Raw genomic sequence first — 71,386 nt, 5'->3', positions numbered from 1 at the left:
GCCTAGGTTATGGCACACACCAAAAAAAAAAAAAAAATTTCCTAAATCTTAGTGTCTGAAAACAACACAGGTTTATTTCCTGCTCACTTTACACCTCCATCGTGGTTTTGGCAGGGACCATTCGACATGGTGGTCGTCAGGAATCCAGGTTGGTGGAGCACTTCACCCACCAGCCAGGGCTGGTCTCAGGGGCTCAGTCCCCAACCACAGGGCACAGGAAGGGCAGTCTATCCTGTGCCTGAGAGGGGTGGGGTTACTAGATGAACAGCAGTAATGACAACTTAGGGGGGTGACGAGAATGTGTTCTCTTTAGAGGCGAAATAAGACCAGGGAAAAGGAGGGCAAGAAAGATGGGAGCCAAGCAGGAAGGGCCTCAGAGGCTCCTAAAGGCATGTCAGTGAGACTTACAACTCTGGTCACACTCCTATGTTCACCTGAGCTGTAAATTTCAATGTGTCATCTATTGTCATGGTGTTTGAAAAGCTGATTATGCACTCTTGCAGAGCTCTTCAATGACCCTTTACTCTTAAACATTTATAGCACCCTTCCAAATGGGTGAGTTACAACAATCCTCCTCAAGTACAATTATTCTCCAAGCTTCTGCTTCCTTGAGAAGAGGCATGTAATCCCCAGGGGACACACAAACCAAGGCATGAACTCTGGCCAGGCTCAGTTGCTCACACCTCGCAGTAAGGACAGAATCAATACAAGACAACTCATCTTTCTCTTTAGGACTGACCCTAAAATGTGCTTTCCATTTATAGCCAACCCTTCCTGTTCTGTCGGTAGCCTCCTTTGGAGCGGTGGTGTCCAACGGAACTTTCTGCGCTGATGGAGATGTTCTACATCTGCGCTGTCCGATAAGGTAGCTACTGGCCACGTGTGGCTCTTGAGCACTTGAAATGAGGTTAATGTGACTAAGGCATTGGATTTTTAATTGTATTTAATTTAACAAAATTTAAATTAGAATAGCCACACGTGGTTAGTGGCTACTGTATTGAACAGCACTGCGTAAAAAGGAAAACTGTAGCTTTGTATTCAGCTCCTATCTTTGCTACACCAGGAAAAAGAGAGCAGTGGGCCAGAAAGACCAATACAAATGCTGGTCATGGTGTGTTCGATTCTGTTATCTCCTTCTGACTCATACGGCCCTGCACACGGTCACCTATCCTGGGAATATGTCTAGACTGTTCCTTGTATAAGAGTGACCTCTGATTGGAAGCGGGGTTTGTGGTGGACCATTGACCAAAGGGTATGTCATCCATCCATACGCTGGTCAGAGCCCAGGAAGGTGGCCTGTCTGGAGCCTCTGAAGGAGCACTGGTGATTGACTAAGCCAATCAGGCTGGCTTCCTTGGCATTTTAAAAGGTTTCGGCCAATCAGCAGAGAGAGAAGGTGGGAGCAGGCAAACCAGGAAAGGCAAAGACCTTAAAGTTGAGAGAGCTGGGTTCCCTCCTGGCAGCTGTCCTGTTCTAACCCCAGTTGCCAGCCATATAGATCCGTAAACAAGCAAGCAAATAAAGTACCCTTTCCTTTAAGATGAACTGACTATTTTTTTTTTAACTTCAAGAGAAATTAACTAAAATTCCTCTAACTCAGGGTTTCTCAACCTAGATACTCTTGACATTTGGGGTCAGAGAATTCTTTGTTCTGGGGAGCTGTCTTGTGCATTGTAGGACGTTTAACAGCATCCCTGGCCTCTACTCACTAGATGCCAGTAGCACTGTCCGCCCACCCCCACCAGTCATGATAACCAAAAATGTCTTCAGACATGGCCAAATGTCTCCTGGTGGGTGGGGGGACAGGGGAGGGGGAAAAAAATCTCCATTCTCCACCCCCTTGAGAATCAACTCTCCAAATGCATCCCAAGTCCACCTCCTCTGGCCTCCTTGAGGACAGAAAGATAAAAACAGCAGTTTATTCCTAGCAACTCGCGGCTCTCCCTCCCTCTCTTCTCCAGGCTAAATAAAGATAGCTTTTTTAGTCTTTTTCCTAGAGTCTGTTTCACAGATATTGATGGCGACATCTAAAGATGAGACTGAAAGCATTTGGTTGAGAGGAACTTAACGCTTAACGCTCCCTATTTATAGAGACTGTGGGCAGACACATCTGTGCAACCCTGGGACAACGACAGCTCCCTGGTCCAGGAAGGGGCACCTCCAAAGCTCAGCGCTGGGTCCATTCTTCCCATGAGCTGATTAAGATCTGCTGAGCCAACAAACAGCTGATTTACAGAAAAAGAGGAAATGATCTTTCAAGGCCATTGACATTTATCTCTTCCCCTCCCTTTGAATATTCCAACTGTTTTGGAGATCTCTCCACTTGGTATTCTCACGGACACCTCAAACTCAGTCAGAGAAAACTCCTCGTCTTCTTCCTCAAATCCATGCTTTTGCCAGCGTTTTCTATTGCATCCACCTAGTTTCTTGAATCAGAAGCCTGAGAGTCATCCTCTGAAGCGATGTGAAGGGAAGAGATTGGTAGAAGAATCTGGAGAGGGAGATAGTAGCTACCTCATGGAGGATTTTGTGTGCTGTGCTAAGGCTTTTCAATGGTGCTGACTGCTTCCCCTTTCTCATTAGTCATCTCCTCATTCACCTCCCACAGTTTGACTTGCATCCCCATCATGCCACCCTAGATGCCCTCTTGAAAGCTCCCATCATATTCACAAGTCCAATTCACGAGGAGGGGTTTATCCAGGGTGTGTATGCCAGAGGGGTCAGAAATCTCGTAGAATTCTGCCTACCACAGCCCATAACTCTGTACTCTACTGTCCCCTGTTTCAAACTCAACATATTCGAAAACAGTTATTTTCCCCAACTGACTCCATTTTCAACTTCACCATTTAAGAAAATGAGGCAATGGCAGAAACTGTTAGCTCTCTCCCAGTGTCCGAATTCTTCTTCTTTCATAGAAACAAAATTCACTTCTACCACAGGGGGTATCACAGAATTTTTTTAGCCAGGTACAAGGCCACTTAGAAAATAAAGACCACTTTTCTTAGCTTCCCTTGCAGCTAGGTGTGGCCATAGACGACTTTCCAGACCATAGAATGTAAGTGGAAGTGATGAGTGACAGCTACAAGAATCCTCCCTCACAGAGCCCCTGGCTCTTGCCTTTTGCCAGTTCTTCATTCCTTTCCCCATATGGATGCTAGAACCCAAGGGCCACCAGCTGGTACCATGAGGACAAAGACCACGCCCCAGGATGGCAGATGAGAGAGTGGTCAGGGGCCTAGTTCTCTAAGGACTTTGTAGAACAGAGCTGCCTTCCCAGCTTTGAACCGAACACCACTGGACTTTCATCTGGTAGAGAAATACACTTCTATTTTGTTTAAGCCATTGTTGATTTCAGTTGTCTGATACTCAGAGTTAAATATAATCCTAATCAACACAGGGGTTATTTCCTTAGTCCCGCTAGACTTGAAAACTTAAATTTCTTTTTCTTCCTTCAATCCCTTTAAACTCTTATGTCCATGAAGGTCCTAAATCCTGTTGATTCTTCCTTTGTGCTTCACCTCACACTCATCCCTTCTTTTCGATGTCTACTGCCTGTTCTGGTCCCAGACTATTCTCCAGGCTCCATCTCCCTCCCTCCAATCAAGGCTGCACAAGCCCTAGATTCCTGAGATATCATGTTCATCATGTCACTCCTCATCCTCAAAGCCCCAAACCTGGGCTCCTGTTGTGCTTATTAGGATGAAGCCCCAACGTGTCACCCTGTCATGAAACCGTTGCTCTGTAGAGTCCCAGCCATTTTAATATCTCCTCCCTCTGATATGGATCTGCCCCAACATCCAGGAGAGCTCCCCAAACAACCCAGTTTGTCTTTTGCTTTGTGCTGGAGATCTTCAGCCCTGGCTCCACATCATATCATCTGGAGCCATTAAACATAACCAGCGCCCGGTGTGTTAGTGTTCAACATGTGAAAGCATTATCTCACGTGAGCCACAAAGCAGCCCCGTGTACCGTAGGGACTGTCATTGTCACCATTCTACAGATGAGGGAACAAGAAACTTAGGAAGTTCAGGACATCATTCCTGGTCAGTTGGCCATTGAGTGTGGAGGCAGGACTCCAACAGACAGGACTGCCCTCTACCACCACTGTGTAGTACCTAGAACTACATTACAGAGTATTACAAATGAAAAATAACTGATAGCATGGCACATAATTAATGGTCAATGAATCACAAAGTACAATTGAAAATTTTAAAAATGTGAATGCCGGGGAATTCTCTGGCAGTCCAGTGGTTAGGACTTCAAGCTTTCACTGTTGAGGATGCAGGTTCAATCCCTGGTTGGGGAACTAAGATCCCACAAGCCAGGAGGTGAGGCTAATAATAATAATAATAATAATGGTAATAAATACAAATGCCAAACCTCCACCCTAGACCAATGGAATCTGAGTTTCTTGGGAGGAGGGCCTGAGCATCTTTGTATCATCTCTGAGTTGAGTCCAGGTTTATCCCAGGATGATTCTAAGGTGAGCTGGGGTTGAGACCCACTGCTTTATACAGTTGCTCTCGCCTATCTGTCTTCCTCTCATTTCCTCTCCCCACCTGAGGTTCTACTTATGTTTTGAAGTTCAGTCCAGGTGTCGCCTCCCTTTGTGGGGCTGGCCAGCTTTCTCCAGCCCGAGGGCTCCTTCCTTCGAGCGGTAGTTGCCAAACTTGTCTACACCAGCTGAGCTGGCACCTCTTCCGCCTCTTGGTTTGAACCCGGCTCTTGGCTTTATACCACTGGATCCTTGGCAAGTTTTTCCAGATTTACTCATTTGCTGCTCATCTTCCTCCACCTTTGCCCGAAAGAACAACAAGCATAATTGCCCCTCTATCAGAAGCGAGACCCGAACTTAGGGTCCTGCAAAGTTGTAACTTTGGCTCAGTGCTCCCCTTGCAGTGATTGAAAGCTAGGAGGATGTGGGGAGAGATTGTGGTTAAGGAGATGGGGGGCCAGTGCAACAGAAGAGAGGGATGTGGGTGAGGGCTTTCTAGGACCCTCAGATGCAGAGCTGGAGGTTGGTAAGATGATGAGGGGGTGCTGGTGCCTCTAGGGGAGAGACTGGACCCATGGACTGGAAATTTTAAGAGCAAAACCTGGGCAGGACCTGTAATGAAATCTGGTGGTCAAGGAACAGGGACTGAGAGAAGAACAATTTGAGCAAAAATGGCATTGGACCAACTGAGGTTGTTGAATGACTGAATGAATGGATCTTCACGTATATTTTGGGAAAGAACTTAAAGCACTGTGGCATCCTTGCTTGGTGCAGGAACCTGCCAGACAAGAGAGGCTAAGAAGGCATCAGATGAGGGGCTTATTGGGAAAGAGAGGCCCAGGCAGCCATAGGCCATATCCCAAGAGTTCAGCTCACTCTGCAATCTGCCCACCACAGCCCCCAGGTTCAAGGGGCTCCTGTTGGCTGGGTCAATTTCCACTGAAGTCAAGGGTGTGACCAGGTCACCACATCCATGCTGATAATCCTGCCTGATCCTCTCCTTCCAACAGTAGGTGAAGCAGGTGGTGAAAAGAGTCCCAGGGAACAGACATCAGTTTTCTTGAGTTACAGGGTGACTTAACGGCAGTGCTGGGATTAGAAGCCAGTTCTGATTCTCAGCCCAGGGGTCTGTATTCCTGACTCTGTGGCCAAGTTAGTCACTTTACCTTTTGGGGGCTCAGAACAAGGCCTCTAGTGGGGAGTGGGGGGACCGGATGCCTCTTCTCCTGGCCAATCTGTGTTCCGCAGGAGTCCCAGGTCCTCTCTGACTGAACCTGTTCTTGCAAACTAAGTGGGGGTTGAGTGGGACTCAGAGCAGTCTCTGGGGAGACAGTCTGGCAGGCTCCTGCGGTCCTGTCTGTCATGAAACCTGCTGTCCACGTGATGAACAACATTCTGATCTTTCCAGGCTAGGGGAGGAGGGAGAGGTCAATGTCTATCCCAGAGGATGATTGTATTGGTCAGGACAGCAAAGGAATCTTTGCAAGAGAGTTACCATTCCTACAGCTCTGCTGAGGGCAGCCTCCACCCCTACCGGGTCCTACTCCAGCCCTGTGGGGTAGTGTGAACTCAAGGTCCTACAAACCAAGGGTTGTAGATCTCTGGACATCCCAGGAGCTTCACGGTGGCCTGGGGCAGACGTTCTCGCTGACCAGGGACCCAGGTTAACCTACCTGCGTCATTTGGATGCTCCCCTTCTTAGCAATTTGAACTACAGCTGCAGAGAGAGGGCAAGGAAGCAAGGACAAATGAGCCGCTGAGAAGCCTTGGAGGCAACACTCTAACCTGGCATCTTGCAGCTCCTGCTGCCTCGGGGCTACAAGACACCCCAGGCAGTCAGAGAGGCCCCCAGATCCAGAGAGCCCTCCAGGCCCCCCCTGTGTTCCAGTATCCACCATGTATGAACATACACAGAATATCCCAACTGCCTTAGTCTGAGGCATCTCCTCACAACACAGCCGGTCACCCAAGGCAGCCTGAGTGAATCTCTGTCACCAAATGGCCCAGAGACACGCTTGAGGGGAGGTGCATCTTGGAGGCAAAGTGGGGTACCGCTGCACCTTCCTGCACAGAGAACCCCTCCACTCCCCACCTTGAAGGGCAGGGAAGTGTTCCATTAGGAGACCCCGGATGATGCAGAGCTGAGAGTCTAGGGAAGCACTGCAGCCAGGATGGGGCTGGGCCACCGATAGAGCCAGTCACAGGACGGCATGTGCGTGGCGGGGGGGGGGGGCTGGCGGCTGCCACATTTTCACTGGCTGGGGCAGAGCCCCTTCCTCACTCACAGTCCCTGGTTTATTGTTGTTTGCTGAGTAGCAGATGCTGCCATGGGCCCAGATTGTGACTTTGACCCAGGTGGGGTTCTTCCTTCCATCACCTGCCCCCCATACTCCCAGGTTGCCAGACAGACTCTGCACTTTCCTCCAGGGTAGAAGAAAAGCAGGAAGGAGGCTCTGCCAGGGCCTCCCTCCTCGGAGCTGGGTGGAGTGGGGCATCCCCAGAATGACATTGCCCAGATTTCTCTCGGCCCAGGTCTGCAGAGATATCACCATCAGCATCACTGTCCATCTCAAGGCAGGCCCTCGGCTGAGAGGGGGTGAGCAGCCCTGCAGTGTTCAGTTCAGCAAACATCTCCTGAGCTGAGCTACGTGGGGCACGTGCAGATGAGCAAGACCCAGTTCTGGCTCTGAGAAGTTACAACCCAGCAGGGAGATGTAGAATTTACACAGAGAACGGTAACTCAGGGCAGAATACGATCAAAGCCATGAGAGCCCCTCCAAGTGATCCAGAGACTAAGGACAAGTGAGCTCATATCCCTGGGGACAGAGAGGCCTGCATGGAGGAGTCAGCATTGGACCCTGGCCTTGGGGACCGGGTGGACTTTGACATGGAGAGAGAGATGGAAATAGTGGGGCCGGGGCGGGAGATTCCCAAAAGAAGAACTGTCAGTCATTGCGTTACCGGCGATTAATGTCAGCTGCTGTGCCAGGCTCTGTACCAGGAGTTGCTGGGGGAACAGAGTGCCACATGTCCGTGCCATGGTCCAGGGGGGAGCCAGACAAGTAGATGATGGCTGAAGCTCAGTGGGACAGGAGCTGTGGGTGAGAAGGGCAAGGGTGAGGGGATCCCAGATCATGTAGCCTTGGTGCAAGGCCTGCTGGAAATTAAGCCTAGAGAAAGGGAAGCAGAGACACACCATGTTCACCCCCAACCTTCCTCTAGCCACCACCACTCGACTGACCTTGAATCTGAAGGCTTTAGAAACCTACTTTTCGGCTTTGGTCAGAGGCTGATGATGTGGAGGAAAAGAGCACACATGCCAACGTTTTGGGGGCTGGTGCACTCGATGTCACTGGTTCCCCGCTGTCCTTTGACTGGCTTCCCCCAAAGATGTCACCAGGGAGTGTATATATATTGAGGAGTGTGGGTTCACTCACTGTTGCAAAAAAAAAAAAAAACCACCCACAGGAGGGTCAGGACCAGAAATAGAGCATGTCATTTCTCCAGCACATTCTAGGTATCATCTCTTGTCATCTTCACAACAGCCTATGGAGTGAGCTTTATGACCTGGTTTTGCAGATGAGGCCCTGCAGCTCAGGGAGTGAAAGGCATATGCAGATGAAGGACAGGCGGCTCACAAGGGCTAAGGCCAGGCCTGTTCTCTCCAAAGCTTGCTCTTTGGTCTGGTTCCTATTTGATAGGTACAACTGGGAGTGTCCACCAAGGTCAGTGTGTGGTTGCCTGTTTATCACCTTTGTGGTCAACAGGAACAAAGGCCAAGTGTGTACCTCCGGTCAGGGTGCTATGTGAGAGGCAGCCCCCCCCCCCCCCCGTGCCGCGGGAGAGTGTGCTGTGCGAGCCAAGTCACTGTCCTGAGGTCTGCGCACAGCACAAAGAGACAGAGTCCTTGGGGGACATGTGTCCAAATCCCAGGCACACCCCCCTTCCAAGCCAGAGAGAGCAAAGGTGAGAGAAGCCCAGGGTGCAATGAAGCAGAGAGAAAGGACGTCTCTGCGACCTCTGGGAAGAAGGGGAAGGCTGAGCCGTCTCGGAAGACCCTCCCTGCTCCCCCACCACCTACACTTAGGTGCACTCGGAGCCCGCCAATCCCGCTCCGCCCAGCGGTCTCAGCGTTTGCGCTCGGAGTTCCCAGGCCCCGCGCGCAGCCTCCCAGCCTCCGCCCCAAGGCTAAGCCCTTGCTATTTTGATCCGGAGGAGCGATCTCCTCACCCTCGCAGAGGCTGAGTCAACGGCCCAGTCACGGGAGGACGGAGAGCTTAGTAAAGAGCCTCTGAAGCTGGGTGCTCACGTTTCTGTGTGCCGGGCCCCGCCAAGAGCGGGAACGAGGTGACGCTCAGAGAAGTCGGTCGCTTCCCAGCACAAAAGATTCCAGAGCCTGTGACAAGCACCCCGGCCCCCAGTGCTTCCGTCCGAAATCAGTTCTGTCCCGATGCCAGAGGGTACGGTGGCGCCGACCTGTGGCTTGGCGGCGGGCTGGACCCCTGCTGGGTTCCTCCTACCCGCGGGGTCCGGGCGCGGCCGGGGGAGAAAGAGCAGGGGTGCGCCTGCTGCCTGAGGGAGGAGCCCCTCCCGCTCGGGTCTGCATAGGTGGGTGGGGATGGGCGTGTGGAGGGAGGTCCCCCGCCGGCCGGCCGCGCGGGGTCGCAAGGTGGGCGGAGGGAGTTCGTCCTTCAAACCCCGCAGGGCAGGAGGCCCTGACCTGGACCTACCCTTCTGCCCCGGGGCTCTGGCCGCACACCCCAGCAAGTCCCTGAAAGAGCCCGAATGCGGGGAGCGCCTGCTCGAGACAGACAGACCCATGTGTGCTGTGCACTCTGTGTGTGTGTGTGTGTGTGTGTGTGTGTGTGTGTGTGTGCGTGCGCGCGGGCGTGCAAGGAGAGAGGGTCTCGGCGTCCCCCGCACCCTCTCCGGGATTCTAAATTTTGCCATCCTTTGTTCTCAAAATAGTCGGCGAGCGCGCTCGGCGCTGCCCTCGGAACGGGTGGGGACTGCAGCGCACTCGCTCGCGCGCGCAGAGTTAGCTGCAGGGTTACAAACAGTCTCTCCCTGCTCCCCCGGCCTGAATTAATGTGTTACTATTTTGGGCGCGCCAGTGTTTCCAGGGGAAACCTAATGACGCAATGACGTCAATGCAGGTCAGCAGCGGACTCTCCGCGAGGGCGGGCGGGCTCCCGGCTTTCAGGCTCCGAGCAGTCTGCGGGCGGCAGGTCGCCGACGAGGCGGCGCAGGCGGCGGGCGCGGGGGCCAGGGAACCCCGGCCAGGACCAGGGACCAGAGGGCGCTCGCTCCTAGCGCCCGCACCCGGGTAACTTCCCGCCGCCCGGGACGGAGTTTCTTTGCTGCCCACGGACAGGAGGCGGCTTGGAGGGCAAGCGGGGTAACCCGCACTCCCACCACACCTGTATCCAGGGGGAGCCAGAGGAGCCTGCAGGTCCGGACTCGCTGAGCGAGCTCCACGCGGGGCCTCCCACGCAAGGTACGCGCAGGTCCTCAGGGTGTCCCCAGCATGGGGGAGGGAGACTCTCGCGCTCACTCCCGTCCACACTTCTCTAGTCCATAACTGGGAGTCTGGGGAAAGGAGAAGAGGTGTCGGAGACCTAGCCCCTCCTCCTGTCTCCCCCACCTTTCTGAGCGCAGGAGCCGCCTCTCTGCTCCTCTCCAGCACCTTATCGGGTCTCAAGCTAGAACTGGGGCTTCCCAGTGGCTGTGCCTCCCTTGGAGGTGCGTCTGAGGCCGGGAAGCTAGGTGGGGAGGGACATCCAGGCCAGACTTGCGGATGTGAGACTGGAGTGGGAGCCTCAGCAGCCTGGAGGGGGAGCCGATGCCCGTGTGCAGGGCGCGTGTATGGGACTGTTTGAGTGTGCCTGCTGTGTGTGTGTTCTGGAGCACGCCGTGTGTCCATGGGGTGCGTACCTCTGCTCTCACGGAAGTCTGCTGTGCGAGTGTGTCAGTGCCGTAGGTGTGAGAACGCCTCATCCACCCCTCCTTGACCTGTAGCTGGGGTACCTTCCAGGAGTGTAGGGGGGCAGCGAGGGACCAGCCCAGGTCCAGGGTCTTTTCCCTGCTCATCTGCCACAGCTGGCCCAGATTGCACCCTACTCCCAGCCAGGCCATGACCCGCTTTCACCAGAGCTGGCTGTAGCTTCGGCTAAAAGCACACTTCTCAAAGCTCAACCTGCCTTCTCGCTCGAACTCATTTGTGCCCTTCTCTCCTTGGAGCGTGAATAGAAGGGGGAATTCATTTCCATCCACCCCTTCTCACTGGGGCAAGGCTCAGGCTCGCTAACTGCTCTCCACCGGCTCCGCAGCAGCTCTCGTTTTCAGCACCAGAGTGCGGACAGCTCTACGCCCGCCCTTGCGCCGCCTCTTTCCTCCCAGCACTGAGTGCCCGGCCTGGGAGGGAGCACCCCCTGCCCGGGCCTCTCTGGCTTCTAACTAACTCCTGAACCCGACCCTAAACCCTCCTACCCTACCCCCCTCAACACACACAGAAGTCTGGCCCTTGCCTCCCTATCCCAGACCTCTATCCGGAAGCTTGAAGGGGGAAAACCAACCTGCAAAATCTCCGAAGCTGACTGCCAGGCATCACGGCTTTGCGGCCTGGCTTCCTCCAAGGGGTAGTGACTCTGGACAGAGGCTGCTAAGGCCCTGCCACAAGTTCCCCTTTCCCAGCTCAGTTTATTGAAAGTAAATAAAGCCAGATTCCTTCCCCCAAAAGGCAAGCCAGCCTTCAGAAGGCACTGGCAGTGTCCAGGGCTTTCTGGATTCTCAAAACACAATTCTTGGCCCCTAGTATCCCTTTCCAGACATCTCGACAGCCCCGTCCATTCCTCCTTTCCTAAATCTAGGCCTCACCTAGCGGAGGGGCAGTGGGGATCCTCTCTACCTCCCCCAGCAGTCAGAGAGGGTTCAGTCATGGCTTTGGGGCTCTGGAAGGAGTGAAGTCTGTGTGAGTTCTCACCAGAGCTGGGCTTCAGACTGCCCAAGAGACCCCCAAAGTAATTTTTGTGGTGGCAGAGCTCTGTGTAGACCACGTTCATTGGACTGTGGCCACACAGAGACCTCTGAGATAGCCCCCACCCCTCCCCAGCCTCCCCGTGGAATCCAGGACACAGCAAATCTACCTGTGGCTCTCCCCACTCGTGGTTTCCTCTGGCTGATGAAAGCACCAGAGATGGTGCTGGAATATCGTCTCAGACACCTCTCTCCACCTTGCTCACGTGTCTCCTGTCTGTCATCCCAACTCCTCCAGGAAGAGCAGATTCAGGGATGGAGGAAGGAAGCCAAGGAGAAGTCACCTCTCTCCATCCTGCCCCGCCCTATTGCAGAGATCTTTGACAAGCTGGGGACCAGGAACCTCTTTCTCTACCTGGAAATCAGAACATTCTTCCTCCTCAGATATTCTCCTCTCTCAGGCAGCAGAGATTAGGCCAACCTTGTCATATCTGACCCAGGGGCAGATCCAGGTGTTGTCTTTGTCCTACTGAGCCTATAGCACTAGAGGGGGTCTGGGCTTAGAGAGGAGAGTGCCTCTTTACAGAAGCTCTGGGACCTGGAGTGAGGTGTGCACACTGTCAGCAGGAAATGGCTTTTTCTCTGAAGAAGCCATTGTTCTGCTAGCTTCTGAGCTATCAGAGCGAGGAGAGAAAAATCCCCAGGCTAGGGGACAAGAGAAGGAGAGACAGTCACTCCAGTCCAGTGGCACTTCCTTCTCACAAGGTGGAAACCTAAACCCAGCCCTACGGCATCCTGAGTTTCCACGGGTCTCAAGGGGAGTCAGGAAATGGCTGTTCTTCCAGAGGAATTCATTTTGATGACAGAGCTGTGCGTGGTTAGGGAGGTGGCAGTGCGGGCAAAACATGCAAACAGCAAGGGGGTGTGGCTTCCACAAAAGGACAGTGGTCCCTACCCTGCACCCCAGGACTTTTGCAGCTAAAATTTGGTCCTCTGGGAGTAGCAAATTGACCACCATCTGCCTAGCCCCACTCCTGGCTACCTTCCATGCTGCCCTGGCTCCCTGGCTTTCTTCTGTGCTCAGTTAGGTAACATCTGGCTGTGGTCTCAGGGGAAGGCTGGCCAAGGTCAGGCAGCTAGAGGGATGTTTGCCCCATGGGTCTGAGCCTGGCTTGTCCTCTTCTGTGCACAGTAGGGACCTGGAGAGGAGAGCCAGGGAAGGTGAGGGGCCCCACCCTGCAGGAAGCCTGCATGTGACATTACACTGGGTGTGGGGGACAGCCCAGGTCTCTGATATTGTCCTCGCCTGACCACAGGGATGATGGGCCAGAGGGGCTTCTGATTCTACTCCCCCGGGTCAGGTGCTCTGCAGGGAGCTGGACTGACTCAGCACCATTCCCCACACAAGGGCCCCAATTCTCCTTTTGGCCCCATGCTGATTGTTTAAGCAAGTCTTTATGATGAGCCGCGTTTTCTCCATCTGCATGATGGGGATTAGCTGAAGCAGAGGTGGTCCCCACAGCTTGAGGGTCGACTTATTCTGAGGGTGACTTGTTCTGCGGGTGCAGTAGCGTCTGAAATCAGAGATAGCCAGCTCCTAAAATATCTGGGTTCCTGAGAGGCTCGGGGTGCCATGGGGCATGGGAAAAGCTGCCCCACATCCGCTCGTAACTTTCCTGCCTCCTGGCCATGGTCAGCCTCTCCCTATGGATGGACGCCCAGGTCCCATCATAGGCGGCGAGAAATCAGGGACTCACTGCTATTAGAGAGGTACCCACGGGAAGCATGTGTGAGGAAATGGCTGGCCAAAGTCACACAGCTCTAACCCTCAGCTCAGAGCTCTATCTGGCAACCCCCAGACAAAAGACAGAAGAGCTAAATGGAAAGAGTCCTAAAGTTTAGTCTCAGGGCCAAGAAGCTCGGAGGGTTCCCTTCCATAAGGAGTCATGTAGAAGCCTTCCGATCACCTCACTATCCATCAGACGGACCTCTGGGCCCGGTAGGGACTGAGACAAGGTCCAAGTGAGCTGAGACAAAGTCACTGTGTTCCCCTCACTACGCAGAGCTTCCCAGGAAACATGGATCTCATGCCCAAGGCCAACCTTTGGATTCTGCAGCCCTCAGAAGCGAGATTAGGAGGGTGTCTCCTCAGCAAAGGGGAGCAGCCCCCAGGCACAGTGCTTCGGCTTCGCCAGAGGCCGCAGGTCACAGGGTTGGCACTGACAGTGGGTTGGGGGGCAGGGATTAAACCCCATCTCTCCTGCCTGTGTGACCTTGAACTAGTAATTTCTCTACACAGAGAAAACAGAGATAAAGCATCTGCCCCAGCCCCTCACAGGCACTAGTTAGTCTGATGAGTACAGTGAAGATGAGTGTGCCGGCGGGGTGGAGGGCCATTGACCCTAAGAGCCTGAGAAGACCCCAGAATGCTGTCTCCCCACATGCTGTCTGGCCAAGTTCTGTTGTCAGGCTCTCAGCCTCTCTGTGTGCCTGGAAGCCAAGTACCGCCTTCGGGAAGACAAGGAAATACAAATGCGCTAAATATCATGAGCTGGTCAGACATACAACACCTGACAGTGGACCGATGAGACTGGCAGCAGTTTTGTTAGTCACATACACTCACAGCCTGGGGAGGGGTGCGGGGGGACACTGCGTGCCTTGCAGGGTCCCATGGCAGCCACACCAGGGTTGCACTCAGGAACTGCCCTTGGGAGCAGAGCAAACCAGCAGGGGCTGCGTAGCACAGGCTTTGCAGTGATAAGAGGGTGGGTGCCCCCTGATTCTCGTGGGAGGTTGTGATTGGCTCATTTGAATAATTTCTTGGGCTGGCAGGGAAGTGAAACCCGTTAGCTGAAGACTGGGGAGGATGCAACTGGGGGAACTAGTTGGATGGGGAGCATATCTAGAAGGAGCAGGGAACCCACAGTTAGGCTTTGGGGACGCAAAGATGTCAGGGCAGCCCTTGAAATTTTAGGCCTTATAAGACAACAACTGAGGTCCTGTGCCCCATCTCATTTCATCTGCACGACACCCAGTAAGAGAGTTACATTTCACAGATGAGGAAACTGAGGCTGGGTAACTAGCCAAGACGATCAGATCAAGCTTTGTGCCCTGGTCTCCTGACTCCATAGCTTATGCTCTCCTCGTGCTATCCAGCAGTGAGAACATCTACAAACTACAGCTACTTCTCAGACACAGTTTGTGGGGCTGGCCCAGGCAGCCCCGCCATCTCCAGATGCCCCAGGAAAACCCTTTACATTTTCAGGACAGGATTCTCTGCAGCTTTGCTTCTGATTGGGTTGTAACCAGGGAGAACCAAAATCCCTCTATGGCTCCTCTTGATCCTAGACTGTGGAGCTGGAGAGGGGATTTGCACATTAAGTCATTGGCATTTCTCTTCTGATGGTCAGGCTGGGGACAAGATGTGGGGTTGAGCTGACCACACTGAGGGGGAGACCTGGCTGTCGGCCCAGCTCTTCACCCACCGCGTGGCTTTCGTCAAACTTGTCCTTCTCTGGGCTCAGACTTCTCAGCAGGAACCAGAGGGGGTTGGCTGAACTTGAAGGCTCTTTCAGTTTTGTTGTGCTGCGAACCTCAAAGACTCTTAACTGTGGAATGCAAAGCTCCATCCTTGCAGGTAGAGACATTATTTTTAAAGTTATCTTTTTAAATTAAATTTACTTATTTAGTTAGTTAGTTACTTTTTGGCTGCATTGGGTCTTCGTTGCTGCATGCAGGCTTTCTCTAGTTGCAGTGAGCAGGGGCTACTCTTCGTTGTGGTGCACGGGCTTCTCACTGCAGTGGCTTTTCTTGTTGCAGAGCACGGACTCTAGGCACACGGGCTCAGTAGCTGTGGCTCGCAGGCTCTAGAGCGCAGGCCCAGTAGTTGTGGCGCACAGGCTTAGTTGCTCCACGGCATGTGGGATCTTCCCGGACCAGGGCTCGAACCCGTGTTCCCTACATTGGCAGGCAGATTCTTACCCTCTGCGCCACCAGGGAAGTCCCAGGTAGAAGCATTTGAAGGCAGGTGGCAGGAGGACATTTTTGTTCCCTTAGAGTTGGGGAGAGTGACGGTGACTTAGTTCCTTGGGGTGAATAGATGCTGGGATGCTGGGAGTCAAGACCCTCCCCCAGTCCTTAGCCCAGCCAGGGTCTCATGTGCCTCAGGGAATTGGCTGGGCTTTTTCCGGAAGAGGCCTATTTCAAGAAGATGCTCTAGGGACAGAAGAGTTTGTGTAGTTTCGTTTTTGAGAAAACCAATAAAGTAAGCTGTCTGGTTTTCAGAAACCGGAAGCCTCCAGCCCAGACCCAGCTCAGCCAGACAGGTCTTCCCATCCAGACCTGTCTCACAGGAGTACTTGCTGTTCCTTTTAACTCCTCCTTCCTTTCCTGGAGGGTTGCTGGATTTATCAAAGAAGTATGCAGGATGCCCAGTTAAATTCTAATTTAAGATAAATACAGGCAATTTCAAGATTCCCTGGAACCGAGGACCCAGAACCTGTACCTAACCCTTCTTCACACCTTGATGCTCGGGGTTTTCTGTGGCTTCCAGAGGCAGGAGTGTTCCAGCTCAGTCCAGGGCCTTTGTATATGTGTATATGATGCTGATAAAATAGAAAATAATAATAACAGCAGCCAAGGAAGCTGAGCCCAAACTCAGGCAGCCAGAGGTGGGACGTGCCGGTAGGATGCCAGTCTTGAACCTACTTCTTCTGTTCCTTTTGTACCCTTCTTGCAGCAGCTGCATAGATTTTCAGAGACAGCTCATCAGAGAGGAGTTCGGTGGGACCCCGCAGGCTCCTTGCTACGGGTCAGGTGGCAGCGCCGCGGTGTGTGCAGAGAACAGCCGGTGCGGCCTGTCACTGCGCAGGGCCAGCCAGCCCACTGTGCAGCATCCAGGCTGCAGGCCAGAATGCTTTGCAGGGGTTGTGTTTGATTCCTCCTCCCAGTCTGCCTGCGAGTGCAGGTCCTTGTGACATCCCCTCCGGTGGCCTGGGCTGCTACCAAGCCATCTGCTTCCTAGCTGGGCCTGACAGAGACTTCCCTCGGCGATGGGCCTCGGAAGCCAAGCTGATAGGTGAGGACGCAAGTGGTGACCACATATTAGAGACGTGCAGACAGGCTCCTGCATGGGCAGCTTTCCCAATTCCATCCCCCAGTCCATTCCAGAAGACTTAAAATTAAAAATTGGGGTAAGGAGGGCGTGTATTTTTAATCATATTTCAGCGATGAGGCAAATTAACCTCTCCAAAATTATACATAACTGGCGAGCCAAGACTGGGGTCTGATTTCACACCTGTTCTGTATCCTGGACACTTTATCCCTCAAACCTGCAGCCATTCCTCAGAGCCAGAGCCTGAAAACAATGAATTGCAATACTGACTGCGTATTAGAATCACCTGGGGGCTTTAAAAACATTCAGGTCCAAACCCCAGAGATTCTGATTTAATTGATCTAGGTGGGGCCCAGGCTTCAGTAGGTGATTAAAAGCTCCCCGGATTATTCTAATGAGCGCCCAGGGCTGTGATTCATCACAGGCAAAGTCAGAGGTGGCACAGGGCAGGAGTTCCCCAACTTTTCTGCACATAGAATCACCTGGGAATCTTTAATAATACTGCCACCTGGCTCTCTTCCCCTTGCATTCTGGTCTAGTGTGGCGTGCACCCTGGGCATCAGGATTTTTTAAAGCTCTCCAGGTGATTCTAATATTCAACAAGTTTGGAAACCATTGGCAACCTGGCTTCTCTGAGTGTGGTCTGTCGACAGCAGCATCAGAATCACCTAGGAACTTGTTAGAAATGTGGGGTTGGGCTTCCGTGATGGCGCAGTGGTTAAGAATCTGCCTGCCAATGCAGGGGACAAAGGTTCGAGCCCTGGTCTGGGAAGATCCCACATGCCCGCGGAGCAACTAAGCCCGTGCGCCACAACTACTGAGCCTGCGCTCTAGAGCCCACGAGCCACAACTACTGAAGCCCGCGAGCCACAACTACTGAAGCCTGTGCGCCTAGAGCCTGTGCTCCGCAACAAGAAAAGCCACTGCAATGAGAAGTCCACACACCTCAACGAAGAGTAGCCCTTGCTCGCTGCAACTAGAGAAAGCCCACGAGCAGCAACAAAGAACCAACACAGCCTAAAATAAATAAATAAATAGATAGATAGATAAATGAATTTATTTTTTAAAAAAAAGAAATGCAGGATTTCAGGCCCCACTCCGGACGTGCTGAATCAGAATCTGCATTTAACAAGATTTCCAGGTAATTTGTATGCACGTTCAAAGTTGCCTAGGGAATGATGAAGAGGCAGACAAGGGCATAATTTTTTTTTTTTTTTTTTTTTTTTTTTTTTTTTTGCGGTATGCGGGCCTCTCACTGTTGTGGCCTCTCCCGTTGCAGAGCACAGGCTCCGGACGTGCAGGCCTAGCGGCCATGGCTCACGGGCTTAGTTGCTCCGCGGCATGTGGGATCTTCCCGGACCAGGGCACGAACCCGTGTCTCCTGCATCGGCAGGCGGATTCTCAACCACTGCGCCACCAGGGAAGCCCGGGCATAATTTTTTTAATCAACCCATCTGCTCATTCATTTCTTCAGTCATGATACTTATAATCACAGAGTGTGGCTGTGTGTTAGCACTGTACCTGGCGCTGTTTATTCAAAGGTGAATAGGCTAGGGGGTGCAGTGAGAACAAAACTGTCAGAACACAAGGGTGATGCCAGCATCTAAAGTAGCGGAAAGGACATACTGTGTGAGAGAGAACAAGGACTGGTGCCCTTTACTCTCTGGAGAGCAAAGCGTTCGTCCTACCGGGCAGGTGTGTTCAAGGGTTATGGAGGCTCAGGATGGCTACTGTAAATGTGGGTGGGCAGGATGGAGAAGGGGTTCTGTGCCCTCCAAGGAGCCTTAGCTTTAGCTGTGGACAATGAGGTCCCTATGGAGGCCGTAGGTAAGATAGAGGAGAATGTCCTGACTCAGATGGGTCTTCTAAAGAGAGCTGTGAAAGATTAAGTGGAAGGACTGGAATGGAAGGAATCTGGTGGCCACGGAGACCAACTGGGACACTTAGAAAGAGGTCCAATGATGAGGGGGTGGCCGAAGGGATGGAGAAGAGAGCCAGTTTTGGGAGAGGGTTCTGAGGGAGGATCGGTAGGACTTAGGGACATATTTCATGCTGGCTGGAAGGGAGAGAAGTTGAACATGACTCCCGGGTGTGCAGTTTAGACAACGAGGTGGAGGTGGCACCATTCAGTGGGGTGAAGATCCCAGGAAGCTGAGCAAGTTTGGACAGGTTGAGAGGCAGCTGTGTGTTTGGGACTGGAGCTAAGGAGAAAGGTTGAGGCTGGCTGGAGATCAGGGAGTCAACAGCATCCAAGGGTTGTTGAAGCCATAGGAGTGGGTGAGATAATTTCAAGATGGAAAGGAAGGGGAGAGGGATAGACAGAACAGTGGGGCCTTACTACTTAAGGGGAGATGGGAGGAGGAGAAAAGGAGGGGAATGGGAAAGAGGGTGGAGAAGTGGGAAGGAGCCAAGCAACTCTAATGGCTAGTTGCTGCTAGGCTCAAGCAGAGCCTCCAGATCTGCTTGACCATTTCCAGGGCAGGGAAATCCCCTCGCCAGTAGTTGCTCCATCACCAGGCAGCTGACTGAGCTGAGAAATGAAGAGATGGCTTGCATATAAGGAGCTGAACCTGTCATTGAATAACTTCCCCCTTCACTAGTTCTACCTCTGTCCTCCGAGGCCACGTGGAAGGTGTCAGTCCTTCTGCGTGAGATCTCTCTGATATTTGTATGTGGCCAGAAACCCCATGTATAGCCCCCCTGGCCCCTGCTCACTGTGTTCTCTTCTCCAGACAGAATGTCTGCAGGCCCCTCATCATTCTGGATACGACAGGATTTTTGTGCCCCTTTGTTATCTTGGCCAAGCAGACACTGTATTAAGCATGAGGGCGTCAGAGAGACCAGCAGGTTCCATTCTGTTCAGCGGATACTTTACAGACTGCTGACCTATGCCATTCACTGTGTTCAGCTCTGGGCCCACAAAGATGATTGAGAAACAGGTATTGTCCCTGGGATCTCAGCCAATGGTGAAATAGTCACATGAAATGGCACACAGAACATACTCTTCTCTCCCTTCTCTCCCAGGACCCCTCTAGACTTATAGGAAGGGGATGTTCTTTTTTAAAGAAAAATACTATGATGAGGAGAGGCCATCAGCAGATAAGAGGTTTCCACAAAATTTTAGAAGAGTAAGAACAGGTGGAGGTATGGAACAGTCACGTAGAAGAGTGGAGAAAGAAGCGGCTTAGAGAGCTCAGAGAAGGGGATGTAGAAGAGAAGGGACTTAGTCACTCCTGAGAGCTGGTCCCCGCAGGGCCAGGAGTGGCTGCCGGCAAGAGTGAGATCTGGTATCGGAGTAGGGAGATTATTTGAAAGTCCACTTATGTAACTGTCATCCTGCACCACCAAACAAATATTTACAGCCAGGGCTCTAATGCTCAGCCACATGATTGGAGGTTTCTTCTCAGGAAAATGGAGTGGCCCCAGAAAACAGACATGTGAGGGTCCCCACATAATAGCTGGCTCCCACTGAGAAACCAGAAGCCAAACTCAGCTACTGAGAAAACCCCACCCAAGCACACAGAACTCCCAAATGACATTTCAGTGTCTTATTTTTCAGCATATGAATAGATACAGCCAAAGATAATCCACCCCCAAGGAGAGTCTCCAACATAATGAGACTGAGGGAAACACAGAGAAAGAAAACCCCTGAGAAAATCGAAATAACGAAAGGAACAGAAAAGAATTCAAACAAAACAAACACAGCCTCTAATTAATGTCCACAGAGACAGTACCAAAAGGGAAAACTCAGAGGACAAGAAAGTGCTCATGGAAATTAAAACATTTTAAGAGTGCTGCCAAAATAAAATATTCAGTTGAATTAAAGATAAGATTAAGGAAATTTCCTGGAAAGCAGAAGATAAAAATTCAGTAGTGAGGGCTTCCCTGGTGGCGCAGTGGTTGAGAATCCGCCTGCCGATGCGGGAGACACGGGTTCGTGCCCTGGTCCGGGAAGATCCCACATGCCGCGGAGCAACTGAGCCAGTGAGCCATGGCCGTTAGGCCTGCGCGTCCGGAGCCTGTGCTCCGCAACGGGAGAGGGCACAACAGTGAGAGGCCCGCATACCGCAAAAAAAAAAAAAAAAAAAAAAAAAAAAAAAAAAAAAAATTCAGTAGTGTTGGGCTTCCCTGGTGGCGCAGTGGTTGAGAGTCCGCCTGCCGATGCAGGGGATACAGGATCGTGTCCCGGTCCAGGAAGATCCCACATGCCATGGAGCAGCTAGGCCCATGAGCCATGGCCGCTGAGCCTGTCCGCAACGGGAGAGGCCACAACAGTGAGAGGCCTGCGTACCAAAAAAAAAAAAAAAAAAAAAAAAAAAAAAAAATTCAATAGTGTTGGAAGATGAAGTTGAGGAAATAACCCAGAAAGCAGAATAACAAGACAGATGAAAAAGAAAATAGAAATGAAAAGAGAATCAATTTGGTAGGTTCACATGGGACTAATAGGATTTCTAGAAAGAGAGAACAAAGAACATTGAGGGGAGGAAACAAATCAATAATACAAGAAAATTATCAGCTCTGAAGTTTAGAGGTCTTTACAGAGTTCCCAAGTCCATACAGGACAAAGAGTAAAATCAGCAGTGTATGTCAACCTAAAATTTCAGTATATCAGGGACAAAGAGAATAACCCAAAAACATCCAGAGAGAAAATATCAATATAAAATCCCTGTGAACATTACAGAGGCATGAGAATTCTTAATGGCAACACCAGACTCTAAAATGCAGAGAAACCAGACCTTCAAAATTCAGAGGGAAGGGACTTTCAACCCAGAATTCAGTACACGACAAATTATCATCTAGTATAGAATAAAGACTTTTTTTAGATTATATAAGAACTCAACACACCATTTAAGGAAGTTATTAATAATGTACTCCACAAAATAAAGGCGGAAGCCAAGAAATGTGGACAGGAAATTCCAGAAGCTGTGACTCCTATCTGGAGAGCAGCTGGGAGATGTCCCAGGCCAATAGCTGAGCCCAAGGAGCTGACATCTAGTTGGGAGCCCGAGGAGAAAGGGCTCATGGATTTCCCAAAGGTAAAGTACCTGAGGTGCCAGAGTTTCTGAATAAAGCATGGAGAATTGTTTGAAGGAGATCATGGCAAAAATAAAACAGAGACAATTAGAAAGTCCTGGTAAAGCAAAAACCTACACGCACAAAACTTAAACCTTGTACCCTGATTGATTCTGCAATGGCCATGTTTACATTGTCACAATAATATAAACACTAATTAACCAAAGATGGTGATACAACAGGAGAGGCAAGGCATGGGCAGTGTAATATACGTGAACCCTCATCTGTTATATAAGAAGTATAGATGAGGGTGAGCATATTTTCCTATACTTATGAGCCATTTTTATTTCCTCTTCTGTTTTGTGTTTTGGTTATTTTTCTATTTCTATTTATTTCAAACCAAATTCATCATAGAGCTTACTGATAAAACCAAAGAAGGATTCCCATTAGGGTAAGGAGAAGTTAGATGAAGTATTAACTAAATCAGTTAAATAAGAGACAGAAATGAAGCACCGACTTAGAAAACAGGAAGTAAAATTGTATCATTAATGTAAAATGATGTGATTGCATAACTTGAAAACCCAAGAGAATCAATGGAAAAAAATGCAACTAGTAAGAATTCTGTAGGATTGATGATGCAAAAGTAATATGGCAAGTTAACAGCATTCCTATATAAAATGAACAGATGTTTAAAAACACAGTGGAGGGGAAAACCAAATGTAATAGCAATAAAGGGTAAGGTCCATTATGAAGAATTCTGAAGCATTGTTGAGGAACGCCACAGATGAACTCGCCAAATGGAGATGAAAGACTTCTTGGGTTGGAAAATGTTGATCCTAAATATAACGTTGTTAATTCTTCCTAATTATGCTTTACACTTAAATATCTAGATAATACCTAGATATTTTTTTCCTTGAAAGCAGACAAGCTTATTCTCAAGTTCATATGGAAAAATGCATGAATAGCCAGGAAATTCTTATAAAGAGGAGTCGTGAGAAGAGAGCAGCTCTACCCTATGCGAAAACATAATTAAAATAGAGAGGTACTGGAGAATATTTGGTCAGATCAATACAGCAGAATAAAGAGCTCAGAAATAGATACAAATTTATATGGACACTAAAATAAATAGGTCTGGGCACAGCTGGAGACATATCTGGGGAAAAAGTTGACTCCTACTTCTTTACTTCAAACTAATGGAACAAATTTATAAAAGTTAAAACTGAAGCCATAAAAGTACCAGAAAAAAATGTGGAGCATTAAAATATATATATTGGGCTTCCCTGGTGGCGCAGTGGTTGAGAGTCCGCCTGCCGATGCAGGGGACACGCGTTCGTGCCCCGGTCTGGGAAGATCCCACGTGCCGCGGGGCGGCTGGGCCCGTGAGCCATGGCCGCTGAGCCTGCGCGTCCGGAGCCTGTGCTCCGCAACGGGAGAGACCACAACAGTGAGAGGCCCACGTACCGCAAAATAAATAAATAAATATTTATAAATATATATGTATATATGATCTTGGAATAGGGGAGGACTGTGTTCATGAAGCGATTCAACAAAAGACTGGCTAAATCAACTATTTAAAAATATACATCTGGGGACTTCCCTGGTGGTGCAGTGGTTAATACTGCGCTCCTGATGCAGGGGGCTCAGGTTTGACACCTGGTCGGGGAACTAGAGCCAGAGAGCTGCAACTAAGGATCCCATGAGCCACAACTAAGGAGCCTGCCTGCCGCAACTAAAACCCAACGCAACCAAATAAATAAATAAATAATTTTTAAAAAACAAACAAAAAACCCTCCACTCTTCCCCTTCTCCCTCCTCAAAAAAAAAAATTTATATATACATCTGCATTGGAAAAAAGCACATATAGACAAGATCAAATAACAAATGATAAATTGCTAAAAGATACTTGCAGACATATATGGCAGACAAATGCCTATTTTTTTCTATAGAAAGAATCACTACAAATCAATATAAAAAATGAAAAATCCAGTTGAAAAATGGGCAAAGGATGTGAATAAAGTTCAGAGATAAAGAAAAATTCATTGCTCTTGCACAGACAAAAAGATGCTCAGGGCTTCCCTGGTGGCGCAGTGGTTGAGAGTCTACCTGCCGATGCAGGGGACGCGGGTTCGTGCCCCGGTCCGGGAAGATCCCACATGCTGCGGAGCGGCTGGGCCCGTGAGCCATGGCCTCTGAGTCTGCGCGTCCAGAGCCTGTGCTCCGCAACTGGAGAGGCCACAACAGTGAGAGGCCCGCGTACCGCAAAAAAAAAAAAAAAAAAAAAAAAAAAAAAGACCGAAAAAGAAAAGATGCTCAACCTTGCTTATAATGAGGGAACTGCAAGTGAAGATTGCAATGACATGTCATTTTTCATCCATCAAAACTCAACAAAGATCAAAAATAGAATAGTGTATTCCAAGGATGGGGGGCATTCATGCATTATTGGTGGGAGACTAAATTGGTATAAACCAAGATCTACTGTCAAGTGGAAAAGTCAAGGATAGAACAGTGTGTACAGCATGCTACCTACCATTTCCATTTAAAAAAGTAAACACATATATTTTGTATAGATATAAAGGAGCTCTGGAAGAAAGCACAAGACACGGGTCTCCTTTCTTCCTTCATTCCTTCCTTCCCTCCCTCCCTTCCTTCCTTCCCTCCCTCCTTCCCTTCCTTCTTTCCTTCCTTCCTTCCTCCTTTTCTTTCTTCCTTTTTAAAAAAATAGAAATAATTTTATTTTTTCTAATTATAAAAGTAATATTTGCTTCTCATAATAAAAGAATCTGAAAAGTACAGAAAAATGTTAAAAAGAAAGCAAAACCATCTTCAGTCTTATCACTCAGAAAAATCGGGCTTCCCTGGTGGCGCAGTGGTTGAGAATCCGCCTGCCGATGCAGGGGACACGGGTTCGTGCCCCGGTCTGGGAGGATCCCACATGCCGCGGAGCGGCTGGGCCCGTGAGCCATGGCCGCTGAGCCTGAGCGTCCGGAGCCTGTGCTCCACAACGGGAGAGGCCACAACAGTGAGGCCCGCATACCACAAAAAAAAAAAAAAAAAAAAAAAAAAAAAAAAAGAAAAATCACAGTTAACATTTTGGCGTATATTCTTTGAGATATTTTTCCTGATATGTATTTTTTGAAATGGCATCCTAGCTTGCACACTATTTTCCATCTGATTTTTTTCTCATTCAACAGCATCTCTGTCTTCCTATTTGAATGGTCAAAATTTATACTGCTTTCTAAGAGAAACGTATGTATTATGGACATTTATCTTTGTGTGTCATATCACAAATATTTTCCTAGTTTGGATTTTTAATTCATATGAGGTTGAAAACTTTTTATTTGGGGGAATTTTCAAACCTATGTAAAAGAAGGGAGAATAGTGCAATTAGCCTCTGCATATCCATCACCCAGCTTCAACCATTATCAAAATATAGCAAATTTTGTTTCATCTATATCCCTCCCACTTCCCTCCTATTATTTTGAAGCAAATCCCATATATCATAACATTTTATCTGTAAATATTTTGGCAATATAGTGTCTTTGACATATGGAAAATTTCATTGTTTCAGTAAATCAAATCAAATCAAATCAGAAGAAAATAGTCTTCGTAAAATCCCAACACGATTTCTTTTTTTTTTTCAATTTCTAATAGTATTTATTTATTTTTAACATCTTTATTGGAGTATAATTGCTTTACACTGGGTTGTTAGTTTCTGCTGTATAACAAAGTGAATCAGCTATACGTATACCCATATCCCCATATCCCCTCCCTCTTGCATCTCCCTCCCACCTTCTCTATCCTACCCCTCTAGGGGGACACAAAGCACCGAGTTGCTCTCCCTGTGCTATGCAGTTGCTTCCCACTAGCTATCTATTTTACATTTGGTAGTGTATATATGTCCATGCCACTCTCTCACTTCGTCCCAGCTTCCCCTTCTCCCTCCCCGTGTCCTCAAGTCCATTCTCTATGTCTGCATCTTTATTCCTGTCCTGCCCCTAGGTTCTTCAGAGCCATTTTTTTTTTTTATAGATTCCATATAAGTGTGTTAGCATACGGTATTTGTTTTTCTCTTTCTGACTTACTTCATTCTGTATGATAGTCTCTAGGTCCATCCACCTCACTGCAAAAACTCAATTTCGTTTCTCTTTATGGCTGAGTAATATTCCATTGTATATATACCAGCACGATTTCTTGAACAGCATATTCTTTCCCCCACTGTCTCGAAATGCCAGTTGGATTTTCTGTTCTGTTCCTTTGATCCATCTGTTGACTCTGACACCAATACTTTACTGCTGCAATTACTATAGGTTTAAAATATATTTGTTCATATTTGATATGACAAGCATCAAGGGATGCTCTAATTCAGTCTTTTTTTCCCCAAAAAATTCTTATGTATTTCTTCACACTTATTCATCCAGATTAATGTCAGATTTATTTTATCAACTTCAACTCAAAAACTCAATTGAGATTTTGATTGCACTTATGGGAAATTCATGATGAATTTGGGGAAGTTTGACATTTTTACAATATCAAGTCTTCTTATCTTAAAACCGAGTATGGCCCTCTATTCATTTGAATTGTTCAGTAAAATGTGAGAGCTTTTCTTTATAAGGTCCTGCACTCTTCCTGTTAAGATTTTTTTCCCTGATATTTTATATTTTGGTTGCTATTGTGAATGCAACCCTTTTTCCCATTATATTTTCTAATTGCTTGTTACCATTATGTAGAAAATCTAATATATTTTTCTATATTTCTTTTGTAACTGCCTTAACTTATTAATTATAATAATTTTCACTTGATCCTTGGATTTTCTGTGAAGTTCATCAGGTTTTTGACTCTCCCTTTCTAATAATTATATCACTTTTTCTTTTTCTTTTATGATGGCATTGACTAGAACTTATTTCCATACAATCTTTCATGACAGCTTGAATCAAGGACATCTTTGCATAGTTACAGGATAATGTTTTATCTTTAAGCATGACATTAGTTCCTGGTTTAGACTTGTACTTTATCCCTCTTTGGAATTATCACTCTATTCCAAGTTTACTCTGGGGATTTGTTTTTAATGTATACTATATTTTTTCAAATGCCTTTTGGGCATCTATCAAATGGCCGTATGATTTTTCTCCTTTAATCTCTATTCCTGAGACAAGTTGCATTGATAGATTTTGTTAAGGTTGACAGTCTTCGAATTTCTTCAATAAACTTCACTTTGTCATTTATACTATTATATTTATTACTCTTCTGCTGGATTCAGTTTATAATATTTTTTCCCATTCATGTTGGTGTATGAGACTACAAATCACTCTTTCAGAAGCTTAGCTGAGAACGGGAAGAAAGAGAGAACCAAAGCTATAGAGACTCAGAGTGAAGGAAGCATGTATTTTGAGTATACTTCCTCAAAGTATGAATAGGTTTGTGGGGACATGTCCAGGGGAGAGGAAACACTTGAGGACGTAAGAGAAAGAGGACATAACTAATGGAACGGGAGCCTGCGGCGAGAGCAGACAGTGGAACCAGCACACCAGGGGCCGGGGGGTCATGGGCAGGATGAGGGGCAGCCCACGCTGAGACTGGAGGGGAAGAGTCCACGACAGGTGAGAGAGGCTACATCAGTTGGGGCGGGTCATGGTTGGAGGCCTCAGTTGCCATGGCGTCAAGGAAACACGGTTATCCTCCCGGTTAGTGGGTGAGGGCTGGAGGCATGTAGTGGAAGTTGAGAACAGCTGCTGAGAGAAAAGAGGCCAATCAAAGGATTGTCATGGATGCCAGGCCGCACTGAGGTTGAAGGCCTTGGCTTTGCGGGGCTTCCGTCTGCAAGATGATGTAATTATTTTTTCTAGGGGTGCTGTGGGAGCAGAAGGGGACTGTTGGTCCCACGCGGTGTTGGCGTTCTGATGGGTGAATGTGGAAGGCAGCCGGTGGAGCTGTGGACCCGGCAGGTCCCACACGCTGGCAACGGGGAACGTGAGGAACTGAGAGGATACACAAGACACAGCAGGCCTCTCGGAGAGCACAGGGTGTCTTTTTAAAAGCATCCACCTTGAGGCAAAATTTTCCATTTTTGCCCTGTCACAAAACAAACAGAATGCACCATGGCTTAAGCCAGATAACTTATGTAACTGATTTCATGCTCTGTCACGTTTCTGACAGTTACAAAAAGTCTGTGCTTGTGTTGGGACCACAGGAAGTGTGTTCTACTGCGGGGAAAACGCTGAGAGGAGGGAGTGGTTCAGGTGACCTGGCCAGCAGATCCAGCTGGCCTGGTCCACTGGGAGAAAGGGGGCTGGTGGAGACAGGGTGGCTGGGAGCTGGCCAAGGGTGTGAGTGCCTGAAGGGAGCTAGAGGTGACCGACCTGGAGAGCAGGAGGCCCAAGGCCCCGAGGCTGGCCTGTTGAGTGGGCATTCTACCTGGATCTTGAGGTCACCCCCAAATGATGCTGGGAGAGACAGGGAGACAGTAAGCTGGATATAGGTTTCAGTGAGTGTGGAGGAGGGTCCGGGGAGTTGGGAGGATAGCACTGAGGAGGGGAGGGGGGGTGTGGCTGGAAGGTAGGCCCTGCAGAGGAGGAGCAGGTATGTTTGGAAAGTTGCAGTGGGGAGCGAGAAGAATGCTGACTCGCCCTGGGCCCCCGCGATGGAGCCTGGGAGGCCCAGAGAGGGGAATGACCCACTGGAGACCATCCCTCACCCCCACCCCCGCCCACCCAGCTAACAAGCAGCAGGGCTGGGATACACACCCGGGTCTGTGGCTCCCTGAGGGACAGCAGGCAGACTTCTGGGTGAGGGTGTGACCTGTAGGCACTGCCATCGCCATCCTGCAAGACCCTGTCAGAGCTGAGCCCAGAGGCCTCCCCTGGCACTCCCTGCTGAAGGTGGCCTCTGGGTGGCTTGGCTAAAAGTGTCCAACCCCAGTAATAAAGATGCAGACGTAGAGAATGGATTTGAGGACACAGGGAGGGGGAATGGTAAGCTGGGACGAAGTGAGAGAGTGGCATGGACATATATACACTACCAAACATAAAATAAATAGTTAGTGGGAAGCAGCCTCATAGCACAGGGAGATCAGCTCGGGACTTTGTGACCACCTAGTGGGGGGGGATAGGGAGGGTGGGTGGGAGACACAAGAGGGAGGAGATATGGAGATATACATATATGTATAGCTGATGCGCTTTGTTATAAAGCAGAAACTAACACCATTGTAAAGCAATTATACTCCAATACAGATGTTAAAAAAAAAAGTGTCCAACCCTGAATATGCCCAGGCAGCCAGGGAACACGAGGATGGAGCACCCTTCTAGGACCCAGGGGCTCTGCCTCCATATCAGAGTGGCCCAACCTGTCTCCCCTTCCTGGTGCATTCTTTTGGGGCTGCCCCCTCCTGGATGAAAGAGGATGTAGTGCATATGGGATTTGGCCCTGGATGGAAAGGGTTTATTTCTGACTGTAGCTATTGTGGGCTCTGGAACCTTGGACAGGCAGCCATCTAAGTTTCAGACTTCTTACCTGCAAAAAGGGGATGCAGGACTTAATCTAGCACGTATGTTTCCCTTGCTAGTTGCTGTTATGATGAAAGGAAAGAGTCCACGTGTCACGGGTCGAGTTCTCCAGGTTCTCCCAGAAGCTGCCCCTGGGAGGGCGAGTAACAGACTGGACTCTCAAGATCAGCACCCACTGGGGAGGGGAGGAGCCCCTCAGAACCGCCGAGTCAGTTAACTCCTGTGGTTTGCCTTGGGAAGGAGAGGGCAACGGGCAAGGTGCCCTCCTCAGTCAAGGACGGTTCCAGAAGAGGGATGGGGGCTGTCAGGGTGGCAGCGCTCCCTGCAGCTGGGAGAATAAGTCCTTCAGTTGTAAAGCCAGTCCTGGGCTCAGCCCCTGCACGGATTGGTTGATCTGGGGGAGCCATGAACCCACTAATATCATGAGAAAAGTCGGTATCCTTTCTAAGGTGAGAGTCTACTTTTTATCAGCTCCCCGAAAGGGTCTCTGACCCTAGTTTTTAGGATCGATTATTTGAGGGTCACATTCTAAGTGGAGAAGGGGGTCTCCTTGACCTTCTCACTCTACAGTCCACCTCTCCCCACCTGGGCATGTCTGGGAAGCCCCTTCTAGAATCCCTTTCCCTCAACCCCACTCCTCCAGTCCAGTAACCACCACTCCAGTCCCAGTCTAGGAGGCCAAGTGCTAGCCTGCAGAGGGCGTGGGCTTTGCTGTTGAACAACTGGACTTAAATCCTACTCCTGCCACTCACCACCTGTGTGGCCTCGAGCAAGCTTCTTGACCTCTGTGAACCTTAGTTTCCTCACCTGTCGTGTGGGAATAAGTGTACCTAAGCAATAGCTACATTTTGAAGATTGATTAGATGAGATGCTTTAGGGAAAGTGCCCTGCACAGTGCATAGAACAGAGTAGGTGATTCATTTAAAAAATCATTTTCTGAGATTCAATCATACTTTCCCCTTTCTTGTCTGCCTCTCCCAGCACATCTGAGCATAACTGGCTGATGCCTCAAAACCAGGGTGGTTCAAATCACAGCTGGATATCTTCCTCTGTCCTTCCCATTCCGCAGTCCCCACGTAGGGGCTGGAGGCTCAGCAGGTACCCTTGCTCCTGGGCTCCTGAGAAAATGCCTGATCAGTAGGAGCCCCAAGTTACATCTGATGAGCCCTTAAGCACCCACAAAGGGAGCTCCCACCCTGCTCTCAGAAGCGCTGGGCAGCGGACAGATCAGTGACGACATCTGCATTTCCCAGAGGTAGAACGGCCTTCCTCAAGTCACACCCGACTCCCCAAGGGCACAGAGCTTGTGAGCGGCCAAACTGAGTTCTTTCCTGGATGTCATGGTGTAGCGGTTAATAGGGAGATGTTGGTACCAGACTCACTGCCTGGGTTCAAATCCTGGCTCTGCCCCTTGCTGGCTGTGGCACCTTGGGGGATTTTCTTCTGTAACAGTGGGGGAAAAAATAGCCCCTATCTCACAGATAGCTGTGTGGACAAATGTCGATGCCTAGAGCAGCGCCTGCTCTTCTCTTAGTGTGAGCTACCGTGTGAAAGGATCATGATTTGCACCACTCTTTCTGGGATTTGAGCTCTGTCAACCTCCTTTCTCACCACGTTGAAACATCATTTACCATATCCTCTGTTTCTCTTCCGAATGTGTTGGTATTTTAGAAGGGGCTTCCAAGGGGCTCCACCTGAGTCCTTGGCTCCATACCTGCTTGACTCCTTCAAAAATCTTACTTTCTTTTTCTTCTGTCTTCCGTCATTTCCCCTAAGCCATCTGCCCCTTCCCCATGATCTGTAAACAGCAACAGCTCCCCTCACCCAACACCCTCCTCAGCTGCTTCCTCTTTCTGCTTCCTTTCCCTTGATCAGTAAACTTCTAAAAAATAAAATAAAATACCTCGAGCTATTGCCTTCCCACTTTCCCCTTCCCCACCCACTCCTCAAGTGCTGACAGTGGGCTCTACCCGGTTTATTTCTCCGAAGCTGCTCTCTGAGGTCATGTGACTGCTGAGAGCAAGGACTGGCACTGCAGATGCTCTCCCTCCTATCCCCCTCCCTTCCCCAGCCCCTCCCTCCCTCCTTTCTCCCCTTGTACTGGCTCAGCCCAGGTCACACTCCCAGACTCACTCCCAAATTACCAACCTTCTCCAGCTCTCTGGTGCCTGTCCAGCCCCTGCTTCCTCCTCAGCCTCAAGTCAGGGCACCGCTCTTAGATCTGTAGTTTCTTACATCTGTAGGTGGATGTTTTTCACCAAATTAGGGGAATTTTCAGCTTTTATTCCTGAAAATATTCCTTTCTGCTCAATTCTCTCTCCTTTCCTTCTGATTCTTTTTATGTTAAATTACCTGATGTCCTCCCATGGGTCAGTGAGTCTCTGTTCCTTTTTTAAATCATTTTTCTGTGTTCTTCAGATGGGATAATTTCTATTGATCTATTTTCAAGTTCAATGACCCTTTCTTCTGAGACTCCAATCTGATGTTTTAAGTTTATCCAGTGAATTTTTTATTTTAGATCTTGTAGCTTTGAGTCCTGGAATTTCCATTTAGATCTTTTATATAGTTTCCATTTTCTGCTGAAATTTCTACATCTGTTCACTCATTATGAATATCTTTTCCTTTTAAATGTCTAAACATATTTATGGCAGTTGTTTACAAATTCCTTTCTATTAATTATAACATCTCTATTACTTGGGGACCTGCTTGTATTGGATCTATTTTTCTTGATAATGGGTCTCATTTTCCTGTTTCTTCTCATGTCTAAAATGTTTTCTTACTGTATTGTTGGCCATTATGGATGAGACGTAAGGAGTCTAGTTCGTGTTTTCTTCCTTTAAAGGGTGTGGATTTGGTTCTGGTAGACATTAACTGCAGGTGGATCATCTTGATCCTGGCAGGCTAATGTTTTTTTCTTCACTGGTTTTTATTTTTTTTCCTTGGTCTTAGGGTATGGCACTGACTCTAAGTCATGGTTGTTAGCCCAAGGTGTTGACTTTCCGGGATCACTCCTGAATGCTCCAAGTACTTACTGAGGTCTTGCTACTTCTGGTTGGACTGGAATTTGGTCTCTGAGCTCTGAATGACCTGTAGTAATGCTGTACAGCAGCCGCTCCCTGCTGGGGTTTGTGGAGTCTTGTCCTGTGCAGAGCAGCCCAGCCCTCAGCCAAGCACCCTTGTAGATGCCACAGTCTCCTTCAGCACAACTCCCCTCTCTCCACTATTGTGTTTGTTTGCTAGGGCTGCTGTAACAAAGTACCACAGACTGAGTGGCTTAACCAGCCTATATTCCTCACAGTTATGGAGGCTGGAAGTACAAGATCAAAGTGTCCCTCTGTGTATTCAGATTTCCTCTTCTTATAAGGATGCCAGTCACATTCGATTAGGGCCCACCGTAACAGCCTCATTTTAACTTACTCATGTCTTTATTTTTTTATTTTATTTTTTAAAATATTTATTTATTTATTTATCTTTGGCTGCATTGGGTCTTCGTTGCTGTGCACGGGCTTTCTCTATTTGCAGCGAGTGGGGGCTACTCTTCATTGCGGTGGCTTCTCTTGCTGTGGAGAACAGGCTCTAGGCATGCGGGCTTCAGTAGTTGTGGCACGCGGGCTCAGTAATTGTGGCTCTCGCGGCTCTAGAGTGCAGACTCAGTAGTTGTGGCGCACGGACTTAGTTGCTCCGTGGCATGTGGGATCTTCCCGGACCAGGGATCGAACCCGTGTCCCCTGCATTGGCAGGCGGATTCTTAACCACTGTGCCACCAGGGAAGCCCTACTCATGTCTTTAAAAGCCCTGTCTCCAAACACAGTCACATTCTGAGGTATGGGGGTTACAGCTTCAACATGTGAATTGCTGGGGGTGGAGGCACAGTTCAGCCCATACCAGCTCTCCAGCCCCTCAAATTCTGGCCTCTTCAGCAGCCCTGAACTCTGATCTCTGCCATGTGGAAAATGCCTGGGTAGAAATCTGAGGCAAACGGGGGCCTCACCTCCTGCCTCTCCCTTCTCAGTAATTGCAGTCTTGTGCTGCCTGTGACCCAATGGTTGAAAAGAGTTGCTTTACACATTTTGTGCTTCCAATCAGGAGGGCAAGTCCAGTCCTAGCGGCTCTATCGGGGCTGGAGTCAAAGTCCAACAGCTGCTTTTACCTTCTCTGCCCCAGTTCGGGGGTCACAATTACTCATGATGCCAAACAGACCTTCCTTGCCCACGCCGTGAGGGTCACAGTCACGCTGCGACACTTAGCGGGTGCCCGGCGTGCGCTGGCCTGCTTTGCCCAAGCGTCCCTCCCAGCGCTTCCCTGGTCTCCACGGGGACCTTGGATGGGGACTGGGTGGCAAACACCCTCCCCTTCACTTTTCTCTCTGCCTTTTCCTCCCTTGGCTTTATTTATTGCCCCAGGAAGAAGAAAGCCACATTTCCACAGGAGGCAGTTTTGGTGGGGAGAGAGGCAGAGACGTCACGACAGAAGGAGGAAGACGGAGATCTAGCAAAAGGCTCTTCCAAGGGCAGCCGAGCAAGGCAGGGGGAAGCAGGGGAGTGGGAGGGCAGTGCTGGCTTCTCTTCAGGGCTCCACACGGGGGCTGCGCTCTGGGCCCAGAATCTGTATACGACCTTTGCAGCGTCAGAATCGTGAGTTTCCATTCATTCTCCCAGAGCGGTGCCAGGGCCAGGGGCCTGACTCATGAATAGCAGAGAAGGCCTGAAGGCAGGTTTATCCCTTGACTGTGGGTGGGAGGGGTCAGGGGTAATTTTCCAGGGCCGACACATTTCAGTCCGACCGCTGCCCACAGCTTAGGGATCTGTACGGTCACCAGAGGACATCAGGGCAGCCTGGGATGAGTCTGGGATGAGGAACGTGAGTGCAGCCATGGGCCCTTCCTCCCCTACAGGCTGCCTCCTTCCCCCACAGGGTGGAAAACCAGCCCCAAGCCTCCGCTCCCATCTCCCTGTCCCCAGTCTCCCTCCAGACCAGCTCCTCTGCTTGCATTTGCTGAGAACCATCTCCCCGCTGCCTGGATGTGCCCTTGGCCACAGCTCTGAGCCCCAGACCCTCTCCGAGGGCCCTTCGAGGCAGGACCAGCTGCACAACTCCCCAAACCTCTCCTCCTCGGGTGCTCGCCTACTGGGCCATTTACAGTGCTTCTTGATGCCCTAAATCCAGAGGCTGATGCTTCCAGGCCTGGCCTCCACTTTAAATGGGAAGGAGGGTTTTCTCTGCACATGTGAATATCTGACCTTTGGGAAAAGTTCTTTCTCCTGGAGGTCAGATCCTGGAGAACCCCAGCGAATTATGGCAGCTTTCAGATTTTGAGGCCCTCTTTTCAGAGTCCAACTTCCCAGATCCAGTGAGTTCGGATGGTGGAGTGGGGGTAGGAAGTTGGGTTTCCATTAGCATCAGAAAGAAACAAATCAGGAAACTCTAAGATTATTAATAGAATGAAATTCTATAAACTGCAGTACCTCAATTCACCCACCATTCAGAATATACAATAGTTATTTTTATCTAAATTATTTCCTGAACAAGAATACGATTCAGATGTTAAATTAAACAACTGTTACTCTATTTAGTTTCATTTTATGGCTAATAAAACTATGAGGACAATAAGAACTTACAATAGATCCAGAAAATATTATTACTGAGTATTTAAAAAGAATGGTCTATAAATTAATGAGTAAAACTTGAACAAGGAGTGTTTCTACTTTAACACGAAGAAAGGAAAATGTAAATATGAAATTGAGAAAATTACAAGGGCCAATGTGTTACCAAGGGTGTAGCATCGAAAAATATGAAGCTAAAATGAAGTAAGATACAGGAAAGGTGATTTAGCAAGTGATGAAATCACAATGTAAAAAGGCCTAATTTTAGCAGGAGTTCTATTACACAGGAATAGACTGGATGCACGTATGAAGAAGCCACCTCCTGCAGCTCTATGGGGAGGGTCAGCTGAGGTAGCAGCAGTTATAACATGAAAACATGGCCCCTTCCCCCTCCCCCTCTCTTCTCTCCCTCCCTCTTTATCTTCCTTCTTTAATTTCTCACTTCCTTCAACCCATCAACACTAACTGTGGGTGCTAGGTATACATCAGCTAACAGGACAGACAAGATTTCTGTCCTCACGGATTTACAGTCCAGTGGGATAGGCAGACAAACAAATAAACAAACAAATCACACTAATAAATATACATTTGTAAAAGGAGATTAAGTGTTGGGAAGACGTACAGGGTGCTATGCAACAGACTGACCAAGTGGATTTCATCCGGCTGCTCAGGGAAGGTTCCTTAGAGGGAGTGCAGAGAAAGCAGGAGTTATCCAACTGGAGAGGGAGGGCTGGTGCTCCTGGCAGAGGGGACAGCAAGGGCAAAGGCCCCAAGGCAAGTCTGGTGTGTTCAAAGAGCTGGAAGAATGCCAGTGTGGCTGGAACATGGGGAGAGAGGGAAAGACTAACGCAGGAGGAGCCCCGGCTGCTGGGCAGGGCAGGTGAGCATGCATGGATTTAATGTTAAGGGTGATAAGAGACCATTTAGAGATTTTTTTTAAGGAGGAGAAGGACATGAGTATATTTGCACTAAAAAAATAATAATAATAATTGCAGAGGAGTGAGTGGACGTGGAGTGACCAGGTAGGAGGCTGCTGTGGTCAACAAGGTCGCCAGAGGAGAGAGTCTTCTATAGGGCAGGGGCAGTGGCGCACAGGGAGTGAACAGGTGGGTTCAAAATGCATTCAGGAGTTTGAATTTGAGACATATTAGAATTAAGGGGTGAGGAAGTGTAGGTGCCTGTGGTGGCCTCTCCTCTTGGGGCAGAACAGACAGGAGGTGGAGGCACCCTCTCCTTTGTGTGTCTGAAACTCTCTTGTTTTACAATTAAGAGGCATTAACGGTGGCCTTTGAGAGGGAGCACGGAGGCCCCCAAGGTCACCCAGCCATTTGACAGAGCTGGGACTGGATCCCAGGGCTCTACCTGGGTGCAGCGGTTACCACTCAGTGGTGCTGGGAGCAGATCTCCACTGGGTTCCCTGCTCCGAGCTGGGGTGGAGATTCCACGGTCTCAGGAGACCCCAGCCCACCCGGCACCCTGTGCAGCCCCGCAGCCTCCCAGGCTGGCCATCCCCCCAGGTCCAGCAGCCTGCTGGGTGGCCCTCCTGCAGGCATGCCCTGCGGACCCCCTCCACCCAGCCAGGCTGCAGGGACAGTGCCAGGGAGGCCTGTACATGCCAGCCTGGAGCACAGTGGCCACGTCCACGTGCTGGCCTCCCTCCCTTCTTCTGCTTCCCCTCTCTGGGCAGCCTCCAGCTTCTACCTCCGCCTTCCTCTGTCCCTTCACATAGCATGGTCATCATCAAGTCCTACACCTTGAGTGCTGAAAGTGGCCCGCTACACAGTGGGTCTTCAACTTCTGTTTATTACATTGGACAGCAGGTCACTTTCCCCCTGAGTTTGGCCCTCTGTCGCCATTGCTCTGACCCCTCTCCCCACCTCCCAGATGACCTGTACATTGTCCGCTCCTGACCATGACATCCTCATAAATTTGCTGCATCCACCCTGCCTGCCATCTTTCTGGGTCAGGTCCGCCCTGCTACCTCTCATCAGAATTGTTGCAAAGCCTCTAACTTCTCCCCCACCTGCAGCCTCTCTCCTCCAATCAATTTCTTTTCTTTCTTTTTTTAAAAAATAGATCTTTATTGGAGTAAAACTGCTTCACAATACTGTGTTAGTTTCTGTTGCACAACAAAGCGAATCAGCCATATGCATACACATGTCCCCATATCCCCTCCCTCTTGAGCCTCCCTTCCACCCTCCCTATCCCGCCCCTCTAGGTCATTGCAAAGCACTGAGCTGATCTCCCTGTGCTATGCGGCTGCTTCCCACCAGCCAACTATTTTACGCTGGTTGGGTAGTGTGTATATGTCGCTGCTACTCTCACTTCGCCCCAGCTTCGCCCTCCCACCCATGTCATCAAGTCCATTCTCTATGTCTACTTCTTTATTCCTGCCCTGCAACTAGGTTCATAGCTCTGACCTTAGACAATGCCATTGCCCTCTCTGGGCCTCAGTTTCTCCATCTTTAAAGAGAAATGTTAGACTAAGGGTATTGATAACTCTAAGAATCTGTCTTTAAAAATTCATGTTAATTGGCTCTTATGATCTATTCAAAGATACACTAGGTCAGTGACTCTCAGTGGGGAGTAGGGGCTACATCCCCCAAGGTGAGGGTGTGTCAGAATCTGCCTCCTCCAATCAATTTCATACATTTTTCCTGCTCAAAACCCTTCAGAATTCTTTTCCCATTTAGATTGTTACATAATATTGAGCAAAGTTCCCTGTGCTAGACAGTAGGTTCTTGTTGGTTATCCTTTTTTTTTTTCTTTTTTTTTTTTTGTGGTACGCGGGCCTCTCACTGCTGTGGCCTCTCCCGTTGCGGAGCACAGGCTCCAGATGCGCAGGCCCAGCGGCCATGGCTCACGGGCTTAGTTGCTCCGCGGCATGTGGGATCCTCCCGGACCGGGACACGAACCCGTGTCCCCTGCATCGGCAGGCGGACTCTCAACCACTGCGCCACCAGGGAAGCCCGGTTATCCATTTAAAACATAGCATATATATAACTGAATCGCTTGGCTGTACACCTGAAACTAACACAACATTGTTAATCAACTGTGTTCCAATATAAAATAAAAAATTAAAAAAAAAAACAAAACCCATCTTCAGAAGCGGCCCATGGCCTGCTGGAGGAAATGCCTGGCACTGTGGCCGAGCTCGGCCATGGCCTTGCACACTTTCTCACTTCTCCCCATCCCTCCCCAACACCCCCCCACCCCCACCTCCAGCCTGTTTCCACCTAGAGCTTTTGCTTCAATCTCTCTCTCCACCCCCCAGTGCTACAAGTTCAACGGCCCCCTACTCCCCCAAGCACGGCTCCCGCGAGGCTCCTTGGTGAAGCCCCCCAGTCTCCTCGTGCTCCCCCCACCCCTCCTGGAGGAGTCCACCTTCCTGGGCACCCGCAGCACTGCCACCTCCTCAGGCGCCCATCGCTGCCTACCTGGCCCGTCACTGTTTGTGCTGGCGCCTTGGCACAGGGGTCCCAAGGGACATGGGCTCTTGGGGAGGCTGATGAGCTCAATGGGGGGTGAGTTTTGTCTGAGGGGCTCAGGGCATCCAGGGGGTCGTGTCTACACTTCGCTTCTAAGCTGGGAGCTCCTGGCGGGTAGGGAAGGTGGTGGGCTCATCTCTGGATCCCCAGCACCCCGCAGAGGTATGGCATCGGTCAGGCACCCAGCTGACCTCTGCCAGGTGAACAACCAGGGGCCTAATGGGTGGCCCTGAAGCACGTGCGGCAGGAATTCAGGACAGGGATTAGGGAACCCAGGGAAGCGCCAGGAAGGAGGTGGAACTGGTGGACTGAGCAGGGAGGAGTTCACTAGGGAAAGGGAGGAGGAGGATGGCGAGAGCCTGGGGGGAGCGGGGGAGAGACAGCCTCCTTGGGACGGGCAGAGGGGCTGGGTTTGGGCTCGGACAGGGGACAGTGTCTGGACCGGGTGAGGTTGGTCCTGTCTGGGCAGATGGTGTGTCAGGCGGAAGAGCCGGGGAAACAGAGGGAGCCCTGGCCTCCCCATCCCACAACGCACTGGACAGGTCCCTCTCCCCTCCCATCAGCAGGGACGTGGCCTGAGGAAAGCACTTCTGAGAAGCTGGTCCAGCCTGTGTGGGAAGAGCTGGAGCAGGAGGGCAGCCTGAGGCCCTCTTCCCGTGTGCCATCCCATGTTTCACACTTTCCAGATCCCAAGAGGCACATCGGGAAGGTGAGGATCTCAGCAACGTACACAGCTATTGCCAGAGGAGGGAGGCACCAGGATCATAACAGCTTGGCCAGTCCTGGGGCATCGGGAGGGATGCATAGAGACTCAGAATCAGAGAGGCCTTTGGAGGCCGAACCTGGAGCTGGCTGGAAGTGCAGGTGCGGAGGGAGAGTCACAGTTGACCTGGATGAGATCACTAAGGGCTGAGTGTGGAGGGAGAGGAGGGGAGGTACACAGACTGCACCCTGGTGATTCTGGCACTGGGGGGTCCGGGGGGGTGCGTCAGGGAGATGAGGCGGCGACTCTCAGGGTGCTGCCAGCAGAGGAGCAGCCAGTGGGGTAGGCGGACAGGCCGGGGAGGGCCATTCCTGGAGCCCAGGGCAGAAGACCTTTCCGGGAGGACCAGGCGACCACCTGTGTTCAAGGCTATTGACAGGTCAGGCGAGACAAGTTTGGAGAATCAACCACTGGACTTCCAGCATGGACTTGATGGTCACCTTGACAGGAGTGGTCTCAGGGACAAAATGACTACAGGTGGTTGTAGAGAGAGTGGGACCAGGGCAAGCGGAGTAGCAAATAGTTTTGCCTGCAAGATGGGCAGTAGCTAGAGAGGGACAGGTGGCCAGGGGAGAGTTTTCTTCGGGTGAGAATGACCCAGGAAGGGAGCACTAAGCAGTCGGTGTCCGAGAGGTGGGCGGGACGGGGAAGGGAGCTCCAGGCACAGGGGAGGGGTGGGCCTTAGGTTGGAGCAGGATGGCTCACCGGAAGTCAGAAGGGGAAGAGGTCAAGGGTGCAGATGTGTGCAGGTGGGGAGACTTGGTAGCAGGAGCGTGAGGTGTTTCTGTCTGAGCCACGCACGGGGTTATTACACCCACTTTAGAGATGAGGAAGCCGAGGCACAGAGAGGCCAAGTACCCACTATTAGACAGTGGAACCAAACTTGACCTAAGATTCAAAGGCAGCAGAAACTCCCCAGACAGGGAGTGGGAGAAGGAAAGAGTCAGGGAAGGGGCAGGGAGGGGCCGTCAGCAATAATCTAGGTCCTGTCTGTCCTGCAGGCCAAGGGCCAAGGGCCGAGGGAGCTGCATGGGCTTTAGGGTCAGACAGACCCCCCGGCTCAGTTCCAGCTGGCTCTCAGCCACTCGCTAGCGGTGATTAGACAGGTCAGCTTCCTCCCCTGTGAGGGGTGTTGAGAGTACCCACTCAGCAGGGTCTCTGTGAGATTAAGTGGGCAGCGTGTGCTGGCCTGCAGCGAGCCTCCACAGGGGAACACATTGGAGTGCAGACGTCAGAGGGAGGACCCTTGGAGAGGAGGCTTCGGGTGATGCCCGAGAGAGCACCCTGTGGGGGGCGAGGGGGCCTGTACAAGCAGGGAGGGCCTGGCTTACTCCCTGGTGGCCCTCAGCGGCCCTGCCTCACGGTCCAGCACCAAGGCCTGCCTGGCTCGGCTCAAATCCCCCAGTGTGCCTCCCCCAAGCCACTAACGCCAGGTCCACGCTGGCTCTGGCACAGGCTGCAGCCGTGCAAGTGGGGCAGGAGGGAACCATGGGATCCCCAGGGAACCATGCTGGTGAGGGTGGAACGGGGTCGGGGGACGGGACCCGGGAGCAGCCAGAGCTCAGACGGGCCGAGGGTGGTTCTCCACTCCCGTGAAGACTCTGAAGCAGCCGCAGGCCCCAGTCCTCGTGATGCAGCTGAGTCACCATCAGGTACGGATTCCCGGTGTCGGGGCGGGGGGAGGGCTGAACAAGCAGGCTCAGGTCCTGGGCTGCCGTGAGTGTGGTGCAGGGCCCCCCACATGGAGGCACACGCTCTCCTCTGTGGCTACAGGTCCCACATTCTTGTCTCTTCCCTGGACCACCCCACAGAGCAGGGCCAGAGTCTCTAGGCGGCCCCTGCTAACGAGCCCATGTTGGGAGTCTGGGAGGCATGAGGGCCCACCCTCTCTCTGGCAGGATGCAGACGCGTCCTCGACTCATTCAGGAAAAGCACGGGCCAAACCACCCCGTCCTGAGCTCTGCAATGGACCGCGGGCCCAAGCCATCCGTTCTGCAGACCTGTGATGCTGACCGGGCTACGACTCCCTCCACTCCTCAGCACCTGTGGCCTCTGGGGGTCGGGGGGCGTCCTCCAGGTAAGGCTGGTAAGACCCAGGCCAGGCCAGCTCAGGGACTTCTGCTGACTCCCCTCATTAGGGAAGCAGAAAGGACAGTGAGATGAGGGGACTTAGCTGCCACCTTTGTGAAGCAGCTCACTTGACACGAGCAAGGGAGGTTTATCGGGCTAAGCCAGCTGGCACTTGACCCCTGACTTCACCATAACAGTCTCGTCGGCTGGAACAGAGGGCATCGTCAGAGCAGACCAGCAGCAGACGCCTGCAAGTTCAAAGGTGTCTGGCCCCAGAGGTCTCATCCAACAACATCCTCTTCTTGGGGCTCTTGGCGTTTTGTGACTCTGGGAGAGTTCCCAGCAGGACCTGGGTACACTGATGCTGCAGTGACCACCCCTACACCGCCAGACTATCTAAGTGAACCCCAGTCACAGCAGGAGACTAAAATCCTCCAAGGTCAAAGAGAATACAGGGGGCCCCTCCGCCTGGGGGTGCACTACCCTCCTCCCAGCCCTGCCGGCCTCCCCACCAAACGGACCAGGTAAGAATTAGGTTGTGACACTGGGTGGGTGGAGGGAGGGCTTACTGGGATTCCAGATGCTCACCTGCTTCCTGGGGCTCAGCTCTCTCCTACCTGCTCCTCTGCTCTCCCCAGGTCCTGGCTCCATCTCCCTAGCAGAAGGCCCCCTGCAAGCCAAGCCCTGGAGGGATCTGCCTTCCCCTCCTGCCCTTCTGCCCAAGCAGGGCTGCCGGCTCCTTTGGATCTTTTTGCGGTCTGGGCTTGCTGTTTCTCTCTACAGTAGTCAGGAAGCCCTTACCCCAAAAAGTATCTGCGGGAGGCCTTGTCTACAGAGGGGACGCCCCCGAGGCCTCCAGGTGGGTCACACACCAAACCCACAGCATGGAGTGGAGCCGTCAACCTGGCCATCCCTTAGAGCTGCTGGTGACCTCAGCGCAAGTGCTGAACCTCTCTGTTCATCGGTGCTCCACCACGCCTTCATTTACCCGTGTGCAAAGTCTATGGGAGATTCCACAAGGTAAGAAAAAACAGGAGTGGCTCAGTTGAAGGTGGCAGATGTTGTGTGGCGGCTTGGCTCCGGCCCTCTGTCCTGTCTAGAGACCACCTCCGTCTAGGCTCCTTTTGGGGAATTACCTCTCCCACCCTGTGGGCACTCCTGGTGGGACTGTCACTCGAGACATCTTGCCTTTCCCTGCCCACTTGGATAAGAGACCCAAGACAGGCCTGGGAATTGGAATCCCGTGGGGAGGATACAAGATTGGGAACCAGACAGTCGATGCTGATTAAGTAGCAGGGGTGCCAGTGGGAAAACTGTGAGCTCGTGCCGCCGGCGTCCCCTGAATTGCCTGGCACCTGCCTTCTGCTAGCCTGGACCTTCAACTGCCCCCTTCACCTTATGAACCCCCCCCCAAATCCTTCCAATAAAATCCTTTATTGTTTTAGTTAAGCAGTCAATAGAGCTGCTTGCCTGGGGTACAGAGACCTCTAGAGACAGGATGTGGGATTGCTCACACGGGGCGGGGGGCAGGGCCTCAGGGAGCAGAGACACCCCCCTTGGGGGAGGCCCACGTGGTGTCAGCCCCCAGGGGACAGGGGACAGAACAGAGGACAGAGGTCACACACAAGGCTTGGTTTAAGGCCCGAGGAAACATTACCAAAGGTGCGAACAGCGTTGGGATGGAGGACAGAGGAGGACGTATATGATATGGAGAAATGTGAAACAAAGATAAACAGGTTCTTCATTTTCTAAATGGGGGAGAGGATGGGTTGTGACAGCTGCAGGTGGCTGTGGATCGCTGTCCCTCCTGCCAGCTGCCGGGTGTCTGGAGACCACTGCTGTGGCTGCAGTGAGCCCTGTCTCGTGTTCCACCGCTAAGGGAGGTCCGGACCTTGACACTGTCCATCCAGGAAAGGCTCGCTCCCCTGACCCTCCTTATCTGGAATCCTCCCACCTGGCCCTGGCTGGCTGCTGTGCCCGGGCAGCCCACGGCGAGGGGCACAGCGTCAGGCCTCCCCAGGTCCATTAGCCATCAGACGCCACACCAGAGCCACAGCCTGCAAGAAACAAGGCAGCTGGAAGTTTCCTTCCCCATGCAGAAGCCGCAAGAGGCAGGCTGAAGCCGACACATGAGCTGATGTGTGGCCCACGCTGAGTTCAGAGGCGCTGAAGGATCCCGAATGAGGCTGCTGTTCACTGGGGGGTGGGGCGGGGGTGGTGTCAGGAATGAGGGCTGGGTGTGTGGGTCCCAGAGCAATTACTGTAGCTGTGTGAGGTCCAACGGAGCCCCCGCCCGGACACAGACATGAGTGGGCGATGATAGGGTGGTGACAAAGGCTGTAAGGCTGACTAGTGCCTGTGACTGCTGGACCCGTGGTGCTACCCTGACCTCCCAATCCCACCCAGTACAGAGGAGGTCATGCCCTGCCACCTGCCCATGGGCCCGCGAGTGGGGAATGCATCTGCAGCTCAAGGGTGGCATCGTGTGGTCAGAATGGGGTAGTGCGCCTCACAGCCTCCAGAGAGCTCCGCTCACGGGTCGCTCCACCGCTGCTGAGTCTGACTCCGTTCTAGGGGGGCAAGGCCTGCAGATCTTGCGCACAGAATTGCAGTTTCTTTGAGGCACAGTCCTGAGGGGCTCAGGGCCTGAGAGGGATGGAGAGGGAAGAGAGAGATGGAGGGCAGGTAGGAGGGCAGGAGGGAGGGAAAGGTTGCTGGAGGGAAGAAGCCTCTCAGTGAGGGGGTCTGCACCACAGGCCACTCTCCTGGGTCTAGGCCACCTTTCAAAGGGAGTTTCTGGGTCCACGTTCCAGGCCCTTCACTTGAGCCCCTCAGGCTGGAACTCAGAGCCTTGCACTCCAGGGAAGCTGTTCCCAGGAAAGAGAATAGGGCTCAGGGAGAGGGAGGGTTCAGAAAAGGCTCCTGTTTCCAATGTTAATGGAAACAACCTGAATTTCAGAATCAATCAGATGTGGATTCAAATCTCAGGTCCTCTCCCTGTGAGCTGTGTCACCTTGGGAAAGTCCTTTACCCTCCCTGTGTGTACCTCAGTGCCCTCATCAGTCATATGGAGACAATGATGCCCCCCTTGCAGGGGCGTGGAGGGGAGTCACTGTCAGTCACGACCCTGGAGAGGAAGGTCCTCCCACTCTGAGTCTAGGGGTGTCAGCTCTGGGGACTATCTGCCCGGCTGCCTGCCCATTGCTGCGTCTTTCTGCTTTTGTGTGTATGTGTTCATTTGGCAGTGAGTGTTCTGATTGAAATCAGCCATGGTTGCACGCCCCTTACCTAACGCACCCAAACAGACAGGAGACCAGGGCACTGTAAGGGGTTGAAGCCAGTCCGAGGCCCTGGGGGCAAGAGATAAGGATGGGAGGGGCACGGCCACCAGAGCTGGAGGGGCCAAGGCTGAGTCTTAGGGAGAGGGAGGAGGGGGAGGGGAGGTGGCACAGAAAAAGCGAAAGAAAATCTAGAAAGAGAGGGAAGAAAGGAGGAGAGTTCGCGGCAAAATGGGAAGTCTCTCCAGGTGGCCGGTGTTGCCCCCTCTGCGGCTGTTCAAGGTGCCCCGGCAGCACCTGGGCAAGGCGTCCCAAGCTGAGGGGGTGTCCCTGCACCAGTCCCCTTCCTTTTCTGGACCTCAGCTTCTGCCTCCAGAAAATCAGAGGAAGCTGGATTCCTTTTCTCAGCTACCATCCCTCCCCTCCCAGGCCCACCGGCTGTCCCGGAGGGTGGGAGCTGTGAGGGTGCAGAGGAGCTCGTGGGCGCAGCAGCCAAGGCATGCAGGGGGTTGGGGTACGGGGGTGGGCAGGCTGAGACAGAACACTGAGCCTCTGGGAGGAAGGAGTCAGAGAAATTACCAGCAATTAAACCTATAGGTTTCCCCAAAGTACAGTTTGAATAGAAATGTCAAATGCACCTGGAGTTGTCATACCCTGTAATCCTAATGACATACAATCCTATATACCAACTTGATAATATCACGGGTGTGTATGGCAATACTGCCGCATGCTAATCCTGCCTTTCTCCCAGGGATGAGCTTTCTCCTCCCAGCAGAGCCTACAAAGTCTTCTTTGTTCTCCCCAGAGGTGGCCTCATCCAGGCTGAGCCTGGGGAAGTGACAGCGGAAGGACCAAAGAACTCCCAGAAGAGCGCTGTCATTTCATTAGGAAGGGAACAGACAGTTGTCATTTGGCGCTTTCATTTGTGCCTAATCTGGGTGTAACCTGAGTCCCCTGGGACCTCGCCCCCATCATCAGACTCTCTGTTCTGGACTCTCTCTCCTCTCCCACCCTCCCTCTCTGTCCTTTACCTATCCTCTTCTTCCTCCTTCCCCACTTCCCTCCCTTCTTTCTTTCCCAGCGTCTATGGCTTGTTCTGCCAAGAACACCCTCAGACACGGTTCTTTCCCTCGAGAGCCCCCAGGGACTAGTGTACACTAATCCTGTGGGACGGTGTTCCCTAGCTGCAGAGCCTGGGCGGGGGGGAGGGAGAGCAGACCATTGCATGAGGTGGGAGCAGCATGGCTAGTGATCTGTGGGCAGGGGGCTTTCAGGATAGGGGACAGAACATCAGGCCAGTGCACCCCCTCAAGATGCACCCTGGGCTTGTCTTGCCAGCAGTGCAGCCCATGCCCATCCCCAGGACATAAAGCTGCCTTTGCTTTCAGGGCAGGAAATCTCCTTTTGGGCTCCTCTTAAGGAGGTGGGATTTTTAAGGTCCAAGCTGCAGTCGTCTACACAATCCAGGAATCCCTTCCCAAACCCCACGCTCCTGTGCTCAGCCTTCCAGGGCTGTGGTTCTGGAAGCATGGTCCCTGGGCCAGCAGCTTCAGTGCCACCTGAGATCTTATTAGAAACGCACATTCTCAGGTCCCAGCACCAAGGGCGTGCTGAGATGGTTTGCGTCACCTTGGGAGAATGAAAATGTGTGCATCACATCCCCAGCTCCACCTGTAGAGATGGTCGCATTGGGGTCTTGAAATCAGCTGCGGTGGGAATATTTACACCATGGAAACTGGCAAACACCACAAATCAGTGCCTATTTTCTTTTCAGAGAGCAGCTTCCAGCACACCACTGGGCCCCATCCAGACCTATTGAATCAGAAACTCTGGAGGTGGGGTCCAGCAATCTGGGCTTAAGTAAGCTTTCCAGGCGATTCTGATGCACACTCCAGTTTGAGAAGCGCTCAGGGGGTCAGCGCTGGTGGAATCATGAATCTCAGGGCTGAGATAGAAAAGGGAGATGGGGTGGCCAAGGAGTAGGGAGGGTTTCATGAGGAAACTTTGGGAAAGGTAAAGAAAGGACAGAGAAAGTAAACCAGACCCTGGGCCTCCCCTCCAGGCAGAAGGGCAGCAGGCATCTGGCAGGAAGCTCTCCTGGGCAGAGGGGAGACTCCAGCCCGGGGACTGGGCTATAAGGTGCGGAGGAGGTTGGGGTGCAGCCTGCTTGGATTGTTCTGGTTTCTCCCGTTATCTGGGTGAGGGAGCCATGTGTGAGATCAGGAGGGCACAGAATAAGTGGCTGGAAAAATGTCCCTTTTGATGATATTTCCAAAACAACAGCAACAAAATCATACAAGCATTTTGTTAGAGATCTAAGGAAGGGAAATCTCGAAAGTTTTCTTTCAAGGACAAGATGAAAATGGAAAATCACAGTACCACACCCATCACTGCTCATGTAAATGGGTGCAAAATGCCATGGGAATTTTCTTTGTTCAAGTTTGAAATATTTCAAACATACAGAAAAATACAAGGGGGTAATATAACAAAAGTCTTGCACCCACTCCCAGAAATAGCAAATGTTAACATTTTGCCACATTCATATCAGATCAGTTAAAAATAAATAAATGAATAAACAAACCAGCAAACAAAAACCTTACAGACATGGCAAAGTCCCTTTTGCACCCTTTTTCCTCCTTCCGAAACATGGCAACTGTCCTGAAATTGATGGATTTTCTTTCCATACATGTGTTCCTACTTTACTACATAGGAATAACTCATAAATTACACCTTGCAATGCTTTGAGTGCTTCTTAATTTACACAAGTGGTGTCACACTGAACTTATCATTCTGGAACTTGCTTTTTTTTCACCTAACATTATGTTTCCAAGAGCTACTCATGCTAATGGGTGGAGGCGTAGCTCATTCATTTTAATTGATGGATAACATTAAACTGTACAAATAGACCACAATTCATCTGCTCACCTACTTATGGACATTTAAGTTGTTTCCAATTTGTCACTGTCACAAATGATTCTGCAGTGAACATCCTTGAACTTGTTTCTCTAGGATATATTCCTAGAAGCGGTGCTGCCGCCCTTGGGAGAGTGCATTCCCAGTGATACTCACGTTGCTGAATTTCTCACTAGCTTGGCTGAACAGGTTCGCGCTTCCACAGGTGTGGCTATGATATGTTCTAGAATACTCTTTATTCAGTATGTTCTCAGATTGGGTTCTTTTCTGAACATAAAAACCATTATAAGGGTTTTCTCTAGTTCATTCCTGACTTTTCTTCTCCTAACTCTCTTCTCCCTGAAAGTCTTAAATTCTTCAGCCATCAATTCCTTTACCAGTAGGGTTTTCCAGAATCTGAACCTAGAAGGGATGACCCCCCCTAGAAGGCCCAGAAGGGATGACCGGTATGTGTGTTATGAGGTGGAGTGGTGTATGTGCGTTTGTCTGTGTTTGCAGCTTTGTACCAAAGCCGGCAAGAAGGACTGGAAAGGGCAAGACTTTCTGCAACGGCTTTTCAACAATCCATCAAAACCAGGAGAGAGGGGGGTACCCGCTGTGACCCAGAATCACTCTCATGCTCCTCTGCCTCCACCTCTCTTACCTGGTGTGGGTTAGGGGGAGAATTGTCCCAGGATGTCACCCTACTGTCCCATCTTCCCTGCTCTCCTACCCCCACCCAACTCCAAATACTCCCTGAGCCATACAAACCCATGGGAGGTGCAATGTCCAGGGGAGGGGCAGGGAAGTCCCATGTGCTCCATCTGGGGGAAAGGGCTGACTTTTTGGCCCTGAGCCTAAGAGCTCTCTGTCCACACCAAAGGCTGCCTCCTGCATCTGGGCCTGCGGGGCTAGGAGAGCTGCAAAAATCCTAGACTGGGCAGTGACAGTGGACAGCCTAGATCCTGGCCAGTGACTCTGGGGCCATTCAGAACTGCTCTGGAGTTCCCTCCCAGACCATGGAGCGGGGAGTCTTAAAGATCTCTGAAGCAGACTTGAGAAAGGGGATAAAGGGACACCACAAAATCGCCTGTCTCAAAGGCATTTCAAGGAGCAGAAACCCAAAGTGAGTGAAAAAATACAATTCACAGTTAAGTGGGAGTGTGGAGGACCCTGATCCGAGGACTATTTCTGGATGAGACATTTTCCCCCCAACACTTTAAGTGCGGCCAGCAGGAGTTATTTGCTTGTAGGGGGTATTTGTCCTTTTTCAAAAAGATGAAGCCTGAAATTCTTTTTGGCCCTAAACATCCTGCTCTCGTGGGCAATAGGTGGCTTGCTTCATGCTGGAGGATTCATGCTGGAGGACAGGAGGCCTACCCCTGGCCAAACAGGTCCCATCGGAGTCCTCACCTTTGAGCCCCGCCCACCAGCCAATGAGGACTCGCGGAGGTGACGTGACTACATCCCGTTTCCCAGCCCTGCCGGGAGGATGGGACCAGCTGGGGAAAAGAGCCAATGTAAGTGACGGACGATCATGTTGGTAAAGAAGTGGAAGGCAGATGAGTCAGCAGCAAGTTTAAGCAATGAACAATTGCACCATGGGGTGTTTCTCAAATTCTTGTCTACTTTTAGAAAGTATGCAATGCCATTGGGTTGAGCGTCTTGGTTCTGAAATAGCTACAGAAAATGTTAAAAATGCTGTGGGTGAAGAAGTGCCCACATTTACCTCTTCTGAAACAATAGTTAACAATTGCGCTGCGTGTCCCTCAGCAAATGTTTTAAAGCTGGTTGTTCCTTAGTTTCCTTATCTGTGAACGAGGGGAATGTATGAAAATTGTCTCTGACGATTCCTTTCAGTTCGACAGTCCATGATTTGATATTATGCTCACATTCTTAATACTCAGGCTGGGTCTACACGATGCCAAGACCACTAGCCAATTCAGTTAGTGTGGACAAAATGTTCTTTCCAATCAATTCCTTGGCACCGTGTAGATAAAACAACCAGTTAACTGACACAATTTTTCATTTTCACAATGGATTGGTCTGGCATCATTTTGACCAGCAGTTCCTTCATGGTGATGTCCTGACACACTGCATGTCTGTTTTGAGGTGTGTCATAGAAAATTTGTTATTAATAATGAACTCTTCCGATTTTCAAAGGATTGATGCAATTTTTATCAATTAGAACAGATTCAACATATTCCTATGACGACGCCCCTGTCACTCACTTGCATTTTGATACGCCTCCCTGTCTGGAAGAAGAAGGGGTGGAGTTACAGCTGCCAGCCAGGGATTGCCTGTAGCCCTGAGCCAATGGGCAGTGTGTCATGGACATGTGAGTGTCATCCATCACCTGCAACATGGCATTTGACCTTTTCTGATGGAGACCCTTGACACATGGTCAGACCTCAAGTCACTGGAGACCCAGGCCCTGGGACAATCTGATCCAGATTGTGTACTGCTGCCAGCATCCTATGATCCAGCTGAAAGCCAATAAAGAAAAGAGTGTTGAAGAAAGTGCAAAATGAAGGGCCTGTTCATTATGCCAGTCTCTTAATCCAAAGAAGCATTATTTCACCCTGATCTGTTCGTAGCCGGGGAAGGGGAGGGGGCATACAGTAGTGTTTACTGAGCATTTAGGTGCCAAGCCCCGTGCCAGACACTCATGGCAGGTTTGAATGCTACTTGCCATACTTTCTGTTCTCTGCTGTTCAGTCAGTCAGACAGCACTTCCTCCCCCTTGTGGCTTGGGATCTTCGTGTAATATTCTGGCCAGTGAGTTTTGAGTAGAAGCAATGTGTGTCAATTCAATGCCAGGGTATTTAATTGCTAGTTTTAGACCCTTCAGAGCTCCCGCTCCCTCTACCATGGGGCTGGCAACAGTCCAGTGGCTGTTCCATCTTCAGCCTGAGTCCTGGGGGATGACGGGGCCGAGCTCCCAGCCAACTGTGATGCATGTGAATAAGGCGTGACATGCGAGGATAAAGCAACACTTGGTTGTTAGAAGCCACTAAGATCTGGGGGTCTCTCATTACTGCAGCACAACCGAATTTTGTGCTGGTCGGTGCAATGTTTTATATAACATAGTATCATGTTGGAAAATGTGAGCTTTAGAGTCAAAAAGACCTAGGCTGGAATCTTAACACTTGCTGACCTTGAGCAAATTCATAACTTCTCTGGGTTTCTTCATCTAGAAAATGATGATTCCTATCTCATGATCTTGTCGTTAGGTTTGGAAATCGTATTTATCAAACACCTAGTAAAGCATTTGGCATGTAGTAGATGTTCGACTATAATTATCTTAATTTCATTTATTCCTCAAAATAGGCCTATGAGTAAATAGGGTTAGGGAGTATAAGAGAAAGGACCAATTCATTACTGATGTTCCAAATGGCATCATATGTTATGGACAACACTGACCAGGGACCCCAAGGGTAAGTGGACGTGTGAAGTCATCTGTGCCTACCCTCCCCTGAGCTCAAAGAAGCTCTAGAAAGGAGAGGAGACCCCAAGGATACCATCTACAATTCCATATATTGCCAGAGGAAAGGCGGATTCCACTTAACAGAAGTCATTATGGATACAGTCGGCTTATAAAATAAGAATATGACGGTGGAGTGGGCTAGTATCCCTGTTAGTTTCACTGCAACTTACCTTACCAAGCAGAGTGCCAGCTGAGGTCTTTCCCTAAGGCCCAATGAGCTAAACTCCTCTCTTAAATCAGCTTATTAGTATCATGCCCACTTCAACTGGCTCACCCAGGACCCAGGAACAGTCTGGAGATCGGACTACAGAGGAAGCAAGAGGAAGAGACCATGTGTGCGGAAGGGGGATTGCGGGGCCCTTTGCCTCCTCCCTCTCCCTGCGAATCTTCTTCCCTCCCCACCAAGCCTGGCCTGCTAGAGCAGCAGGAGCACAGCCAGGGAAGGAGGTGGGGGAACCGTCCCTTTCTCCCCACTTCAGTCACTCTGGAAGCCATCATGTTCCAGGGCTAACACTTGCTGCAATTCCCACTTATATTTAATTTGGTGGTGTACATTATCTCCAAGCCTCGTTGTCTCCAAGTTCTGTTCCCAGATCTCTGTTTTCCTCTGAAATGTCACGTAGTGGCCATGAACTTAGAATTACATTCAGTGGTCTGCCCGATAGAGCTTCTCAATTCTGCCTCTGGGATGGAAGCTCCCTAGACATATTCACACACATGGAGTGCAGACAGTCACTCAGGGCCCAAGGAGAACTTGACCACCACTTTGTGACCTGCCCCGGTCATCAGCAGTAGGTCAGGTAGGAAACACTGGTTGAGGTCCCCAAACACAGCCTTGGTTGAATGAAAAATATAGAGATGTCCAGTTTCAGACAAAGCACCGCATACTGGGAGAGCTTTTTTTTTTCCCCCTAAATTTCTTTCTTTATTTTTGGCTGCATTGGGTCTTCGTTGCTGTGCACTGGCTTTTCTCTAGTTGCGGCGAGCAGGTGCTACTCTTCGTTGTGGTGTGCGGGCTTCTCATTGCTGTGGCTTCCCTTGCTGTGGAGCACGGGCTCTAGGCGTGCGGGCTTCAGTAGTTGTGGCACACGGGCTCAGTAGTTGTGGCTTGTGGGCTCTAGAGCACAGGCTCAGTAGTTGTGGCACATGGGCTTAGTTGCTGCGTGGCATGTGGAATCTTCCTGGACCAGGGCTTGAACCCGTGTTCCCCTGCATTGGCAGGTGGACTCTTAACCACTGCGCCACCAGGGAAGTCCCTGGGGCAGCTTTTACACCTGCCATCAGTCTGACCCTGACTTGTTCTTGGTGAACTTTTGACTTTTCCCAGGCAGATCAAGGCCTCATGAGAATTCCCACAGCCAGAGAGGTGACTGATCTCCAGCAAATAGGTGATTCTTCTTAGTTAGGAAGGTTTAGAAGAAGCATGTATTAGAGGTACATGGATCTGTGCTCAGGGGGTTACAGCATGATGAGAATGGAAGATTGTGGGATTGGATCCTGGAGGGGCCTGGCAACCTCATTTTAATCAAGATTTCAGGTCGTACCCCTGACTCAGATTAAAGTCTACAAAACGGCTTTTGTAACCAGGAGCAGAGCAAGCTGCGGTGTGCTGGAGCAGACTCTCACTGGCTCATGAGAGCCAAGTGTAAAATATTCAGGAACTTTGTGAACTGCTTTTTATTTTTATTTTTTTTTAATTTTTATTTATTTATTTATTTATTTTTGCGATACACGGGCCTCTCACCGCCGTGGCCTCTCCCGCTGTGGAGCACAGGCTCCGGACGCGCAGACCCAGCGGCCATGGCTCACGGGCCCAACCGCTCCACGGCATGTGGGATCCTCCCAGACCGGGGCACGAACCCGTGCCCCCCGCATCGGCAGGCGGACTCTCAACCACTGCACCACCAGGGAAGCCCTGTGAACTGCTTTTTAAACCACTGGTAGCTGGAAATCTATTACAGTGGAGTATTTACACCATGGAAATTGGCAAACTCTACAAATCAGGGTGCTTTTTTAAGAGCTAGTTTGCCAAGGTATGCATGGCTTCTTGCAAAGCCATTCCTTTCATTGGAAAAACTATTCCAGGGGTAGGACCAGAGAAACCAGTTTCATACATGGAAAGATCATAGCCCTCTGGATCCCTAGACAGCTATGAGGACTCAAAAAAAAAATGTAATATTGATAGAAACTTTGACCAGATAAGGGGCTGTGGTTTCAGTCCCTGTGCCAAGATGGTAAATGTAAAAACTTTAGCTGAAGTGAAAATTACATGTAAACGTTGGGTTTTATAGAGCTGCAGGAGTCTTTAGTAATAGTCTGTAAAAAACAAACAAAACCTTTATTGAATTCTCAGCAGGGCAGTGGTCTCTCAGGGATGTGGCTTCCAGAGAGCAATCTCTGGCCCCCAAGTCTTGCAGAGAGGGGCTGACACCTGGGATTGAGCTGACTGTGCCCCATGCTGTAGGGGCTGCTGTAGGAGGGACACAGAGCTTTGAATAATCTATGTGGGAGCTTGAACTGTGTCCCTCAAAATGCATATGTTAAAGCCCCAATCCCTAATGTGACTATATTTGGAGACAGGACTTTAAGGAGGTAATTAAAGTTAAATCAGGTCATAAAGGTGGGGCCCTAAGCCCACAGAACCAGTGTCCTTATATGAGGAAGAGACACCAGGATGTGTGCACAGAGAGAAAAGGCCATGTGAGGACACAGCCAGAAGGCGGCCATCTGCAATTCTTGCCGGACATCTACCTTGCCAGCACCTTGACCTTAGACTTCCAGCCTCCAGAATTGTGAGAATATAAATTTCTGTATTTAAGCCTCTCAGCCTGTGGCATTCTGTTTTGGCAGGTCTTGCCGACTAATAACAATCTACAGTGCAGATTGTTTGTTTTCTGTTTTTGTCTGTTTATTGATTTTGCAGAATAAGACACCTTTCCACAATTCTTCAAACCCTCTTAGTCTTGCCTGTGATTCTCAATGGCCCCAGTCACCCAGCTGGGAAGCCAAAGGGTGGAACTCTATAGACTGAGTCAGAACTATGGCAGATGACTATATTAAGGAGACTGAGATTGAACATGGGGAGAACTTGCCAGTCAGCCTCTAGTTGTGAGATCGTGGGCAAATCCTCATCTTTTCTGTGTTTCAGTGTTCTCATCTGTAAAATGGGAGCAAAAATACCATCCTCCCTCCATAAGGTTATGATGAGGATGAAATGAGATAATGTAATGATAAGCACATAGCACCATGCTCAGCAAGGAATCCCTCCCAAAGCACAGGCAGCCTGGGTGCAGCCTGGGTGAGACACAGGTCGGCTGACCCTGGCACTGGTGGGTGGAGGAGACCAAGGGGATGGGGGTAGGGTGGGCCTGAGAGAGGAGGGTCTTGGCACTGCAGGAGACCTGTACTGTCAAGGAGGAAGTCATCTTACTAGGACAGCTCCTCTTGACACCAAGACCTGTCCCCAGTCAAATTTTTCTGTTTCCTGATTGTTCCCAAAGAGGATGAGACCCTCCTCCTCTGGAGAACCTTGTGCATCTTAATAAATAAGATAATGAAGTAAACGCTTCACCAAAAACCTGGCTCTCGGCAAACACTCAATAAACGTTAATGATTTCTATCCACACACCCCCCACAAGCAGTTTCCACCTCACCCCTCTGTGCAGCTGTGGCCTCAGGATTGAGGCATAACATGGACCCTTTTGATCAGACTGGCATCGGGTAACTTTATTAACCAACTTGGTTCAGCTGTTCTAAGGGGAAAAGCTCTGTGCGTGTCGAAGGCTTCTCCAGGCCCTTCCCAAACACCCCTGCTTAAACAGGCTGAACTCCCCAAGAACGACCCCCGCCGGGACGCAGCAAAACCCGGCAGTGGTCCTTCCTGACGCTCTGGTCCTCCTCACCCTACCCGCTGATGGGCAACTCGGCTCTGTGACTTTACTGAACCCCAACTCGCTCACCTCTGCATGCTCGTGTCCTCCCCTATAAGTGAGAGCTCTTGTGACCTGGGAAAGAACCAAAACCAACACCAACCCTGACCCTGGACGTTAGCCTTGCAGCGGGATCGGGAGCTACAGGGAACAGCTCCCCTTACAGGTGGTCCGAACCGAGGGGAGTTTGCCTCACTGAGTCAGACTCCATGGGCTGTGACACTTGGGCCATGGTGCTTTGTATCTGACTCCCAAGGGGCTCTCCCTAAAGTGACTGCAAGCTCCTTCAGCACTTTTCGATTTTTGCACCAGGGATGCCCAGGTAGAAATCACTTTGTGTCTCTGAGTCACCTTCTGGTTAAAGGGACTTTAAAAGTCATGTTCTGGGGTGGCCTGCTTTGTACCTACAAGAGAGCAGGCTTTGCAGAGTCAGGCAACGTTAGGGGTCAGCTTACAATCTAACCTTATCAGGGACCTGGTTGCTAAGGGATCTTTCAATAGAGATTAGTGATAACAAACTCAGCAAAGAGCTGATTCTTTTTTCTTTTTTTTTTTCTTTATAGCACAATGGTAAATAACATGGGATTTTATTTTTTTATTTATTTATTTTTTTTGCTGCGTTGGGTCTTCGTTGCTGCACGCAGGCTTTCTCTAGTTGCAGCGAGCGCGGGCTACTCTTCCTTGTGGTGCGCGGCCTTCTCATTGTGGTGGTTTCTCCTGTTGCAGAGCACAGGCTCTAGGCACGTGGGCTTCAGTAGTTGTGGCGCACGCGGGCTCAGTAGTTGTGGCTCACGGGCTTAGTTGCTCCACGGCATGTGGGATCTTCCCGGACCAGGGCTCGAACCAGCGTCTCCTGCATTGGCAGGCGGATTCTTAACCACTGTGCCACCAGGGAAGTCCAAGAGCTGACTCCTGAGAAAGGAATTCAGGTGAGGAAAATTCTCCTGCTGATTCAGAAAAAGGCAGTCACAAGTTTCGAATATGCTGGAAACATCACACCTGTGTATAATTTACTCTTTCTCTCGGCAAGGAAGCAGGGATGATGAGGCAAAGAAACGTAGAAGAAATTAAATCTTTCTTCTGAGAAGTTGTAAGAGGTCAGGAGGGGGGTCCTTAATTAAACATCAGAGATCAAGGCTGGAGAAAAACTGCAGACCAGGGCTCTTGAAAAATCTGACCAGATGTGGCAAACACCCAAGACAGTTAAAAGATTCAGAGTCAATGAATGTTACTCCATCCTAAGGAGGACCAAGATTAAATTAAATAAAGGATGGCAGCACTAGTAATGAAGATACTGTTTTATGCCTAGGTGCTTGCATTTCTTTGGATCTAACTCCAACTACAGATCTTATTTTTAATTAATACTTTTTATTCTTTGTTCTTGGTTATTTTCATAAAAAGCTCCATTTTAGTTTGTTTAAAGAACACCAATGCCACTAGGAAAGCATGCTTCAGTTACAAATACCTTTGGGGAACTAAGCAATTCAAACCCAGCTAACTATCTGGTGGCAGTTTGTTCTAAGCATAGGCAAGGAACCTCAAAGGACATAAATAATCTGTGGGGTACTAGTGATGTGAATCTATAAAGTTCTTATAATTGTCATAATGAAAAACCCCACCCTGGAAGGGACAAGATTTAAAAGCCTGAAAATAATGATAGCCAATGTCCTAACGATGAATGAATAACAGTGAAGGGGAATCCCACACGGCATTTCCCTGGGGTGATGCTCCCATGCTTTAGGCAACAATGGCTGTAAATGGTTCAGGCAGTATGGCCATGGGGAGGTCCAGGGCTTCTGCCAGACCCTGCTTCTCTGGCTTCATCCCTTTTTTAAGGTGAAGGGATAAAAAGAATGTTCCCTAAAAACCTCACAGACACAAAAAGCATGGCAAGTTCTGCAATAGTGAAGGCAGAGGTATCTGTAAAACATAAAGTCAGAACCCTTGGAGGTTCCAGGAGCCCAGGGGAGATCCCTGGGGTTCTGAGATATCCTGGGGCAACCCCTTTGGCTTAGACATGTAGAAAAGGAAACACTGGGATCCCAATAAAGAGATGGCAAAGTTCCCTGCAGCAGAAACACTTATTCCTAGCCAAAAATCCATTTGCTCACCCACAGTCCGAGCCCTCTGATCAGTTAGGGACCACATGGCTGAAGTGACAGGTGTTGCTTCTGGGCTGAAATGTGGAATCTGGCAGCAACACACCAACTGTCTCTCTGTCCTCAGGGGCCGCAGAGGCCGCATGTTGAGATGTCAGGGCAGGATGTGGAGTCGAACCCCTCCACCAACCTGAGTTGGCCATTTTGCAAGAGCACACGGTAAGCCTTGGAGGTGTAAACCCTGAGAATCAGTGTCGATTGCTCCTCAGTTTAGTCTAGCTGGATCCAGCGTGCACACTATGCATACCTCGCTCTGGTGTCAACCCAGCAATCAGACTAGCAGGCCATAGTATCTCTCCCAATAACTCAGGTGTGACCTTGGGGAAGTCACTTTTCTTCTCTGGGTATTGTTTTCCTCCGTGGCAACTTAGAGCTGGATAAGTTGACCTTTCTGCTCTGTTACTCTCTCGATTTGCATTTTTGAAAATTTCAGTCTAATATCAACTCAAAAGTTACTAGTTACCAGTACTAGTATCTGTCTATCCCTCTCTATGTATCTACCTATCTGCCTCTCTATCTACCCGTCTATCTACCTGTCAATCCATCCTTCTTCCCGCTTCACTCCTCTTTTGTTATAAAGGGAGCTGTGACAGTTGACATAGTGTTTGGGACTCCCCAGTTAACCTCTCTTCCCTGCATCCTGAAGAGACTCCCAAGTATCCCAGCTATCATTTGCTGTGATGGTTAATTTTATGTGTCAACCAGGCTGGGCCACGGTGCCCAGATAGTTTGTCAACTGTGAGGGTGTTTTTTCGATGAGACTAACTTTTTTTTTTTTTTTTTTGCTTCATCACACAGCTTGCAGGATCTTAGTTCCCCGACCAGGGATTGAACCCAGGCCACGGCAGTGAAAGCGCTGAGTCCTAACCTGGACTGTCAGAGAATTCCTGAGACTAACATTTAAATCAGTAGGCTTCAAGTAAAACAGATTGCTCTCCATAATGTGGGTGGGCCTCGTCTAATCAGTTGAGGGCTTGAATAGCACAAAAAGACCAAACCACCCCCCCTGCCCTGGGACCTCCCCAAGCAAGAGAAATTTTTCCAGCTGGCAGCCTTTGCACTTAAACTGAAACATCTGCTCTTCTGAGTCTCCAGACTGCCAGCCCACACCACAGAGTTGGGGCCGGTTGGCCTCCATAACTACCTGAGCCAATTCCTTATTATATGTATATCCCATGAGTTCTTTTTCTCTGGAGAAGCCAGACTTACACTCTTGCCCAGGGAAAAGTAGAGTGGATCCCTGGGCCTGAGAGTGGAGAGGGGATGGGAGCCAAGCCAGGAGCAAATCGAAGGGACCAGGAACCCAGATCCCTGTGCTGCCCCCTCCATCCACTTCCACAACATTATCCCTACCTCCCTCGCACATACACCTTCTAGCAACCAGAGAGTTAGGGGCGTAGGGCTTTAGGGCAAAGCTCCCCCAAGCCTGCTTGCCCAAGGTCACAGCCACCTTCGCTCTGTAGGCACTGCTCCCAAGGTGGCAATTGCTCCTGGGCTGGAAAGCAGGGACTTACGCAGTCAGGAGACACCTGAGCGAGTTGTTAACCAGTCCAACCTCAGGATCTTCCGCAGTTGAATGGGAATAACAACATCTGGCTCTCCTGCCCTCTGGCCTGTGGGAGGATGAGCGCAGAACAGTATACATACGAAGAGTGCCTGGTGAGTGCTATGCAAATATGAGGTGCTGTCACCCAAGATTCATTTGTTTCACCTGCTCACTTTCTGCTAAGAACTGTGCTGGGTGGTGGGAAGCCAGGGATGAAAGACACATTCTGTCCTCAAGGAGCTCCCCATCTAGTGGGCGAGACAAAGAAATGAGGGTTTCTAGCAGTGAGTGGAGAGTGCTCTAATAGAGGCACGTCCAGGGTGAGACGAGAGCACAGGAGAGGTACTCCCTCCTCATCCCAGAGGGGCGGGTAAGGCTTCCTGCAGGAGGGGACATCACTGAACGATGAGCAGGATTTATCTAGATGAAGAAAGAAGGGGAGGGTGTTCCAGGCAGACGGACCTGCAAGTGCCAAAGCTTGGGGGCATGAGAGAGTTTACATGTTTGCAGCCAGGGCTCGCAGCCACCAGCAGCCAAGTGTTGGACCAGGAGAATGAAGAATAGTGGACCAGGTACAGCCCAGAGCATGTGGGGAGGTAGATGGAGCCTGCTCCCCGGTCCCATGAGGACCGGGCCCTGTCAACACATCGTCCCGGTTTCAGTGACCCTCCCTCTCTGCTGACACTGCCTAGGGCCAAGAAACTGCCAGACTTGTCCCCAGCCACAGCTGGAAAGGTGGGATCCCGGGAAATTTCTCCCCTCTGCACCGCGAACCAGAACGTGTACACACATGCGACAGACACAGATACGCAGCAAAACTTGCTCAGAGACACACAGGGGTGCAGAAATTTAGGATCCTGCTCCAAATTTTCTAACGTAAACATAAAAGGCCACATGCTGACAAACACACCCTAAAGGTCCTGCTCAGAATTTGCCAACACAGGACAAGCACTGTCCTACCACATGCACCTCAGAACTATCCCGCCCCCCCCAATACCCCCAACCTGCCCAGAGCCGCCCAGTGCTCCCTAAGCTGGTCAGCTCTCCCTGCATCCACCCCCTCAGCCCCATAGCCCCCTTCTTGGGATGGTTCTGCCGTATTGTTTGCAACACGAACACTCAGAGCTTGGGAAGACTCAGCAGCTACTGTGCTGTGCTTTGCAACTCGCCCCTCACTCCTCAATTCTTTTTTTTTCCGGAGAACACTTAGCAGGAAAGGCTAATTTATGAAATCCCTAAAGATCTGAACTTTCCGCAGAATTGGCTGCAGCTTCTAGTGGGTTAGAGTCTAATTGGAGTGGAGTGAAGCCAGGAGCTGTGCTGGGAGGAGGGAGGGACGGAGCCGCCACCGCCCAGGAGCCGTGCCTGGCCAGGGTCCCCAACCTGCCTTCCTGCCGGGCAGGGAGCTGAGAGAAAGCAGAAGGTCCGGGGCGGGGAGCAGACACACAGGATGAGTCCAGGAAGGCGGAGGGGTCAGCGGATCCGGGCTGTGGGTGACACCTATTCCTGCTAGCATCCTAGCCAAATCTGAAACTCCCAAGAGCTGGAGGCAATGTTCACCCTTGCTCCCCACCCAGCTCGCAAGACCAAATCCAGCTACGTCTACACTGCCCCTCAGATTGCCTCAGGTTGCGAGCTGCTGCCCGGAGGTCAAACTATCACAACCCTACCGCAGCAGGAACTACATGAAGGCCAAAGCGGAGCTCTGTACGGGCAGGGAGAAATTCAAAATAAGCAGCTTAACTCCCCCTGTTGAAAATAACAGACGAGACTTGCCCACCCCACCTCACTCCCTTTTCTTAGAGCATTTACTTTAGAAAACTTGTAACTGGAAGTGCTTTCTCGGCCTCTTTGAAATGTATGTCAATCTTTTCAAAAGTCAAATAAGCCTCTTGCCAGCTTTATGACCCAGGCATGTCTTTATCGATGACCCAGGAACCATTTCTTTGAACTGTAATCATCCAGGAAGACAGCGCCTCATCTCCTAGTTTCTGTGGGAGGGTGGGACTCTAACTTGGCTTCCAGTAGCAAAACTAGCTCTTGTCATAAAGAGATGAGTTTATTTTTCTTTTGGATAAAGGCAGTAAGCCGACACAGACGGCCACACCAAGAATCAGGTGTATCTAGGATGAATGGTGCTGTCAAGTTCTCTTGCCTGATGGCTGGTAGCTGCTTGTCTAGAGAAAAGTTGGCGGTTTCTTTCTGTCCTTGCACTCTCTGCGCAGGTGGCCTCCCATTCCGGTTTAATGTTAATTCAATAATAAAATTGTTTTCTTTGTCTGCTACCTCCACGGACAGGTTTGCTGGGCTGGGAGGAGAGTTTGTTTTAAATTCCATTTCCCCAGTAATTCCCACACTCTCCTAAAGGGAGTTTCTGTCAGTGTTCTGCCCAGGCCCTTCAGAAGGAGGGAGGGCCCAGAGTGGAGCGGGGAGAAGCACGTGGGCCCTGCCAAGGTCATATCCAGCACGGATGACGGAACCTGGGCGTCACCTAGAAGAGGTGGGCTCAACTCCACCCTGGACTGGCCGCCGTTTCCCAGCCCCCAGCCTGCCCTCCTCTCAAGACTCCTAGCCCCGGCTTCACCTTGCTCTTTCATGCATTGATTGTTAAACTTCTTTTGTTTTCCCCTTCAGCATAGTAATCCTATTCAGCAGTTCTTTTCCACTTTACATACAAAGCCAGGATATAATAGATGCACAGATTCCATTTCTGTCTGTCTGCCGAGTTCCCTTTGTTCCCAAAGTCAACCTCATTCATCTGGACCCCATTCATGACAATTTTTTTTTAATCACTCTTCTAGACAAAGACTAAATTACACTTGGCTTTTTCCGTGAAGCAAGATTATGTCAAGTAAATTTGTCAAAGAATTTGCTGGGCAGCATTTAATTGATTTGAGAGTAAGAATTTTTTTTGAGCATTTAACGACATCTTTGCATACTGGATTGCTGGATGTTGATTCTTTTTTCTCCTTCTTCCTCCCTCCCCACAGCTAGCTGGGAAGCCAGCCAAGGACAAGCCCCTTGTCACCTTATCTCTGCCCTGGTCAGGTTGGGGCTGGTCAGCTGCCTCTCCAGGCCATTTGGTTCAAGCCTTTGGAGTCGAATTATCAACACTGGCTTCACTTTTACCACCTGGGGAGCTTTAAAAATATATGTGCTCATGCGTGTTTCCCACCCCAGCATCTCTGCCTTAATTGATCTGTAGTGGTGCCAGGGCAGCATCCGTCATAAAGGTTCCCAAGTGATTCTAAGGTGAAAGGAGTGGGAGCTCTGTCACTTGGGTCAGGTCCCTCCCTGTGAGTTAAGAAGCCACCGGGTGACAGCTGAGAGGCAGCTCAGCACAGGTCCCACCTTCCCTACCCTGGCTGCTTATTTAAGCACCTGAGGAGCTTTTTAAAAATACAGATGCCTGGCACCAAGCCTAGTGATTCTGATTTTATTCAGCTGGGGTGGAGACTTGGGCACCAAGAGCCTCTGGTGTGCACGGGGGGTGAGAACCACTCAGATGGGGGAGGGAGCCCTGACTCCTGAGTCAGACTGGCCAGAACTAGAATTACGGCTCTGCTGGGCGACTTTGAGCAAGTTAATTAACTTCTCTGAGCCTCAACCTTCTCATTCCCAACACTGGAATGGTTACCCACGTTGAAGGGTTGACTGCAGCCAACACACATAGGGGCTTCCTCCACCCTCCCGGTACAGCAGAGGTTAAATGTCTCCATAACTCTCCCTTGGGCAAATTTACTATCAGTAGTTAACCGTGCTACCAATACAAATTCAATTGTTATCAATGAAAGGGTGCTGCTTTGGGGATGAGAAAAAGAAGATGCCAGGATGTCTGTCCTCCCAGTCTTTGGTAAGTGTCAGGACAGCGGCTCCTTATCTCATAAAACCCCATTCAGGGAGCTGGCACTTTTAAATCAAATTTTAGTTCATTAAACCCTGCCTGGAACTCCCTAGGGGAACTCTCTGCATATACTTAAAGTCTTGCATGCCAGATCTTATTGTAAAGGAATGAATGCTTTTCTGTTAGAAATAATCACATTTGTATCACAATATAAATATGAAGTGATTTGGCTCAGGAAGTGAGCGTCAACCTTGAAATCAGATCAGACGGGTTCTAGACTGTTTGTGTGCCTTTGGCCAATGCCCTTCACCTCTCGTGGCCTCCATTGGCTCAACTAAATTTTAGACTGAGATTCTAAAAACTGGGGTTGAAAATAGTGCTGCTACTACAAAGGGTGTGTGGTCCTGCAGCTCGTCCCTGATGACAATATCTGTAGGCAGGAGATGTGGTCTCACAGCGCCGTAGGGAGTGACTGCGACACTTTAAAAGCACCTCCTTCCCCAAAGCGCCCCCTTCCATCCAACTTTCTGAACCTGCTCTTGGTACCACACTCTGCCAGATGTAGAGCAGGATGAAGAGAAAATAGTTGTGGATTCTGCCTGCCAGCCCTCAAATAGATTGTGGTTTGGAGGTTCAGATAAATCATGCATGTAACTGACTCAAATGCACAGTAGAAAAGATGTCCAGCTGGGGGTCAGGGCAGGCTTGCTAGAGAAGGTAGTATTTTATCTGTGTCTTGAGGGGGAGTGGAGTTTAGGTAATGGAACAGGAAATGCCTTACTTCCCCCTGGCAAGGATGCTGAGGAGACCAGGAGGTGAATGGAGAGTGGTGTGAGTGGAGGGGGGCATAAAGAGAATCCATGGGAAATAGAGGGGAAAGGCAGGCCGGCAGCTCCTGGGGGTCTTGGATTACTTTAGAGTGTTCTTAGAGGTGAAATCGCCGGTTGAAAGGAATGTGTATTTTAAGACCTTTGGTATACATTGCTCAAGTGGCCTCCAGAAAGGATGCTCCAATGTCCACTTCAAAGGCAGTGACATGCCAGGAGCTTTGATCTAAACGTGTGGGATGAGGAGGTGCAAGGTCTGTGAGTTGGGATGCAGTCTCTCCTGTCAGGTTAATAAATATTTATGGGTCACTGGGCCGGCTGTGGAGGTGCAGAGATGAACATACACATCACTGCTCTCGGGGAGCTCAGTCTGACGGGACAGACAGACCACAGTCCAGCAGTGTGGGCTACCCTGGGGCTCCCTTGAAAGCTACAAGCAGACTTTTGAGTGGAAGAGTGTGCTTTCTGGGTTTTTCCTCTTTGAGGCACCTCACTCACCTCTGCAGAATTACTTACATGGTTCTACCTGTTCTCATCAGGTTACCTGCTCTCCAAGGGGCAGCTCAATTTCCCAGCGCCAGTCCACTTTCTGCCGAGGTCCTTATCCCAGCCACTGCCCTTCAGCCTTGGAGGAGTTTCCAAGGTGCTTGGTGACATCTGCCCAGCTCCCTGCAGGTGGTATAGCTGTGCCTTCTCAGGTCCACAGGTAGGACAGCCACCACTGGGGGTCTTATCTGGGAAGCCCTTGCAGTAGGCATCCAAGGCCTTAAAATATGCATACCTGTTGACCCCTCTTTTAGAAATGATCCTAAGGAAGTAAGCATGAATACTTGAAAGATTTATCTACAAGATTATGCCTGAGACCATTGCTTATGAGAAGAGGGAAAAAAACGGTGAAAACAATCTGAATTTTCAACCATAGGCAATAGGTTAAATAATTTATGGCATAGTCGTACAGTGCCAGCATTATAAATTACACCATGGAAACATATTTAATAATGTGAAAAGAAAATTGAAGACAAATGAAAATATCACATTGCAAAATGGTATCACTGTATGAGTCCATTTATGATAGAAAAAAGTATATATATACATATCTACAGAGACACAAAGAAGAAAGAACTATGCATAAAAAATATAAAACAGGGCTTCCTTGGTGGCGCAGTGGTTGAGAGTCCGCCTGCCGATGCAGGGGACGAGGGTTCGTGCCCTGGTCCAGGAAGATACCACATACCACAGAGCGGCTGGGCCCGTGAGCCATGGCTGCTGAGCCTGTACGTCCGGAGCCTGTGCTCCGCAGTGGGAGAGGCCACAACAGTGAGAGGCCCGCGTATCACAAAATAAATAAATAAATAAATAAATAAAAATAAAACACTAGTGATCTCAGGATAGTGAATTAGAAGAAATTTAAAGCATCTTCTCTGGATGTTGTCTACAAGAATGTTCACTACTTATATAATCAGAATAAAAGACACTCTATTTCTTAAAGTGACATCTTCCCAGACACAGGGCGATATCTCCCATGTGAGATATGCTCAGGCAGGAGCTGGGTGCTGGGTGCTGGGTGCTGGGCAGCCATAGTGCTTGGGAGCAGGCGTGGTCCAGGAGGGTCCTCCAGAGCTCCTGGTGCCCCAGGGCTCAGCCATGCAGGGTGCCATGCAGCAACCCCTCTTATGCAACGTGCTGCAGGAAAAATGCGCCTGGCAGCCTAGCCTCAGCCCTGAGCAAACAGATCTCCCCACTCCTTGGCCTCATGACAGGCCATGATGAGACAAGCCAGGACTCCAGCCCGATGATTGCATAAAAGAAGGATGGATGGATTTCTGGTCATTGCGTTTGACTCCACTGAGCAGACATATTTGAACTTCCCCTCCCTGACTGCTCAGCCCATACAAGCTGGGTGCCTTCTTCAGGGAGCTTTCCAGGCGAACCCCACCGTGCAGTGAACTCTGAATGCCCCTGCTCTAATTAATAATTAACAATTTGTAGAGTGGCTACCAAGTGCTTTACTTAGAACAATGCGAATTACCCTGACAACAGCCCTATGAGGTGGTACTGCAATGCTCTCACTATGAACAAGGAAATAGAGGCAGAGAGAGAAAGTAACTTACCTAAAGTCGTAGGCTTATAAATCACAAGGATTTAAATTCAGACAGTGTGGCCCCAGAGCCAGCCCTCGGAGACACCATCCATACAGGCTCTCTGGCACACCGCTGATGTCACAGTCATGTTTCCAGGGTGATTTTGAGTTGTTGCCAGATTTTTCCTGGAAGACTGAATTCCCCAAGGGTCACTGAGAAGGTGCTGTGTACCCAGCACAGTTAGGATTCTAACTGCAAGAGAAGTGAGGGTAGCCTATAGAGCTAGCTTCCAGCTGCTAGAGGCGTGTCTACTGGTGAGTATGCAAGCAGTGCAGTAAAACATCTTCAGGGCCAAAATTGGGCTGGTGACTTGGGAAGCCTCAGGACACATTAGATCTCAGACTTCTGTAGGATAGAAGGCTTCTTGCTACTTCTCCACAGCATCTTCCCAAATGCCGTTCAGCCCCGGGTACCTGGGTAGGGTCCAGCTCTACACAGGATCATGGCCCGAGTCCTTCCACTCGAGTGGGGAAGAGAGATTAGAGTAAAGAAAGAGCACGCAGCCCAGAGGCTGAGCCTATTGGAGTCAATCTCTTGGCTGTGATCTCTTTCTTCAGAGTTTCCAGGCTGGATTCCAACCCGGGAAGTAAGGTACTGATACCAAACCAGCACAAACATATTAACAAGTTATCTCCACATGGTGGAATTAAGGATGACTTTTTTCATGGCTTTGCTTCTTTGCATTTTCTAATCTTCTACAATGAACATGATAGTTTGGTCAATTAAATCATTAAAGGGAAGAGAAGTCACTGTTCTTGCTCTGTTCTTCGCAGGGCTCTTTCCCCAGCCATCTGTAGACAGCTAAGCTCAAAGTGCCCCCTATTCCATGTGATTTCCTCAGAGCCCCTTCTGTCCTTCACACCAGCAAATTCCCATCGCCACCCTCTTCTTTCACACCCCCCACTGCACACTAATCTACTCAAAACCTTGCCGATTGCAGAGTTTCACAGGCCTGAGGCTGCTGGCCCCCCAAACCCTGATTTGACGAGACGTCATCTTTCCTGTCTTTGAAGATGATGCCTGGAACCACATCTCCACCTGGACTTCAGCCCCAATTAAGTACTGGACATCTGCAACCAGATGTTCTAAACAACCACGCTCACAACACACATCTTAGTCCCACCCTTCTTGCTTCTCAGCTTCATTGTCTCTGCCAGTGGCACCATCACTGAGCTCTAGATGGGAAAGTTTATGGAACTATGACTGCTTAGTTTCCTCCCAGAGGAAAATTCAGTTAACAGGGCTGGTGTTCTTTTATTCAAAACGTCTCTTGGGTCTTTCCTTCTTCTGTTTCCTCACTCATGCTCCTGGAACCGTGGCTGAGGTCCAGGACCAAATCTGACTCATTTTTTTCATCTCTAGGATCTAGCATACTGCTCAGCACATAGTATGCTCTCAGTGTATGCTTTCCTGGTTGGAGGAATGAACAGAAGGGTGCAGAAATAATCTTTTATAATTTGTCTCTTTGATTTTAGTTTTTTTCCCTGAAATTCTTCTTATATTTCTCTGCCAGTTGAATCTCATGGTGACTTGACCATGTGAATCCCCTCTCGTGCTTTTAATGGCTCCCACTCTCTGTCAAGGCCCTTCAAAATCCAGCCCCTCTTTCCCTTTCTTTATAAAGAATTTGTCCTCTCGCTCCCTGAGGCTCTCCTCTGGCTGTGATCCCATGGAAGCCAGTGGACCTCACGGTGGGCTGTCCATCCATTTGCGGCTCTGCTGGGCAGCCTGGCTCCCTGGCCCTCCTCTGCTTTGTTCAGCTTCAGTCTTCAGCTCAGTTGTTGGAGGTGTGTGATCATGAAGTCACTGTTATATGTAGTCAGAGTTTATTCCAGGGATGTTTATTGAGGGCCAACTACGTGCCAGACACTGCTAAAAGCATTTGCTCAAAGCTTCATTTAACAGTCTCTAGAACCCTTACTATGTATCAGGCCCTGGGCTAGGACTGGGCAGACCCAGTCTTGACTCTCATGGAACTTACATTCTCATGATGGACACAAAAGTATTGACAAATTACTAATTAACTGATTGATCGATTGCAGTTTTTGATTGGTGCTATGGGGCTTCCCTGGAGGCGCAGTGGTTGGGAGTCCGCCTGCCGATGCAGGGGACACGGGTTCGTGCCCCGGACTGGGAAGATCTCACATGCCGTGGAGCGGCTGGGCCTGTGAGCCATGGCCGCTGAGCCTGCGCGTCCAGAGCCTGTGCTCCGCAACGGGAGAGGCCACAGCGGTGAGAGGCCTGCATACAGCAAAAAAAAAAAAAAAAAAAAAGTGATTGGTGCTATGTAGAAAGAAACATGGTGCTCTGACAGATGATAACAGGGAGGACATCTGTCATTAGCAGAAAGAACTCAAACCATTCATGCATCTGATATGCATTTATGGAGCCCTTACTATGCATCAGGAGCTCTTCCAAGGGCTGGCAACAGTGAGGTAAATAAGATATGGTCTTTGCCCTTAGGGAGCTCACCCCTGAGAAGTCACATACATATCAGAAGAACCAATCCAGTCTGCCACACCCCCCCCACACACAAATATTTAATTTAGGGGAAAAAATAGACCCATTATTTGACTGAATTATCCTGTTGCTTTTTTCGTCCAGTCTGTAAGCTTGTAACCTTCCTCACTGCGGGTTGAAAGGCATATTTCACACAAGAGAAGGTGCTTGGGATTGCCTAAAATTAGAACAGAGATCTAACCTTTGTCTGCCTTTCTTCTCCTTCAACAGGGCACCACCAGTGGCTCTGCAAAGCACAGAGCTCTGTGAGGACCCCCTCAGACCCCGGCACACTATGTGAGCCTGCAGCTCATGGCTAACCTCAGTGCAAAACCACAGGGGCCACAGCGACTGAGAACTGTGATCTCTGATGATGCCACTTGCTGGACCCATCGCTTGAGCACTCTGCATCTCAGGCTCTCATTCGGAACAGGGAAATAAGACCCGCTCTGTTTCTTCCAGTGGGTTACTCTCAGTCGAAAGATATCATTGAAGTGCTTTGAAAAAGAAAAAGCAATACTCAAATCCAAAGGGTTAGAATTACCTGTGTTTTTAATTGTTAAGGTTGTCAAGGTTCAAACAAAAAGGATTTTGTTTTGTTTTGGTTTTGGCTGTGCAATGCAGTTTGCGGGATCTTAGTTCCCTAACCAGGGACTGAACCTACGGCCTCGGCAGTGAAAGCGCGGAGTCATAACCACTGGACCGACAGGGAATTCCCACAGAAAGCATTTTTAAGTTTTACTATTTAAGAACAAAGTCAAGTGTATTGGAAGTTTGATAATACACCATAGTTGAGTGTAGCAAGCACTGTTCACTGCGTATCCAAGACCCATTTCTCCTCTCCTTCCAAGCTCACAGAACTCCAACTCTTTCAGGAAAGGACAGAGCTTCCCTTCATCTACCTTGATCTACCACAACAGCCCCAGAGGGGAGACTTATGATCGATCAGTCTAAATCAGTCATGGCAACACATTCCATTTGGCCAGTGATTGGTCTAAGGATGAACCTACATCCCATTTCTGGTCAATGAGAAACAAGGGAAAATGTGACTTCTCTTCCCCAACTTGAAACAGAATTTCAAGAGGAGAAAACATTTTGCTTCTGCCCTGCCCTTCCTACTGGCACTGTGTGACGAAATGATGCCTGAAGGAGTAGCATCCATCTTGCAACTGTGAAGCAATAAAAGCACAAGGACACAGTGGAAGAATAGAAGGTCAGAAGGAGCTGGATTCTTTTGTTTTTCAGTTTTAACATCTTTATTGGAGTATAATTGCTTTACAATCGTGTGTTAGTTTCTGCTTTACAACAAAGTGAATCAGCTATACATATACATATATCCCCATATCTCCTCCCTCTTGTGTCTCCCTCCCACCCTCCCTATCCCACCCCTCTAGGTGGTCACAAAGCACCGAGCTGATCTCCCTGTGCTATGCAGCTGCTTCCCACTAGCTAGCTATTTTACACTAGGTAGTGTATACATGTCCATGCCACTCTCTCACTTCGTCCCAGCTTACCCTTCCGCCTCCCCGTGTCCTCAAGTCCATTCTCTACGTCTGCATCTTTATTATTGTCCTGACCTTAGTTTCTTCAGAACCCTTTTTTTTTTTTTAGATTCCATATATATGTGTTAGCATATGGTATTTGTTTTTCTCTTTCTGACTTACTTCACTCTGTATGACAGACTCTAGATCCATCCACCTCACTACAAATAACTCAGTTTCGTTTCTTTTTATGGCTGAGTAACATTCCATTGTATATATGTGCCACATCTTCTTTATCCATTCATCTATTGATGGACACCTAGGTTGCTTCCATGTCCTGGCTATTGTAAATAGAGCTGCAATGAACATTGTGGTACATGACTCTTTTTGAATTATGGTTTTCTCAGGGTATATGCTCAGTAGTGGGATTGCTGGGTCATAGGGTAGTTCTATTTTTAGTTTTTTACAGAACCTCCATACTGTTCTCCATAGTGGCTGCATCAATTTACATTCCCACCAACAGTGCAAGAGGGTTCCCTTTTCTCCACACCCTCTCCAGCATTTATTGTTTCTAGATTTTTTGATGATGGCCATTCTGACCGGTGTGAGATGATATCTCATTGTAGTTTTGATTTGCATTTCTCTAATGATTAATGATGTTGAGCATTCTTTCATGTGTTTGTTGGCAATCTGTATATCTTCTTTGGAGAAATGTCTATTTAGGTCTTCTACCCATTTTTGGATTGGGTTGTTTGTTTTTTTGATATTGAGCTGCATGAGCTGCTTGTAAATTTTGGAGATTAATCCTTTGTCAGTTGCTTCATTTGCAACTATTTTCTCCCATTCTGAGGGTTGTCTTTCCATCTTGTTTATGGTTTCCTTTGCTGTGCAAAAGCTTTTACGTTTCATTAGGTCCCACTTGTTTATTTTTGTTTTTATTTCCATTTCTCTAGGAGGTGGGTCAAAAAGGATCTTGCTGTGATTTATGTCAGAGTGTTCTGCCTATGTTTTCCTCTAAGAGTTTGATAGTTTCTGGCCTTACATTTAGGTCTTTAATCCATTTTGAATTTATTTTTGTGAGTGGTGTTAGGGAGTCTTCTAATTTCATTCTTTTACATGTAGCTGTCCAGTTTTCCCAGCACCACTTATTGAAGAGCCTGTCTTTTCTCCATTGTATATTCTTGCCCCCTTTATCAAAGATAAGGTGACCATATGTGCGTGGGTTTATCTCTGGGCTTTCTATCCAGGAGCAGGATTCCTGATGATGTCACCGAGCTACCGCACCTGCCTTCCTCCAGGCTTCTGGTTAAAAGAGACAATGAAATGACATTAATGCCTAAGTCACTGTTACTTGCAGCCAATTGCGTATGTAAATCAGTGCAATCTCTAAGGAATGTAACTTGACAATATATTTCTGTTTTGAACGTACATGCCCTTTGATTCAACAATTCTATTTATCAAGAAATTCTCCCACTGATATACTCACACTGTGCTCAAATAAATACATTTGAGTCAATTAATTACAACATTATGTATGTAACAATACGGTTAAATTGATTATGGTACACCTGTAAATGAAACATGCTGAATTTTAAAAGATTGGCACACCTGTGTATTGGTAAGAAATTGTGTTTTAGATATATTAAGTGAAGGAAGTGAGATTAATAATGGTTGAAGTTGGTCGATGGTACATGGAGATTTGTAATGACATTTTTCCTTGTAAATGTATTGTGGAGATTTGAAATTTTCCAAAATAAAAAAATGTAGAGGCAAGGGGCAAGAACATTAGTGTGAATAATATGACATTATTTGCATGTTTTTTTAAGGTAATAGATGTATGAAGGACAGAAAAAGGATATCCATGGAAGGACACACTGTAAACTGGGAAAGACAGTTACTTCTAGGGAAAAAAGGAAGGCTGGGGGGAGACTGAGTTTTCATGTCTCTTTGTCCCTTTTGAATTTTTTTTAAAAATAATATTTTATTATACGGTATTTTATTTTAAAATAAAATAATTATTAATCAACCAAATGCAAAAAATAAGTAGGGGATAGATGGCTAGGTAGACAGGCAGTCCATACCCTCTCACTGTGGTCTCCAGTGCTGCTTGATGTTCAGGCAATAACTCTGGTCCCAATCTGAACTGTGACCCTAAAAAAAGGTGATGCTGGGACAAGTAACCTGAGACTGCTAAGGCACCTGCCTATAAGCTAAGTCTCTACTTAGAACCAAGTTACAAAGATGTTGGGGACAAGAAAAACTTGACTGTAGTGGGTGCTACAGT

The 71,386-nt window shown here is 49.6% G+C and overlaps 1 long non-coding RNA gene across 2 annotated transcripts; it reads left to right on the top strand.

Annotated features, from left to right (window-relative positions):
* The first annotated feature begins 41,849 nt into the window (after positions 1-41,849).
* On the top strand, positions 41,850-69,312 carry LOC136794781 (uncharacterized). Of its 2 annotated transcripts, none has more exons than XR_010841987.1 (3): positions 41,850-42,039; positions 48,521-48,709; positions 67,853-69,312. It is a non-coding gene; the product is annotated as an uncharacterized lncRNA (long non-coding RNA). The 2 variants fall into 2 exon arrangements; XR_010841986.1 differs by lacking the exon at positions 67,853-69,312 and adding an exon at positions 49,378-49,754.
* Positions 69,313-71,386: the final 2,074 nt, after the last annotated feature.

This window comes from Kogia breviceps, chromosome 9 (genome assembly GCF_026419965.1).
Source record: "Kogia breviceps isolate mKogBre1 chromosome 9, mKogBre1 haplotype 1, whole genome shotgun sequence".
Classification (NCBI taxonomy): domain Eukaryota; kingdom Metazoa; phylum Chordata; class Mammalia; order Artiodactyla; family Physeteridae; genus Kogia; species Kogia breviceps.
This window is presented reverse-complemented; position numbering and strand designations above follow the sequence as displayed.